Source organism: Vigna umbellata, chromosome 5, assembly GCF_029865625.1.
Source record: "Vigna umbellata cultivar VRB3 chromosome 5, Vumbellata_1.0, whole genome shotgun sequence".
NCBI classification, from domain to species: Eukaryota; Viridiplantae; Streptophyta; class Magnoliopsida; order Fabales; family Fabaceae; genus Vigna; species Vigna umbellata.
Window position 1 is genome coordinate 45,891,477 of NC_142169.1, and position 72,089 is coordinate 45,963,565.

Genomic DNA, 72,089 nt, shown 5'->3' on the forward strand with positions numbered 1-72,089 from the left:
TGAGACGATGGGCCAAACTCAATTTACAAAGGACCTGCACTAGTACAATATTTGCTTTTAAACTCGCACAATATACCTCATTTTACACCAAACCGCTGTCTATCAAAACGTAGTGGCAAAAGTGAAATTAAGGGGACCTTATAGGCCTCGGTTGCATGCATGACCGAAGTAGAACAACACTACGATCTCGGTTGCAGGAGAACCGGTGCCTAAAACCCGCCTGACAACTATTTGAAAAGGTGATACTACCTCGGTTGCACGTAGAACCGAGGCATAAAGCCTCTGCCACACCTACAACTCCCTGAACATGCACTGAACACGCTTCTATGACATCAGTCCTCTTAAACCCAGTGTCAAAAGGTACTTCGGCCTCGTTTTGACCGAGGCATATAAGCCTTCTTGGGCTTGGACCTTCAGAAACTATTCCCCAAATGCCTCTTTCAAGCTAGGAAGACCTAGCACCTCTCCCATTTTTCTCTACACTCGAATCTTGCTCCTTACGCTGCCTGCCCTGTCGCCGCCTGGAGCCACCACCACCTCGTCGTATGCGATGGCTGCGAGCGCGACTTCCACCTCGTCTGCTAGTGCATCGCCTCTGGAGTGAAGAGCGAGCGGTGGCCGTTGGCGGTGAAAAATCTCAGATTTACAGATCTGAAGGCCCAACTTCCGCCCCTAAAGACCCCTCCTTAGTCGCCAAAGTCTCCGAAGCCATAGCCTCACTCAACTCTACCCCAGAAGCCAACTCCTCGACAGAGAAACACCGTTGCTCCTTCGCGCCACGTCTTCACTGTGGCCAGTCATTGGAGTCGTCGTTGCTCACGTTGGAGGAAGTCACGCCGTGTAGGTAATCTCCCGTGTTTGTTGCTTAAGGATTCAACTCCTTTGTTGGTGATTGGAGATGAACAGAGAGGGGTGGAAGCTTAATTTCATTATCTGTTTTGGTTTGTGGTCGCCATAACCAATTTGGGGTGGTTGGGTTTTTCCTTGTAGAGAAAAATGGCTATTGGTTGTTGGCTTAACAAAAATTGATGTGTATTGAGTCACATTTGGTTGTTGGCTCCATTTGACGCAGGTGAAGAAGGAGCAGAGCACATTTCTGGATATGGCTTTTTTTATTTCTAGCGTTCTGGCATGATTTGTTAAGAGGAATTGAAGGAGAAAGTTTTCCTCTCTGGATATGGCTTTTGTGGTGGGTTTCGTAGGTTGAAGGGATGAACTTGCTTGGAGGAAAAACTGTTTCTTTTTCTTTTTGTGTTATATGATTATGTTATGTTATGAAAGGAACTGAATTTGATTCTAGCCTAGTGTGAGCTTTAAAGTTTATTATTTCTACGATATTTTCCTCTCTTTTTCTGATTGTGGGATAGAAGATTGAGTTCAGATTTCTATAGAATCGCGATTAAAAGATGATGCAATAGAGAAAATCACAATAAGCACTTCTTGCATAAAGACTGAGAAAAAAAAGAACATTTCTACTGCCTCGGTTCACCAGAACCTGAGACCAAAAGTCTGGCGAAAAAAAAGGAATACCTTCTACTACCTCGGTTTCATTTTAACCGAGGCAAAAACATACATCTTTATACCTCTGTTCAGAACCGAGACCAAAAGTGGTACGCTTTTTACCTCACATTTATATACCTCGGTTGTAGAACTGATGCGAATAAGTCAAAACACCGTTATCGTTTTTCTTTACTGCACTAGTGTGGTAACTAAATTCTCATACATCGGTTAAGAAGATGTATAATAAAACCCGAGGCAAAAGATCCCAGGTACGGACAAACAAATTTGTCAATTAAGACAATATATGCAGAAGTTGTCTTGATCTACAAACTCAAGCACAAGCAGGCTAACATGCAAATAACATTTGCTTATACCTGGTTTAAAGCCATACAGTTGGAGAAAATGATATCAATTTATGCGTTAAATAGTATTTGTTAAACTGATGGCTAAGGCCCCTGATGGATAAGGCCCTGATATTCTGCAATAACTTATTAACAAACACCTTAAGTTAAACACATTAATATTCACTTTAACTGTTTATCTTTTTTTTTCAGGAGAGAGGTTTGCACAGTTGATTGAACCAAAGTTTACTGAAGTGCTAATATATAAAAAAAGGGCACCCCCACAAATTGAAATTCACTATTTCAAACCAATAAATAATAATCGATCAAAACACAATCCCTTCAAGTCTCATTCTATACCCTTTCTCTTTTTGAACCATGCTTGTTGTCACAAACAAAAGAATCCTAAAGTGGCAAAACACATCAAATGGAGAAGACCCAAAAACCTTGAGTAGTAAAAAATTCATTACATATAATGATTGAATCCATTACTTTCCCTCAAAAGAGGCATGAGAAATAAAAAAACCCACTTTAAATCTAATTCAATTCAACAAAATTAACTTATAAAGAAATTATATTTATTTATATATTATAAATCTGTTTTATTTATAATTTAACTAATAATAAATTTTATTAAAATTAAATAAATTTTGAATAACTTTAGTATCATTTAAGAAAAAAACTTTAAATCTAATTAATATTATAAAATCAATTTATAATATAAGATTTGATTTATTTATATATTATAAATTTATCGTATTAAACATATGTAAGATTTTCAATTAAGTTTAGAAAACTTTAATTACACATAATTATCAAAATATGAATTTTTAAAAATCATAAAATTAGAAACCTATTTTAATGTAAGAAAGTAAGAACCGCGGAATCAAAATTTTATGACTAATGAAAATTTATAAATCTAAAAAATGCTATACTTTCACAAAAAGAACGGTAGGTATAGCTGCAAAATCTCTCTCACTGACTTTCGGTTGAACATGGACGGTTTGGTTGCACACATGTGAGTTCATAACCTACTCTCTTAGATTGAGTTACGTACTCACCACTTTCCATATTCCCAAAGATTCACTTATTGCCAATCTTCTAATCACTACACACCAAATTATTGAGGATTATTTCATTTTAATCGTATTAAATTCTGAACGTCTTATGAGAAACTGTATTCTCAGAAGATCCAAAACTATATTCGAATCTTTTGTATAACTTACCATGATTTTATTGATGGACCCTCAAGGAGAGAAATTGTTCTTACTTATATGATAACTTCTTAGAATCTTTTTAATAATTAATAAAGGAATAAAAAAGGAAGACAAAAGAGAGAGTATAAAACAGAAAACAAACAATTTACGTCTATCTCTCTTTTCTCATGTACTTCCCAACAGAATCACTTTTATTAACTAATTGTTATATCACTGAAAATTATGTTATTGGTATTCTTAAAGTCACCTTTAAGGTATATAATAACTTTCATATATCAATATTAATATTTATACCTATATATATAAAGGGAATTTTTCTTTTTCATATTTATTTTCCAATTTTAACTTTTGAACAAATAGTTTCTTTAAAATTAAAATAATTATTATATTAATTTCACTTTTTAAGTGGATTTTTTTAATTTAATGGTTTTTTTTATTTCCTTGTTTCTTTTAAAGTTAACTATTTTCTTAATTATAAAACTACCTACAAAATAAATAAAAATTATTTATGATAAATTTTATAAAAAATATTTTAATTGTATAATTATAATAGTAATAATAATTATTATAATAATAATAATTTTATTATTTTTATTAACATATAAAATGTAAATATTTGTTTTTATTTGTGAAACACTAATATTTTAATTTAAGTCAAATAGTCATGTTTGATACTTTAGAATATTTTACTGATATTTATTAAGTATCTAATCTATAAAATAGTATTTTTATGATGATAATAATTTATAACTATGTTGACAATTTTAATATATATTATTTTAATTTAAATACACAACATAACAATTATATATTTATCATGTTTTTAAGAATTATTATACATTTTTAAATATACATATTATTTTAATTTGAATACACAAGATAACAATTATATATTTATTATGTTTTTAAGAACTATTACACATTTTTTAATATATATATATATATATATATATATATATATATATATATATATATATATATATATATATATTATTTTCAAAATGAATATCGCGATATATCATATATGTGTCGTATTGGATATAGATATTGCATCCATGCAACATAGTTTTTCACTAGTCTTAATTTAATAAAGATTTATTTCTCTTCTCTATTTAAATAAGCATAATTGAATTTTCACAAAAATTGAACAAATAAAAAGACCTTGCCTAAAACAATTAAGAATCACATGTAGTCTCTTTTTCTTCTGTATTATGTTTTTTTCTCAATTCTTGTTTAATACGTGTGGGGAAGGTTGCACTCGGCATGAAGAAGTAGAACCAACTCTTCTTACAATTATTTAGGAAATGTTGGTGACAACGTGCCCTGCCAAACTCCACACGACACCACACCAAACATCATCCTATGTTATGTATATATGTCCCCCGGAGCTATCAAATTCTCCACACTTAGTTCATAGCCAGTTCGTTAGATTATGTTTGTCACCATGGACACCTTGTTCCTTGTGAAGGAAATTTCTGCGTCAATTTTGATTTTCTTGGTGACCCTTTTGTCCATTCGCACACTCTTCAAACGCCGTGGCCGGAAGCTGCCGCCGGGGCCAAGAGGGTGGCCTGTGGTGGGTGCACTTCCTCTTATGGGAAGCATGCCCCATGTGACATTGGCTAATATGGCAAAGAAATATGGATCGGTTATGTACCTAAAAATGGGTAGTAACAACATGGTTGTGGCTTCTACTCCTGCCGCTGCTCGTGCCTTCCTTAAAACCCTTGACCAAAACTTCTCCAATCGGCCTCCAAATGCTGGTGCAACCCACTTGGCTTATGATGCACAGGTAGGGATATGAACACCACCTGCTTCTTCAATTTTATCTATGCTTCTATTTCCTTTTCATATATTGAAAATTTAACTATGATTCGAAATCATATATATATATATATATATATATATATATATATATATATATATATATATATATATATATATATATATATATATATAAATGAAAAAGGTCAAGTAACTTATAGAAATTAAAACCGATAAACATATTATCTTAATTTGATTTAAAATAATGTTGAACTTTTTTATTGAGTTAACTTAAATTTTGTTGAATTTTCTTAATGAATTTTTTTTTCTTGATAAACCTATCACACATATTTCAAACAAGTTTATTGTGAACAAGATTTTTTAGATTAGGAAACTAGTTTCTCTTTAACTGAGAAATTAATTACAGTAAATTTGACCCATATCAATGATACAAGTCTATATAAGACAATTATTTAAAGCTTAATTATGTATTTAGAGGTAGGTTCTACTTTGTTTGTATAAAAAGAATATTTTTGTGGATTCTTCAAAACGTGGGCTTAAGTGGATATTATATATAATTAATTCCTCTATCCTCCATTTTCTTTTTAATAATGTACACACACTTGGAGTAAGTTTGTTAGTTAGTACACATAATAATGTTTTATGAATAAGAGCCTTTAATCACATGTACGATATATATTATGAAAGATTATTTAAGAGTAAATTATAAATATAATTTATGTGATTTCTTGTTCAGAATATATTTATATCTCTTGGTTTTTTTTAGTATAGTAGCAATCTCTCATATTATTACCAACGTGTGGAAGTATAATATTTTTAAAACTTAAAAAAAAAAAAAAGGTGCCGTGGTGACGATGTAATATTTTAAAAAATGAATGCTTCTTTGAAATGTTAAAAAAGTTGGGATTTGGACGTAATTTGAGAAAAGGTGAGGAGACGTTAATGGAAGGTACTCTAGTATTATATGTCAGATAAATGAAATTGTTTTAAATACAGGGTTATGAGTTCTGCTATTTGTATTTATGAAAGTACATTACATATGTCTTTTTCTTAAAAGAATCACTTTCAAATTAAAAAAAAAAAAAGGAGCTGATTGATAAGTTTGATCTAAATAAATATGCATGAACAAAACACTGTGTGAAACAGGACATGGTGTTTGCTGAATATGGATCAAGGTGGAAATTGCTGAGGAAACTAAGCAACCTGCACATGCTTGGAGGAAGGGCTCTTGATGAGTGGGGAAAGGTTCGAGAAGAAGAGATGGGGCAGATGCTGGGTAGCATGTACGAGTGTAGCAAGAGGGGTGAAGCTGTGGTGGTGCCTGAGATGCTCACTTACTCTATGGCCAACATGATAGGCCAAGTCATACTCAGTCGTCGAGTGTTCGAGACCAAGGGTTCTGACTCAAACCAGTTCAAGGACATGGTGGTCGAGCTCATGACTGTTGCAGGCTACTTCAACATTGGCGATTTTATACCCTTCTTGGCCAAATTGGACCTTCAAGGTATAGAGCGTGGGATGAAGCACTTGCACAACAAGTTTGATGTGTTGCTCACAAACATGATTCAGAACCATGTGGCTTCTAAGCATAAGAGAAAGAATAAACCCGATTTCTTGGACATGGTCATGGCTCATTATGGTGAAGACGACGCTCATGGGGACAAACTCTCATTCATCAACGTCAAAGCACTGCTACTCGTACGTATCACTCTTTATCTTAACTTTGACCATTTCTTCCCCACCCTTCAATCAAAATAATTATAAAATCTTATATTAATTCTAACTCATCTTATATGCCTTAAGTTATTCTTTTATTTAGTCCACGTCCATTTCTCAAACACATCTTTCCATGATCAAACATCAATATTCTGTTCATTGATACCTAATAATAGTATAACTCATTTTAACTTATTTTAAAAAAAAAATAACTGTCTCTGTTTATATATTATAAATTAATTTTATTTTTAATTTTTGTATAATCTTTAACATATCTCTTTTATATAGAAACACGAACATCTCACATGTGAGTATTGGGTAACAACAACTCTTACACAAGTCAATCAAGAGTAATCCAATAATAAAAATAAATTTAATAAACCTCTTTAAGATAAACTTTATTTATATATTAAAAAATACATTTAAATATAATATTATCATAAAATTAATTTGTAAAATGAGATGACTTCATTTACATAATATAAATAAAAATTAGTTATATCCTAATTCATATAAAATTTTGACACATCATTCAACTGTGTTTATAAATTAAATATTGATATAATTAAAACATAAAAATATAATCACGTGATTGAAGTACCAAAAGTAGTTTCTTTCGTCATTACCACCATGGATATGAGTTGTATATATCCACGATGTAATGTGTAATGTGTCAAGTTGAAGACCACACCTTAAGCCACTAACCATACTAAAACATGTGTTTGGGACATTCTTAGTTGTGTCTTATTCACATTTTCAATACTTAGACAAAACTTTAACAGGCGTAGCGCCTTTTGAAATATCACGTTAGTAAATGAAATTTACTTAAAGTCAGAGAAAACTTTAAGTTATATTTTTTAGTTAATAAATCATTCTAACAAAGTTCGAACAATAATAGTGAAGAGTGGATTAGGAAGAATATCTTGTAACTTAAGTTTTTAATTATTAATTTTATTCTTATTAGTTATAAGTTTCTATTAAGTTGAGGGAAATAAAGAAAAATAAATATAATATTTGGAGGTTTTTTAAAACACATCCCCCTCTATTCTGTATACATATAGTGAATTAGCCCTACCCATAATAATTAATGAGTAATTACCAAAATTTTGTCTCACTGACAGGTATAATTTGTCGGTGTGATGAATTGATGCCAAAGCTCACTTTTTTAAAGAGAGCTACAAGTACACTTTGAATTTTTTTAATAAAGAAAGTGGTTTTCCTGTTAGAATACATAAAGTACATTATTATTATTATTTCTTTTGTTTAATTAGTAATTTAATTGAGTCTTTATTTTCTTTTTAAAAAATCAATATTCCGTTTAATTCACGTTTATACTACGGAAAGATTATGTCTCAAAATTTAGGTTATTTTTTATTTTGAAATTTTTCTGATATTTTTCTTTTTTCATCTCTTACCTTCCTCCAAGTTGTTTGGGGTTTAAAATTTAACAAGTTATTGTATTTAATTTATTTGAAAATTTTCTTTGATAGGTTAGCTAACTTTACATACATATATATATATATATATATATATTAAAATAAATAAAACATATAAATATACAAATCAAATTAGTAATTAAGTTTTTTTATCAATAGTTTCAAATCGTCAATAACAGTGTATTAGAATGAAAAAGAAAAACATTACAGCTGAATCTAAATTTTAGATCGAATAATAAAGGACAACCTAAGGCCGTACGTACATGTTGTATGTGAACTGAAGTTAACCACGATCGAGTGTTATCTGTGAACTGATTCGCAAGATCAAGTTTAATTGCTCCGACACGATACAGCGCTTATCTTCATTTGGAATTGGGACCACGGAAAATGGTGTTCCAAGATCGTAGGACAATATCATTGTTTATAATAAGTAAATGTATGTACGAAGTTGGATAAGATCTTTTCATTAGATTTAATCAAATCTAATTTATTTATTTTATTTGAACTGAGATATATTAACTAAATTTTTTGTTTTGTAAAATTTTAAATTTCAATTTTCTTTGAAATCTTTAGAATACTATTTAGAGAACAAATTTTAATTAGTTTAGTATTAAAAATATACATTTTTTATCAGCAAAATAATATCATGAATCTAAAAACTGAGTAACACAAAAATAATATAATTTAAAAACATTAAATAATACTTATGCTATTATATTATTTAATAATAATATTATAAGTAATATCATTAAATAATATATATTAACGTCGTTTTGAGGAAAGATAGAGTCTTCTTTTAAAAAATATAAAATCACATTAATTTATTTTTTTAAAATAAGATTTAATTTAACAAAAAAATATAAAAACTAAAATGAATTTAAATTGAAAAATTAAATTACTAATTAAGTTTATAAACAAAATTTAAAACATTATTAAAATAATTTGGAATATTTTTATGTGAAAATATTTATTTTCCAAATTATTTATACTCTTAGAAATATTATTGCTTTGCAATCTTTGTCACAAAAATTTGAGTTTTTTCAAAAATAAAAAAGTACTTTCAAATGATCTTAGTATTTTTAACTGAGTATATTAATTTTTATTTTTTCGTATTGACTACTTAAAATCTTTTTTCTGGCCAGTAATATTAATCAATGAGAGTGTCTTTCTTATCTAATGATAAAAGTAAGATACAACATTAGTGAGCATAGATCAGCTTATATAAAAAATCTTTAATCTAAAATTTTGAAATAAAAAATTGTGTCTTCTCTTCTATTTTACTTCTCACCTTACTCTGATGTTAGTTTTAAACTGATCCCAACATCTAACACCTTTTAAAATAAGTGTAGAATCTTATACTGATGAGAAGATGAGATTAAACTTTAATTAGAGAAATTGATTATTAAGTTGAAATTGAATTAAGTGTGTTATGGTGTTGTAACTGGTATCTGATGGTCTGCACAGAACCTATTCACAGCGGGAACTGACACGTCTTCAAGCATCATAGAGTGGTCCTTAGCAGAGATGCTGAAGAACCCGAGCATCATGAAGAAGGCTCACGAGGAAATGGACAAAGTGATAGGCAGGGAGCGCCGCCTCAAAGAATCCGACATCCCAAACCTTCCCTACTTCCAAGCCATATGCAAAGAGACCTACAGAAAGCACCCTTCAACTCCTCTCAACCTCCCTCGAATCTCCAAACAACCATGCCAAGTTAACGGCTTCTACATCCCCGAGAACACTCGCTTGAGCGTCAACATCTGGGCCATTGGGAGAGACCCCCAAGTGTGGGACAAACCCCTCGAGTTTAAGCCAGAGAGGTTCTTGAGTGGCAGGAACAAAATGATCGACCCACGTGGCAATGACTTCGAGTTAATACCCTTCGGCGCCGGGCGAAGGATCTGCGCCGGCACCAGAATGGGGATTGTCTTAGTGCACTACATTTTGGGAACCTTGGTTCATTCCTTTGATTGGAAGGTGCCACGTGAAGTGGGGGAATTGAACATGGAGGAGGCCTTTGGTCTTGCCTTGCAGAAAAAGGTTCCTCTTGCTGCTTTGGTTACTCCTAGGTTGACTCCTAATGCTTACATTCCTTAGATTACCTTTCTTATAAGCTTTCTTCTCCAATGCTTCTGTGGTAGCTGATTATCTATATAGCTACTGAATAAGTGTTTGTGTTAGCACAACCAGTTGCTGTTTCTAAATATCTTCTGATTCAGGCTTATCTAATTTGTTTTCGGTTAATTATGTTTTATGTTATTCGTAGGGGACTTTAGTTAATTAATTTTATTAGTTTAATTAGATTTATTTACTCATGATATTTTAATTATTAAAATTAAGAAATGGATTGAAAATATCTTGATCTTGTTTCTTATTGCCACGCTCTTCCACCACTCCAAGATGTTCGCATGCCACTTCAGTATTGACCGCTAGTCTTAAATAACGACACACACATATTATATATATATAGTATGGTTCGGACGGCTATACAATCGCCCCATAGGATGGTAAAGGGTTGGAAAGTTAATAATCAGGTTTCCTATAAAGATTAACGTAATTGGTAATTAAAGGTATTGGACTGAGATTAGACCGTGATTAAGACTTCACTAATCTCAAGCTCATGCCAAAAACTATAAATAGGGTCAAAAATAACAGGTAAGTGTTTACATTTACTGCACATTTATTACTGTTACATTAAACTCTAGTACGGTCAGTCAACTAACTTAAGCATCGGAGAACCTTTGGCAGGTGCACCTCGGGACGATGGATCGAGGAGAAAGACAAGAAGAACAGTTACCGAACGACATCCCAGGAGAAATTATGCAGGTGTTGGTAACTCGACCTCACACACGAAACATTTTGACATCCACCGTGGGACCGGGTGACTTGATTATACCCAATGGTGATCACGAGAAACATGAGAACTTAAGACCCGATGGAGATGATCATGATGTTACAACAAAGAAGGTAGGAAATGCAGCAACGTCATGAAGCAAAGTTGGCGACAGTCCGAGCCGAGTGTTCGGCTCGGGTTGCGCAATAGAAGATTCTTGAGACGAGAGAGAATGTAGGGGAAGAGTGGGGCAAGGTTGCCCAGGAGGAAACAACGAAGAAAAACAAAATGGCAAACGAGACATGGAAGCCGACCGACACCAAGGTCAGGGAAAGTGGGACCAAAATTGTTCCAGCGAAGAGCGCCGCTATCAACAAGCAATTGGTGGTGAAGGCTGAGAGCACGTCTGGTATGCTACCATTCGTCCAAGCTATTATAGAAGTCCACATATCTGAGCAATTTGTCCCGCCCCAATTTAAGGTATACGATGGGACGACCGATATTGAGGATCATATCAAGACGTTCACCAACCGGATGGCGTTTCATACAGGTAACGACGCCAATAGAATCCTGACTGGAGAACTTTTGCAGCTGTTCTTTCTCCATTAAAATGACCCCTAATACTACTTGTACTGGACTTACCCACGCACTGTCAGAGATCGGATATATAATGCCAACTCCAAAAGCTTCAACACTTAACCTTCTTTGTGGTTGAGCAGGTCTATAGTCATCCTCCATAAATATTTTATGCATGCAATAAGTTGGGCTTATACCTTTGATATCCGAGATTGACCACCCAATAGCTCCTTTATTAGCTTTCAAAATGTCTACCAATTTTTCCTCCTCTTCAGAAGACAAAGAATTACTAATGATGACTGGTTTCTTTCCATCTTCTTCTAAGAAAACATACTTTAAATGCGATGGTAACATCTTTTCTTTAACTTCCTCCTTGGTATCAATCTTCTCAAAATTTGCCTCATCCACTAGAATTTATTTTTTTAACACCTCCAAATACGTCAAGCACTCATCAATTAATTTCTCTTCCTCTTCATTCAAATCTTCACATGCAATGAAAGTCTTCTCTCCCAACAACTTACAAGGAATATTGACTGCCCCCACACATCAACACGAGACTTTCCAATGTGCTTTGTCCTCACTCGCACACTTTCCAGGAAAACTTCCATTCTTCACTCACGTTCTGACTGTAGAATCTAGCCAGATACTCAAACCGCTCCTTATACGCCTGCACAAACATGTTCCACTGCACTAAGGTCATGAACTCTCCCTCCCTCTGCAACTTAGCACTAACCGGAAAGTATCTCTCTAGGAATCTTGCTCAGAAGTGCTCCCAACTAATGGTCTCCCTGCGAGCATCCATCTTCAACCGCATACCTCACCACCAATACTCAGCCTCCCCAGCTTGCATGTAGGTAGCAAATACCAGCTTCTGCCCCTTGGAACAATCAATCACCTCAAAAATCTTCTCACTGCTACAAATCCAATCGTCGGCCTCGTCCGGCGTAGCCTTCCCATTGAATTTTGCAGGATTATGACGCAAGTAGTCATTCATACCCACTCTAGGTACAAATACTTGGATCACTTGTTGTGCCTGTTGTGTCTGCTGCCCTTGCTACACCTGAGCAATTTGTCGAAGGGCTTGCGCAAGCTCTACAGTAGCATCAATAGGAGTAGTAGTTCCTTCCTGTCTCGCCATCTTGGATTTTAAACACAAATAAATAAGAAAACTATCATACAACCATCAGAATCATACAAAAAAGCTAGTCGAACTCACTCTCCAAAAGCCCCAAAACAATTTTTCGAAAACCATGCTCTAATACCAAATTGTAACACCCTTAACCAGATGTCACATGTGAATTAGAATAATACAATCCTTACATAGTTTACTACAAACTTGATCTTTTTGGATAAATAACATACTTTATTCCAATAGCATTGCGGAAGCAAAAATCAAAAATCATAAACGCAGTCCTTGCAAAATACAATTAAAATATAATCTTTACCGAAAACACTAAATCTGAAAAGAAAATTTAAATAACAAAATCACTAAAATTCCAGAAGAAATAATTTCCCTTCTCTCGTCACACTACTGCACTCTAACATCATCTGCAACACCATCTACTCCCGTACAAGTACGATCATTGCAGGTGAAAACCACAACCACAAACATGCAAGGGTGAGCAACAATAAAACAACACATAGAATATAATACAGTAAAACAACATTAAACACAGGCTATATGAAGTAATAGTATCCTATCCGAACACTTAAACATATCATATCAATCCATCTATAGAACAATGTCGTTCCCTCGCACTTTGTCATCCCAACCTGTTACGCAAAACCGGGCGATTCGAGTCGTCCTCCATCGCAACTTCAGACCTATCTCTCCAACATCAAAATGGGCGAGACATTCACCTCCTTACTCAAACCGAAGTGACACTCAAATTTCTGTTTCTACACGAGACTCAACATCCTTATCATAACGCAATACGAAAAGCTCACACATACCCAACAACCGTACGAGAAAAATAACAGAGTTTCATATTCTCATCATAAATCCATACACGTTCTCAATAACATGCATTAATCAACAAATCACACGGTTTATCTCACCATTCTCAAGATATTCCATAAATAGTATCAACAATATACATAAAACCATCAAAATTTGAAGTCCGAAACGTAACAAAGTTTCAAATCAACGAACAACAGAGGAAAGAAAACACAACTCTCATACTTACACTCGTGATGGCACCCAACAAAGCACCCGTTTTACCACCTGGGACATATATCAACAAAGAAATCATCTTTACACTAAAGTTCCTACATGAACTTGCCACGTACACCCAACTTTATTATACAAATATATAAATTTATACTGTATCGCTATTAACTTTCGTAACTCCCAACGTTTTATACATATATATGTATATATATTGTATTAATATTATATTACGCAACTCCCTCCTTCTTATATATATATATATATATATATATATATATATATATATATATATATATATTACTTATACCTATATTATATTAATATAATATATTAACATACTTTCATTATATATTTATACTATATTAATATAATATATATATACTCTATACCATCAATTTCTTAACACCAACACTACTAACCCACTCCTCTGCAAAGTGAATATCAACGTTACAAAACAAGCTGAAGGAGCACTCTCATCCTTTTCCCAAGTGCCGCGGAACCCACTCAAAGAAGAGTTGAATCTTTTATCCATGCAAACAAAAAACTAAAACTTCCCTGCCCGCAACTTCACTCTTTCCTCTCTCAATTAATTCTCCTACACTCATTTCATCTAAAACTCGTTCTTCTTCCCCATACACGCTGAGACCACAACATTCACATAACCACCACATACGAAAAACAAAACATACTCTCCTTCTTTTCCCACATTTTCCATTTGTTAAACCACTTCCTATCCTCCTCCTCTCTACACTCACTCCTTCATCTCTCGGCCAACCTCAGACCAACTACCACCATCTACTCTCATCTTCTTTGCTCATGCCTAGCCTCACCCATTGGCTCCACCAAACTAACACTACAATATATGTCCTATTTACACATCCTCGCCCCATTACTTCATTCCACTCAAGCATCCACTATACTCTATTTTTACCTATTCCCATTCTCGCACATCAATCCGAGACTCTCCATGCATCACACCTATTTATTTTCCTCAAATAACTTAAAACACATTTTATTCCTCACCACCCCAATCATCATTCATAACTTTCATATATCACACCTATTTTATTCTTCCCTCATACACAGACTGACCAGGAACAAAGTCCCTGTTAGACGCCCATAATCACCATTTTCCATAACTGAGAGAAAAGACACTCAAACCTACTCTTTCTAGGGTCAAACAAAATACACCAGACAAAAGGGATACCTACATTAATGTCATGCAAAGCACAATCTAGTTCTTATGTCATACGTGAACGTAATATAGTAATGGAACTCCATAAATATATACCCTTCCCCACGAAATACATCCCAACATATAGTAGATATTCGGTTTGCTCCCCTTACCTTGGATTTCCTGACGGTTCCGAATGTGAAAAACGCCGATGATCACCTTTCCTCTCACAGCTAGATGTGGTGCTTCCCTTTCCTTCTCGGTCACAACCCTTCACTCAAAAAAAAACTAGGGTTTTGTTTCTTACCCCTTTATCCTTCCCCTTCAAGCTAATTTTTATAAGCCTCCCCCAAACCTCCTAAAGCCCAGACCCAACTTCTTATTTCTTCCCGTTGAATCCGTTACAATATGAAAAAAAACCACCTCTGCCTTCAACGTGCATGCTACCTCAATTAAATAAAGGACCGCGATATTCCAACAACGCATATTTAACATTGTTTTGACAACGCCACGTGTCGTTGTTTGATTGGTTTGTTTTAAAAATAAAATTTTTTTAAAACCTACGAAACGGAAGTCTGTAACCCTTATTTTTACTGAAATTCCGAAAATAGCCCTTTCTCTGTTCCATTGGAAACGAAGGTGCGTTCTCTTGGAAGGTCGAAGGTCGAAGGTCGCGTTTCGTGGCGCTTCACTTTGTTCTGTGTGCGTGGTGTTGTCTCCGTCCAGTTTCGTTTCCTGTTATCGTGCGGAATGGCAAGTTCCGGCGACGATTGTCCGACGACGAAGGTAAGTGGTTTTCCATTCCATGTCGTAGCCTAGTTATTCGGTTTGGGCATCTCGTATCATGCTTATTTGGTTTGGGTTAAGGTTTGGGGTTCGTATCCTTGTGTTGTGGTTCTTGGGTTATTGGGTTTCGTTGTTTTGATGAATTTATTTTGGTTTATGCAGTTGAGTGTTCGTCACTCTTTTTCGACAAAGTATATATGTACTTTGAACGAACGCTTGACAGACGAGAAAGGATGCTAAACCAAGAGGAAAGAAGAAACAAAAAAGAATTCGCAGAGAAACTTTTATGCGTGCCTTAGAGGAACAAGAATTTCTAATTGAAGAACTTAAAAGGAGGGTTGCAAATTTGGAGGCACAATTGGCTGAAGAGAAGGCAAGAAGGCAAAATAAATCTGTGTATTTTAGTTGATGGAAAATGTTATTTGGAAAGTAATGATAATTGTAATCATTGTAAATAGATTAAGAAAACAAAGTTTAATGTATCCGATTTAGTGCAATGAAATAAAATTTGAGTTTTGGTTTGAATTGGTCTCATATTTTATTTATTCACTACCATTGTTATTATGAGTTGTGAGTTTGTGGATTTCAGAATGTGGTCATTTTTTTTGTCTCGTAAGTTGCAGGCTTGTTTGTAAGATGTTGGTGTTTGAGTGGTCATTTTGGATAACATGGTGACCAATGTCAAAACCAGTTAATTTGAAGGACAATTTTAGTGGTGGGAGAGGGTGGTTGGTGATGTGATGTGAGTCCAAGGAGTGTGGGGTGACCCCTGATCAGTTGGAGGAGCAAGCTCTGCAAGGGATGAGTGAGGGTGTTGAAAAAAGGGCCTGGTAATCGTTTACAGCATCCTTGTAAACGATTACCCGAGAGAAAACTGGATTTTGTACAGAAAGTCCAACACAGGTAGTCAGTCAGGTGAACAGGGGTCACCATTGGCCAAAAAGGTGAGTTTTAAGCACTTTTGCACTTTTCTTAGGTTGGTCCTAGTGTTTCAGTGGTGGGAAGTGATGTTTTGGCACCCCATGATGGAGGAAAAAAACAATGTTTATGAGATGAGCAACTTGGGTGAGATAACATGCTGTCAACTTTGACCTTTGTTGGCTATTTTACTGATAACATTTCCCACCGACCTCCAAATGATGTGATTCTTTTTTTATTAGAAACTAGACTCAAAAATCTTTCCAATGACTACTAATTTGTATTTTTTGGACATCTGAGTTGGTACAGTTTATTCTTTCAAGTTAGTGTTTCATATATTTTTGCCAACTCTGACCTTTGCTTGTTCTTTTGCTCATAACTTTCTCCACCGAACTCCAAATGAGTTGATTCTTGTTTTGTTAGAATCTATACTCAAAGACCTTTCAAATTATGCCTTAGAAATCAAGTTTACACCTTTTTTGACACTGTAATCCATTACAAGGACACTGTAAACGATTACCCGAGACAAAACTGGATTTTGTACAGAAAGTCCAACACAGGTACTCAGTCAGGTGAACTTGGGTCACCATTGGCCAAAAAGGTGAGTTTTAAGCACTTTTGCACTTTTCTTAGGCTGGTCCTGGTGTTTCAATGGTGGGAAGTGATGTTTTGGCACCCCATGATGGAGGAAAAAAACAATGTTTATGAGATGAGCAACTTGGGTGAGATAACATGCTGTCAACTTTTACCTTTGCTGGCTATTTTACTGATAACTTTTCCCACCGACCTCCAAATGATGTGATTCTTTTTTTATTAGAAACTAGACTCAAAAATCTTTCCAATGACTACTAATTTGTATTTTTTGGACATCTGAGTTGGTACAGTTTATTCTTTCAAGTTAGTGTTTCATATATTTTTGCCAATTCTGACCTTTGCTTGTTCTTTTGCTCATAACTTTCTCCACCGAACTCCAAATGAGTTGATTCTTGTTTTGTTAGAATCTATACGCAAAGACCTTTCAAATTATGCCTTAGAAATCAAGTTTACACCTTTTTTGACACTGTAATCGATTACAAGGACACTGTAAACGATTACCCGAGACAAAACTGGATTTTGTACAGAAAGTCCAACACAGGTACTCAGTCAGGTGAACTTGGGTCACCATTGGCCAAAAAGGTGAGTTTTAAGCACTTTTGCACTTTTCTTAGGCTGGTCCTGGTGTTTCAATGGTGGGAAGTGATGTTTTGGCACCCCATGATGGAGGAAAAAAACAATGTTTATGAGATGAGCAACTTGGGTGAGATAACATGCTGTCAACTTTGACCTTTGTTGGCTATTTTACTGATAACTTTTCTCACCGACTTCCAAATGATGTGATTCTTTTTTTATTAGAAACTAGACTCAAAACTCTTTCCAATGACTACTAATTTGTAATTTTTGGACATCTGAGTTGGTACAGTTTATTCTTTCAAGTTAGCGTTTCATATATTTTTGCCAACTCTAACCTTTGCTTGTTCTTTTGCTCATAACTTTCTCCACCGAACTCCAAATGAGTTGATTCTTGTTTTGTTGGAATCTATACTCAAAGACCTTTCAAATTATGCCTTAGAAATCAAGTTTACACCTTTTTTGACACTGTAATCGATTACAAGGACACTGTAAACGATTACCCGAGACAAAACTGGATTTTGTACAGAAAGTCCAACACAGGTACTCAGTCAGGTGAACTAGGGTCACCATTGGCCAAAAAGGTGAGTTTTAAGCACTTTTGCACTTTTCTTAGGCTGGTCCTGGTGTTTCAATGGTGGGAAGTGATGTTTTGGCACCCCATGATGGAGGAAAAAAACAATGTTTATGAGATGAGCAACTTGGGTGAGATAACATGCTGTCAACTTTGACCTTTGCTGGCTATTTTACTGATAACTTTTCCCACCGACTTCCTAATGATGTGATTCTTTTTTTATTAGAAACTAGACTCAAAACTCTTTCCAATGACTACTAATATGTAATTTTTGGACATCTGAGTTGGTACAGTTTATTCTTTCAAGTTAGCGTTTCATATATTTTTGCCAACTCTAACCTTTGCTTGTTCTTTTGCTCATAACTTTCTCCACCGAACTCCAAATGAGTTGATTCTTGTTTTGTTGGAATCTATACTCAAAGACCTTTCAAATTATGCCTTAGAAATCAAGTTTACACCTTTTTTGACACTGTAATCGATTACAAGGACACTGTAAACGATTACCCGAGACAAAACTGGATTTTGTACAGAAAGTCCAACACAGGTACTCAGTCAGGTGAACTGGGGTCACCATTGACCAAAAAGGTGAGTTTTAAGCACTTTTGCACTTTTCTTAGGCTGGTCCTGGTGTTTCAATGGTGGGAAGTGATGTTTTGGCACCCCATGATGGAGGAAAAAAACAATGTTTATGAGATGAGCAACTTGGGTGAGATAACATGCTGTCAACTTTGACCTTTGCTGGCTATTTTACTGATAACTTTTCCCACTGACTTCCAAATGATGTGATTCTTTTTTTATTAGAAACTAGACTCAAAACTCTTTCCAATGACTACTAATTTGTAATTTTTGGACATCTGAGTTGGTACAGTTTATTCTTTCAAGTTAGCGTTTCATATATTTTTGCCAACTCTAACCTTTGCTTGTTCTTTTGCTCATAACTTTCTCCACCGAACTCCAAATGAGTTGATTCTTGTTTTGTTGGAATCTATACTCAAAGACCTTTCAAATTATGCCTTAGAAATCATGTTTACACCTTTTTTGACACTGTAATCGATTACAAGGACACTGTAAACGATTACCATAGTGTTTTTTCTGCAGATTGGGTCTGCACTTGTCCAACTTGGTCCCTTAAGTAAGAATGGCTTCTTCCCCACTTCTTGGGGTCACCTCCCATCACCTACCACCCTCTACCACCAGTCAAACACCAACACCAAGTAAATACAAGTGGACTTGTGCTTTAAATTAACAGTTTTTGCCAATGATCACCCAGGACACTATAACTGACTACTTTAGTTCAACTTTCTGTACAAAACAGTGATTTCTCTCGTGTAATCGTTTACGAGGCAACTGTAAACGATTACGACAATGTTTTTTCTGCAGATTAGCTCTGCACTTGTCCAACTTGGTCCCCTCAGTAAGAATGACTTCTTCCCCACTTCTTGGGGTCATCAAACATAACCTCCCAACCAGTAATGACCCTTAAATTCACTTGTATGGTTTTTTGGTCAACAAATCCCTTGCAGAGCTTCCTCCTCCAACTGATGAGGGGTCACCCCACACTCCTTGGACTCACATCACATCACCAACCACCCTCTCCCACCACTGAAACACCTGGACCAGCCTCAGACAGGTGCACAACTGCCTAAAACAGGTGCACAACTGCCTAAAACTCAGCTTTTTTTCCAATGGTGACCCCTGTTCACCTGGTTGACTACCTGTGTTGGACTTTATGTACAAAATCCAATTTTCTCTCGGGTAATCGTTTACCAGGATTCTGTAAACGATTACCAGACCATTTTTTCAACACTCTGACTCATCCCTTGCACTACTTCGTCCCCCTACTCATCACGGGTCACTCCACACTTCTTGCGTTTACATCAATGACCAACACCCATCTCCCCACTCAGAATTTGATCAACTCCTTCCCATTAATTACCATTAATTTTACTGAAAATGGTCTCGTACTTTTCAAATTCTTATTATAATGCTGCGTTCATTTTTCAATCACTACTTTTGTCATTATAAGTGAGATTAACACAAAGTAAAAATGATAGAGCGAGAGAGCGAGACAACGACAGGGAAGATGGAAGCTTCGAAGACGAACGACAGAGCGAGAGAGCGAGACACAAGATGGAAGGGTTGAACGAACTTCTTTCCCACCCTAAACCGCCCAAACCCAATTCTTTAAATTTTACCTTGGAAATCCCAAAATACCCCTCGCCCCGTAACCCTTTCTCTGTTTTATTTTCAAATCATTTATCCAATGCAGAGCTGACACGTGGCGTTGTTAAATGTGTGTCAAAATTTCGTTGTCCAAATAACATTTTCCTTAAATAAAAGGAAGAATAAAACCGTTTTCTATTTTCTCTCTCTTACTTCCCGTAACATCATAACCCTCGTGGGCCCTACCCATAATCCATCAAAGAGAGTTGCTCCCTTTAGAGGTGTCATTTGAGCTCCTAGCCCATGGGTTGACCCTAACCTCTTCTAAAATCAAACCCCAATTTTCTAACCCCCTTAATAGGGGGCTTTTTAAAAGCCCCAACCCCTAAAGCCCCACATAAAGTGGGCTGGGATAGGGTTAGGATGGGGCTGGCCCCCAAACTAAATTAATTCACTTTTAATGTTTTTTTAGTTATTTCTTTTATATACTTTACAAGTTCAATAATTTTCAAAATTTACATGATATTTAATATCTTTTTAATTAAATATAAATGTATAAATATTGATTTTATTAAAACTTATTTAAAATGATTTTTTAATTATAAGTATATTTTAAATATATAATTTTATTATTTTGGAAAGTTAAAACAGAAAATTTTTATTATTATTTTTATTTAAAAGAAAATGAAAAAAATTTCAAAAAATAAATTATAAAAGTAACACAGTTGAAAATTCGATTTTTCAATAATCGAATTCTAATATCTATATAAATATTTGAAATATTAATTATGGATAGATTTTAAATTCAAATCTACTGATTGGATAAATTTTTAATATCGGTGTAAAATTTTTATTTTTTATGGTTTGTCATATAAAATTCTTTTGTTGAATGTTTTGTATAGATATATATACATTAAAAAATTAAACCACAAACTTTGTAAAGTTTAAAATTAATTTCACGTAATAAAAGAACTAACTTTTTAGTGAAAATCCTTGTTAGGCAAAATTCTTATAAATATCATATATGTTAGTATACAAGATCTAGATGTAATCCTAGTGGTTATAAAATCATATTTTTTTTCTAACCTTTTAGATTAAATTAATATTTTAAAATCATACTTATCTTTATCCAACAAAGATCGTTTTTATTGAATTATTTATCATAATTGAGCCGATTGTAATAAAAAATAATTAAATAATAGATACAATATTTTTAAATAAATATAATGTTATAATTTATAATACTAAAATTAAAATTATTATTGTATTTAATTATTAACATATAAAATAAATAAAAATTATAATAATTATAATAATAAATAAATTACATCAATGTCTCTTAATAAGAAACTAATAAAAAAGACAAATGAATATAATATAAAATATATGAAAAAGACATAAAAATATATAAATTGATGTAAATGACTAAATAATACGTTTCATAAATTTTTTTTAAAAGAATTATATAACTTTGTAAATAATAAATATTAATTTTATTAAATTTGGAAAATTAAAAAAGTTAAAAAGTTATTAAGTCAAAATTTTAACATGTTTTACACCAATTAAAAATAATGTAATTTTGATCACAAATCTTAATCGAATGATATTGATTTAAACTAGTGATAAAATAGATTACCATCTACAAATAAATTCGTTAGTCCATCAAAATTTTACATATTAAATTAAATTTTTTAACTTTTAAACCTATTTTATGTGGATATCTCTGAACCGTCAAATTTACAAACCAAAATTAAGAAACCAAAATTAAGATGAAAAAATTATCAAAACAAAATTTGGAAATTAAGGAATAATTGTATAAAAGCATTATTATTAAACTAATTAATATAGAAACAGTTATGAAGTAGAAAATTAATTTTATTGGTAAAAAATATAATTATACATGAATCAATTATGGTTATAAGTTATTACTAACAAAGATAAAATGAAAGCTGGATAAAAAATACATATGATTTGTGATTACTTGTATGATGATATTATGTTTTTAGACGTTAAATTTTGTAAAAAGGAAAGCCCATGGGCTGGCCCTGGCCTATAGGGCTTTAGGGGTTTTTAGCCCTGTGGGCTTTTTTAATAAAGAGTTTTTTTGGTCCTGTGGGCTTTTTTGGCCCCAACCCACATGGGCTAGGGCCAAATCTTATTAAAGGGGCTCATTTGACAGCTCTAGCTCCCTCCACCACTAACCGCTCCCTGCATCTCTCCATACCTTATTTGCCCTTCTATAAAGCGGATGTTAACATCCGTTTCACCTTCAACGGATGTTGATATCCGTAACATCCATTTACATATTTTATATTTTAGTTTATTATTTTTATTTTAAAAAAAAAAACCTTCAACGGATGTGGCCACATCCGTTAACGGATGTGCCACATCCGTTTAATAGATTTTTAAAAAGTTTTTTATTTATTATTTAAATAATAATATATAAATTAAAATAATAATAATTATTTTATTAAATAAAATAAAATTAATTTATAAATAATTAAATAATAATTTTTAAATAATATTTATATATTAATTTAAAATATAAAAAATTAAAAAACTAAAAACTAAAAAACAAAAAAAGGCAACGGATGTCGCCACATCCGTTACGGATGTGACACATCCGTTACGGATGTGACACATCCGTTTTAATATATTTATAACAAATTTTTTAATTATTATTTAAATAATAATACGTAAATTAAAAGTAATAATAATTATTTTATTAAATAAAATAAAATTAATTTATAAAAAATATATAAGTAATAATTTTAAAATAATTAAATTATATTTATATATTAATTTAAAACAAAAAAAATAAAAAAACTAAACTAGAAAACAAAAAAAGCAACTGATGTGGCACATCCGTTTTAATATATTTATAATAAATTTTTTAATTATTATTTAAATAATAATACATAAATTAAAATTAATAATAATTATTTTATTAAATAAAATAAAATTAATTTATAAATAATTAAGTAATAATTTTAAAATAATTAAATAATATTTATATATTAATTTAAAACAAAAAAATAAAAAAACTAAAAACTAAAAAACAAAAAAAGGCAACGGATGTCGTCATATCCGTTAACGGATGTAGCACGTCCGTGGAAGAATTTTTTCTTCAACGGATGTTGACATCCGTTGAAGAAAAGGGGTGGGGGTGTAGGATATTTTAAAATATAAAAGATAGTTTTGAAATTTTAAAAAAATGTGGTGATACAGGGAGCAAAGTGGGGTGGTGTAGGGAGTAACCCTCTCCATCAAAATAAAAAAATCTCACAAGGGTCCAGGAAAATGAACACGAGTCATGCACACACAAGCCCACTAATCTATCACCAGGCCAACTCAATTTTGTTGAGACAATAATACACGCATTAGTATATAAGGTTTCCTAAAAAAATTCTAAAATTTAATAATAAAACTGAATTTTAAATAAATTCATATTCATTCTACTATAATTTCCTCACCCAATAACACACCACAATTGATAATGTAATATTATAGATCACACAAATAAATAAAATACTAAAATCAATAAATATTTTATTTATTACAGTTTCTACATCCTCTCCAACTCCAAAAATTTTCGTCCTCGAAAATTGTGCTAGTATTTGAACAAATGTGGATATTCCTTTGTCATAGATTCCTCTAATTCCCAAGTCATTTCTTGAGTTTCCTCATTCCAAAGCACTTTCACTGTGTGGATCTCCTTTCCTCGCAACTTCTTTGTCTGAACATCCAATACTCTTAGTGGTCCCGCTTCAACAGTGAATCTTCACGAACTTGTATGTCGTCTAATTCAATTAAATGAGTTGGATTGGGAACATATTTTCTCAGTTGTGACACATGAAAGACATTATGCAGGTTAGCCAATTGAGGTGGTAGTGCTATCTCATACGCTACCGGTCCAATCCTCCTAAGAATGTCATAAGGACCGAGAAACTTAGGTGACAACTTCCTTGACTTGATAGCTCTACCCACTCCTGTCATCGGTGTAACACGTAGGAACACATGATCTCCTTCACTGAACTCTAGCGGCCTCCTTCGCTGATCGGCGTATGACTTTTGCCTACTCTGAGTTGCTCTCATCCTCTACTGGATCAGTTTCACCTTCTTTGTAGTTTGTTGCAACAACTCAGGACCCACCACTACAACTTCACCATCTTGAAACCAACACAAAGGAGTTCGACATCTCCGCCCATACAATGCTTCCAACGGCGCCATCCCAATGCTAGAATGATAACTATTGTTGTAGGTAAACTCCACTAATGGTAGGATCTCACTCCAGCTTCCAAGATGATCTAATACACAAGCCCTCAACAAGACTTCCACTGATTGAATGGTCCTTTTGGTCTGCCCATCTGTTTGAGGGTGATATGTTGAACTCATCCTTAACCTCAAACCCAACGCCTCCTGCAACTTCTGCCAGAACCTCGAGGTAAACCTTGGATCCCGATCCGAGACAATGCTATCAGGTACGCCATGCAACCTCACAATCTCCCGAATGTACAACTCTAACAACTTTTCCATCGACATCTTTTGATTAATTGCCAAAAGGTGGGCGCTCTTCGTCAATCGATCGACTATCACCCAAATAGAATCGTGGCCCTTTAAAGATCTTGGTAAATGAGTCACAAAGTCCATCGAGATGTTGTCCCACTTCCACTGAGGAATGTCCAATTGTTGTAACAATCCTCCCGGCCTATGGTGTTCCACCTTCACCTTTTGGCACACCAAACAAGAAACTACAAACTCAACCACGTCCTTCTTCATCCCATTCCACCAAAAAGATTCTTTCAAGTCTTTATACATCTTGGTCATTCCCGGATGTATACTGAGGCTACTCCTATGACCTTCCTCCAATATCAGCCTCCTCAACTCTATGTTACTCGAACACAAACTCGTCCTTGAAAACGGAGAATACCATCACTGCCCAAAACGAAGTCCTTGGCCTGCTCAGACCCCAACGTTGTAATAACACGCTGCAACTCAAGATCTACTTTCTGTTCTGCCTTCACTTGCTCTAAAAAGCACTTCCTGAAAGTGCCGCTGAGCGGCAAACTACTGCTGAGCGGTAGTGTCGCAGACTGGGCTTAGGTTGCCCCTAAGCGGGACCCGAGCCCATTAGGGTATTTTTATACCCTAAGCTGCGCCTTAGTGTCTCTTTTCAGATTTTTCTTTGCACACACACTCCTACATACTTTTTCAAAGGTTCTCTACAACTTTTCCCTCATCCCTCTTGAGAAAATCTCTCTTTCACTCATTTTATCACTAATTCCATCTAAGTTTGGGGTAGGTAGAGAGAGCATCATAGCTTGAAAGCATTCTCAGTTCATCTAGCATCTCCACCCAAGTAAGTCAATCATTTTTCATTCTAGGGTTCTTGAATTTGAATTTGATTGTTAAACCATGAATCTTTAGGGGTTTTGATTTCCATGCATGATTTGATGATTTAAGCGAAGTTTGAACCGATTAAACTGAATGATTTTGATCTGAAAAACTGAAAATTGCATGTGGGTGGAGTTAGGATAGGTTAAAACGAAATTTTTAAGAATCTGCAGATTTACCGCTGAGGGGTAAATTACCACTGAGCGGTACTCTGACAGATAACAGATTTTTGCTGAATTGTGTTCTGGATTGCTACACTGGTGGCGCTGAGGGGTGATTTTTGACCCTCAGTGGTGGTTTAGCCTCGAAATAAGGTGTTTTCTGTGTTTTTACTAATGATTAACAACATGTTTTGTGGTTTGGTATCTGTGTTTGATGTAGGAATGTCATCCTCTTCAGGCAAAAGATTTAAGACCATGGCATCCAAAAGAAAAGAAAAGGAACCAGAACAACCCCATTCTAGTAGGTTCCTATCTCGCAAACATGAGAAGCACTTCAAGGTGGTCCAAGATAGGAGGTTACTGATGGAGAGAAAGGTGGGAATGATACCTAACTTTGCTCCTCAATTTGGAGAGCAATTGTTAGGGAATGATTGGGGAAAGCTAGCCACATACCCTTCACCTGCCAATATAGCTGTGGTAAAAGAATTCTACACTAATGCAAGAAAGATTGGTGATTATCCAGCTGAGAATTACTTGGGCTATGTCAGAGGCCATGCTATCAGGTATGATCCTGATTCCATCAACAACTTCTTGGATACTGTGTGGGCTGGTGAGCAGTGCCAGTTTGCTCTTTGTATGGAAGAAGGAGCTGATTTTGAGGATGTAGAGAGAGTTTTATGTGTTCCTGGAGGACAATTTCAAAGGAATAGAACTGGCGTTGTGGTAAACATTAGGAGAACTGACTTGACTTCTCTTACAAAGTATTGGATGACATTTTCTCATGCCAACATTCAGCCATGTTCTCATGTGTCAGACATTACTCTTAGCAGGGCACTCCTCCTTTATTGTGCAATCAGGAACTTGAATGTCAATATTGGACAGGTAATAGCTGATGAGATAAGGGTGTGTGCTAACACAACAAACAACAAAGCACCCTTAGGACATCCGTCCTTAATCACACACCTCTGCAAGAGAGCTGGGGTGGATACTTCATCTCCACCCTTTGAAAGGCCAAGGAAAGCAATTGATGAGGCTTATTATAGACAATATTGTGGAGGCGATGAAGCAGTTCAACCAGTTCCACCACGCCGTACTCGTAGAGAAAGAGGGCAAGCACAGAGTAGGGCATCTGCTGAGACACATGAAGCAGAACCATTCCAAATGAGGGACATGTACATGTCTCTTATAGGTGCACAGTTACAGTCTATCCACAGAGGGCAGGTGGCTACTGCAGAGATGATTGTTGGAATGTATGATACACCTCCAGCACACAGGTGGACTATGGAGGAATTTCATAATGTAGTAGCTTGGCCAGAAGAGCAGGTACAAGGAGGCAGAGCTGAAGCAGCTGAAGCTTCAGCTATGGAGATGGAGGAAGAAGATGATGAAGCGGATGATGAGGACGCATTTGAGGATGCTGCAGATGAAGAAGAAGAAGAGGATACAGATGACAACTCATATTGATGGGGAGCTAAGATAGCATTTACTGATGAATGCTATCATGACTAGAGCAGGACTTATGCTTTTATTTGGTTTTGTGTTCTGAACTTATTTACTTTTGTTTTAGAATAGGGTTTGATGTACTCAATTGGAAACTTTGTCTGGTGTGATGGTTTGCTTATAATTGTGATTGTTTGATATGTGATGCTTGATGATACTTTGATATGGATTGATGTTGAGCTGTGCACATTACATGCTTGTACAGGTGATTCACAAGCTTTGTGAACAAATGCATGATGTTGTGATTGTGATTGTGATATTAAGCAGGATGTTTATGTCAAATGTGAATGAGCTTATATGTGAGGTTTTGAGCTTCAGAGTTTTTGTGATTGAATGCTATTCCTTTGGAAACATGAATGACTTTGCCCAGGTTTTCTATGATTGAATTACTTGCTTGTTTGCATCATATGATCAAGGCCATTTGTTGGTAACCCTTATATTAGCCAATTTCATGATTAGCCACTAAAAGAGAACACTATGTGTTCTATCCTTTGAACCTTTAGCCTTGAACATGATTTGGAAACCCTTGTTGAAAAGCTTTACCTTGAGTTAAGTAGAAAATATTTTGTGGTATTGATAAATGTTCAAGTTTGGGGTTGTTGGAAAATAGAAAGGGAAATTGAAAGCATTGAGCTAAGAGCTAAGAATAAGAATGTGAAAGAGAAAGAAAAGAAGAGAAAAGAAAAAGCAAAGCTCAATGTAAAGGAAAGTTGGGAATAAATAAGAATGATTGTGTTGATATGATTCTCTTAACTCAAGGGTTTTGTGATCCAGAAAAACCAATTTTCTTGTTAGCCCAGCCGCATTATAAGCCATTGAAAAAGTCCTTGTGATGATGCATGCTTGTGAATTTATTTGATTGTGGTTAAATGAAAGGCAAAGACGATTCATGTGACATTGTGATAGTAGAGTGAATGAGTGATTACCTCTTATACACTTGTGTTTGAGTGAAACACTTTACCTAGTGAGGAAATATTCATTGAGCACATGAACATCCATGTTTAGTTGAATGATCATTCATGAAAAATAGCATTTGTTGGATATTAAGTGACTTTGTGAACACCAAAGCATGTGTACATCTTGATTGAAATCTTTGTCATGAGTTTGATTGAAGTTTACTTATCTTGAAAAGAGGATTTTTGAATGAGTGAACCATTATAAGGATTGGTAGAAGATTGAGTTACATCTTGTTTGCTTGAGGACAAGCAAAGTTCTAAGTTTGGGGTTGTGATAACAGTTGAAAAACTGTTATTTTCATGCTTAAAATTGATACTAAAAGCAACCTTTAACACTTAGAAACTAGCTTGAAATCATGCTTTTGGTTATATTTTTAGAAATAAGAGAGCTGGACAGGTTTATGCTTGATTTCAGTGTTTTTGTGCAGGTTTTAAGGTGAATTTGGTGAAAGAAGTGAAGAAGGACAGAGATGGAATCAGAAAAGACATCAAAAAGTGCAAAAGGAGAAGCCGCAACTGCCGCTCAGCGGCAGTTTACCGCTGAGCGGCACTCAGGCAGTCACGTTGGATCTGCTGAGGGGTGATTTGGCCGCTAAGGGGAAGAAAACAACTCACGCACTTACCGTTGACCGGTAGTTTACCGCTGAGCGGCACTATTTTTGGCTTGGGCCTAATTTTCTGTAATTTTAGAATAGTATATAAGCTTTAGGACGTCCTAGGGTTTGTATCTTTGGCAGAGTCGAAGCAAACAATCTCTTTTCCACCCCTTGAAGGAAGATCTTGGATGCTCAGGCTACCTCCTCCTCTTTCTAGGGTTTTATCTTTCATTCTTTCATTATTGTTCATCTGGTTTCACCATGAATATGGTGAACTAAACTTTGTATTGTTGTTGGGGAATCAATGTAGTCTTGTGAAACTCTCATATATGAAATTTGTTTTAACATCTTATATTAAGATACATGCTTTCTTTCATCTTTAGTTAGGGATTTTCCTCTTTGCTTATTGCTTGCTTTGTTTAACTCATTCATTGCCATGATTATTGATTTTGTCGATACGGGAACGTACGGGGAAGTGTAGATCCGGGGAATTTCTCCCAATAGCATATTGGTTGCCTTTAAGCTCCTACACTTTAAGAACTAATTACTCGGAATGCTAGGAATTGTATGAACCCGTAATTAGGGATAGGCCTTCTTGCAAGGTGATTTAGAGAGTGGCATTAGCATTGATGATAAGAATGATGAATTCCTAAAAGTATATGAGACTGGATAAGATGAAATTGATAACCCCAACAACATACTTATCCATATAATTCATTGAAGTGTTTGTTTTGTTCTTTTCCATTGATCAACATTCATGCATACATGTTTAATTATTGTCTTTTGCATTTAGAAACTTACAATTAAATTGTTCTTAAGTCTTAAATAATCAACAAATCACATAGCTAAACTAGGCTGTGAGTCCTTTGGGAAAACGATACTTGGTCTTACCTTGTTTATTACTTGATACGATTCGGTCACACTTGCCGATTGTTAAACAAGTTTATGGCGCCATTTTTCAGTGTTCATAAATTTGTCATCACCTGGCTGGTTGCAAGTGTAGCATGTTCTCCACTCCTTCTGGACATTAGAAAACCTTGGACAATTCCTTCTGAGATGGTATCCTCCGCATGCAAAACATTTTAGCATTCCCGATTTATCCCTCAATGGCCTGTTATATGGCTTATTCTGATTCCTACCTCCAGAGAAACTACTCTTCTGTGGTCTTACCACGCGATGTTGGCTCTCCTCCATTCGCTCTGCTACCAGGGCCTCCTCCACCAGTGCTGGAAACTCTTTCATCTTTAAATGAATGAGCGCCTTCAATATGTTATGACGCAAGCCTCTCTCCACTAGTGCAGTTCAGGGAAACGACAACGATTATTTTTGCCCATAGACAGCGGTTCTGGAGCCGAGGCATATACAAGCGAGACAAAAATTCTATCCCTTTTTACCTCGGTTGTGAACCGAGACAAAAAGGATAGGATTTTGCTTCGGTTCAAAAGTAACTGAGGCAAAAGAGGTACGATTTTGCCTCAGTTCAAAAGTAACCGAGGCAGTAGGATTTTACCCCCGTTTTTTTAAGTACTTTTCGCCTCGGTTCTCTTTTGAATCGAGTCAGTATCTTGAAAATTTCAATAAAAAAAAGACTAACCAATAAAATAAATTTAATACTCAAATAGCAAATCAAACTATTTATTAAGCATTGAGCATATGCTAAATAAAATAAAAAATCACATGCTAGTACTTGTACATATACTGCCACCAGCTAAATTATCAGAGAAATAATATACAAAATAAATAAAGATAACAAACAATTATTATATAGAATACTTCTACTTTCTACATCCTCTGCCACTTGTCCACCTCTAACACACGTCCTCTTCCAAACAATTCTCTCACACATGTGGCATGTCAAACGGTGTTGAAATAGAAATTCTTCCTACTTGATTTGTTGTCTCTGAAACCTTCACATAATATCATTTTTATAATTAGAATAAATTGTTCACAAGACAACATTGTAAAAACCTTTTATAATTGTCATTTACGATAAATTTATTAGTTTTTATAATAATACCTTAAATGTTACGCCAATACTAATTCTAGTTAGTTGCATTATAAGAAACTTTTATACTATTTTGCTTGAACTTTTATGATAAAATTCATTACTTCAATTTTTAATAATTAAAATTTAAATATAAAAACAGAAATTACCATTTACATTAGAATGAGCAGAGGAAAGTAAAGAAAGTGATTTTTTCCTTATAAGTGTGTATATGTTAATGACAAGAACTTACCGAGCCCAATATGTCATCAACACTCAACAGGCTTAGATTTTGTGAGGATTGCTCCTGTGGATCAGTATTAGCATGGCTCTTGAAACCACTATGTTAAATGTCATCGTCAATAGTAAATAATGAAATGTCGACCTGCATTATTTCATGAGAGTAAGCAACGAAGGTTTAAATAAAATGAAAATACTTAAAAAAAGAGAACAAAGCAAGTTACCATATCAGGAAGTTTATCATCCTTTAGTCCACCAGTGAAAACCCAATTCTTGTAAACAACTGAACTCATCTTCATAGAATACTATAAGACAACAATATAACAGTAATAAAATTTGGGAAGGAGAATGAAATGACGTTATAATGGTTTTCGTAATCCTTTGTAAAAAAAACGTCCTCCAAATATTCTGAGTATAAAAGTTCATATAACAGAAAAGGAAATGGCAGCAGTGAAGAAATGCACAGGACAAAAAGAAGAAGTTAGAGAATACGTAAATGACAGCACACCCTCCCTCCTCTAACAAACTTCTATTTAATGAATCCCCATCCAATCATAATCATTGAGTCTAATATTCTTTTTCCTCACGCGCCTGCTTCCATGTGTTTCTTCCACCCTCATGTTTTCATGGTCTTCCCTCGTTACAATCACAACCAAAAAAACAATTATTATCGACGGCCAAAATCCTTCGGAAACGGCCAAAAGCCTTCGGTAATGCGATTTTTCCGACGGACAAATGACCGTCGGTAATATCGTTGTCGGTAACAGTTACCGACGGCTTTTGGTCGTCGGTAATTACCGAAGGCTTTACCGACGGCCAAAATCCTTCGGTAATTACCGAAGGCCAAAAGCCTTCGGTAAGTCCGTCGGTAAATACGTCGATCTGGTTCATCTTCTTCCTCTTTTCCATTCTCCTGTATCCTTCGTTTTTCAGTTTTTTTTACCCAAATTTCTTCATTCCTAAACCAAAACAACAATTTTATTCATTCCAAAACCAAAATCAGAGGCTACACTTTGGTTCTTTAATTGTTTTAGAAACCCTAAAATTGAAAAAATTCCTAATGTCAGTGAAGCTTGCACGGTGGTGTTCTTCCATGGCAACGGTGGTCCTCTCCAGCGACGGCAGCGGCGCTTCACCCACGGCAGCGGCGCTTCTCCCATGGCAGCAGCGGCGTCCTCCCACGGCAGCGGCGCTTCTCCCACGGCAGCGGCGCTTCTCCCACGGCAGCGGCACTTCTCCCACAGCAGCGGCGGCGTCCTCCCACAGCAGCGGCGGCGTCCTCCCACAGCAGCGACGACGTCCTCCCATGGCAGCGGTCGCGTCCTCCCAAAGGCTGCGGTGGCGTTCTCCCAGCGGCACCGGTGACAGTGTGGGAAGATGGTTGCACAGTAGAGAAAAATGGTGGCAGAAGGTGAGAAAAGGTGAGAAATATAGCAGAGAAAGCGATTTGTGAGTGATAAAAATGTATAAACTTTGCATAGAGAGAGTGAAAAAATGGGCGGGAATTTTGCCGCTCTTTTCACCGAAGGCTTTACCGAAGGCTTTTGGCCGTCGGTAATTACCGAAGGCTTTACCGAAGGCTTTTGGCCGTCGGTAATTACCGAAGGCCCATATCCGTCGGTAAAATACATTTTTTTGCATCCGTCGGTAAAAGCCGTCGGTAATGCATAATTTACCGACGGAACTAAGTCCGTCGATAAAAAGCCGTCGGTAATTCCATGTTTTATTGTAGTGAATTCCTCCTCCTTTAAAATTAACCTTGTCCTAAAGGTTGAATGTTGGATAGGCTTTACGTAAGGCACTTTCATCTTCCCATGTAGGAGCTGATTCTTCTAACCCTTCCCATTGGATCAATAAATGTTTTACTATCTTATTCCCTTGCATAATTTGACGATCTTGAAGCACAGCAGCAGGTTGAATAACAGGGGAGTCTCAGAATCAATAGTGAGTGCTGGAACATATTGCTGAGTATGATCTCCCCTGCAAGGTTTTAATTGAGAACAGTGGAAGACAAGGTGAATTTTTGCTATTGGGGGCAACAGCAGCTTATAAGCAACAAAGCCAATTCGTTCAATGATAGGAAATGGGCCAAAGTATTTCATGCTTAATTTCTGATTCTTTCTCAGGGCCACTGAATTTTGTCTGTACGGTTGTAACTTTACCAGCATCATATCACCAATTTGAAAGTCCATATGATCGTAATAAATTTTGTTTCAGTTTGCTGATCATTTCCTGTCGCATCGTAAGGTCATCTTGAACTGTTGGAGGATTAGAAGCATGAGGAGTGTATTTAGTCAATTGTGGAGGATCTCTCCCATAAACTACCTTAAATGGAGTCATACCACTGCTGTGATGATAAGCAGTGTTGTACCAGAACTCAGCCCAAGGTAAAAATTTGACCCATTCTTTAGGAGACTCATACGTATAGCACCTTAAATACATCTCCAAGCATTTATTAAGAGCTTCTGACTGTCCATCGGACTGAGGATGGTAAGTTGTGCTCATGTGCAAGGTAGTTCAACTTAATTTGAATAAGTGTTGCCAGAATTGACTTACAAACACCTTATCTCGATCTGAAACAATGGTCTTTGGAAACCCATGTAATTTGATGACAATTTTGACAAATGCTTCAGCTACCTGTTTACTATTGTAATCCGCTTTCAAAGGGCAGAAGTGAGCATATTTGGAGAGTCGGTCCATCACTACCATTATCACAGTATAGCCTTGAGAATTTGGAAGGCTGGTGATAAAGTCCATTGCCACATCCTCCCAGATCTGAGTTGGCACCGGTAAAGGTTGTAGTAACCCCAAGGGAAGAGAATTAACTGATTTTGCCTGCTGACAGATCAGGCAATTCTGAACAAAATGTTTCACATCCTGTTGCATTCCAGGCCAATAGAATTGTTGAGCAAGTCTGCTAAATGTTCTCGTGATTCCTGCATGCCCACCGATAGGAGAATTATGAAATTCTTTAAGCAACTTGTGAACTAATTCAGGAGATGCAGGTATGACTATCCTGTCCTTCCAGTAAAGTAAGCCATCATGGACTGCATAATGTGGAACAACCTGCTTGTTGGCTACACAATCCGTAATGATTTTTTTTGCTTCTTCATCTGTATTTAGAGCCTTTCGTAATTCTGGTAGGAAATCTAGTTGGGGTTGTGATAACGGTTGAAAAACCGTTATTTTTATACTTAAAATTGATACTAAAAGCAACCTTTAACACTTAGAAACTAGCTTGAAATCATGCTTTTTGTCATATTTTTAGAAATAAGAGAGCTGGACAGGTTTATGCTTGATTTCAGTGTTTTTGTGCAGGTTTTAAGGTGAATTTGGTGAAAGAAGTGAAAAAGGATAGAGATGGAATCAGAAAAGACATCAAAAAGTGCAAAAGGAGAAGCCGCAACTGCCGCTTAGCGGCAGTTTACCGCTGAGCGGCACTCAAGCAGTCACGTTGGATCCGTTGAGGGGTGATTTGGCCGTTGAGGGGAAGAAAACAACTCATGCACTTACCGCTGAGCGGTAGTTTACCGCTGAGCGGTAGTTTACCGCTGAGCGGCACTATTTTTGGGCTTGGGCCTAATTTTCTGTAATTTTAGAATAGTATATAAGCTTTAGGACGTCCTAGGGTTTGTATCTTTGGCAGAGACGAAGCAAACACTCTCTTTTCCACCCCTTGAAGGAAGATTTTGGATGCTCAGGCTACCTCTTCACCTTTCTAGGGTTTTATCTTTCATTCTTTCATTATTGTTCATCTAGTTTCACCATGAATATGGTGAACTAAACCTTGTATTGTTGTTGGGGAATCAATGTAGTCTTGTGAAACTCTCATATATGGAATTTGATTTAATGTCTTATATTAAGATATATGCTTTCTTTCATCTTTAGCTAGGGTTTTTCCTCTTTGCTTATTGCTTGCTTTGTTTAACTCATTCGTTGCCATGATTATTGATTTTGTTGATACGGGAACGTACGGGGAAGTCTAGATCCGGGGAATTTCTCCCAATAGCATATTGGTTGCCTTTAAGCTCCTGCACTTTAAGAACTAATTACTAGGAATGCTAGGAATTGTATGAACTCGTAATTAGGGATAGGCCTTCTTGCAAGGTAATTTAGAGAGTGGCATTAGCATTGATGATAAGAATGATGAATTCCTGAAAATATATGAGAGTGGATAAGATGAAATTGATAACCCCAACAACATACTCATCCATATAATTCATTGAAGTGTTTGTTTTGTGCTTTTCCATTGATCAACTTCATGCGTACATGTTTAGTTATTGTCTTTTGCATTAAAACCTATAATCAATTTGTTCTTAAGTCTTAAATAATCAACAAATCACATAGCCAAACTAGGCCGTGAGTCCTTTGGGAGAACGATACTTGGTCTTACCGAGTTTTATTACTTGATACGATTCGATCACACTTGCCGATTGTTAAACAAGTTTGTGGCGCCGTTTTTCGGTGTTCATAAATTTGTCATCAGGTTGTCACCATGCCATAAGAAATGATCTAGATAAAGAATCAACAACCACATTGTCCTTGCCCGATTTATATTCTATCGTAAAATCGTACCCTAGCAATTTATGTAACCATTTCTGCTGTTCCGGTGTTTGAATGGCCTGTTTAGTGAGACTTCTTAAACTTCTTTGGTTTGTTCGAATCATAAATTTATGCCCTAAAAGGTAATGTCGAAACTTGGCTACAGCTTCAGTAATGGCAAAAAACTCCCTTACGTAAGAAGATTGGCGTTGGAGTCGGGGGTTCAATTTCTTGGAAAAATATACTATGGGATGTTTGTTTTGAATCAACACTACTCCAATAGCTGACCCTGAAGCATCAGTTTCCAACATAAAAGGAATGGATAAATCTAGAAGAATTAGCACAGGGGCTTGAGTAACAGCAGCTTTTAAAGCATCAAAAGCTTGAGTGGCTTCGTCAGTCCATATAAAACAGTCCTTCTTTAGAAGATTAGTTAGAGGTTCAGCAATAGAGGCATATTGCCTAATAAATCTTCTATAACAACCTGTGAGTCCCAAAAACCCTCTTAGTTGCTTGAGATTGGTGGGAACTGGCCATTGCATCACAGCTTCAATTTTGTCCTTGTTCATGGTCACACCTTTTCCAGATACTGTATGACCCAGATAATCAACTTCTTTTAGGCCAAAAGCACACTTTGATAATTTTCCATATAATTGATGATGCTGTAAAATCTGTAGCACTGTCTCAAGATGTTGGAGGTGCTATTCCCAAGTGGGGCTGTATACTAATATATCATCAAAGAAGACTAAGACAAATTTTCTTAGAATACCTTGAAAAATGTCATTCATGAGGGCTTGAAAGGTGGCAGGGGCATTGGTTAAACCAAATGGCATGACCAACCATTCATAATGCCCTTGATGATTTCTAAAAGTTGTTTTGTGCCTATCCTCCTCTTTAATCAATATTTGATGGTACCCAGACCTTAAATCTAGTTTAGAGAAAAATTGTGCCCCATACAACTCATCAAGTAATTCATCCACAGTGGTAATAGGGAAACTATCTTTAACTGTTATAGCATTCAAAGCTCTATAATCTGTGCAAAATCTCCAAGTATCATCCTTTTTCCTAACCAATATGATTGGTGACGAAAACGGACTAGTGGATGGAATAATAATTCCTTCCTGCAGCATCTCTGAAATCATTTTCTCAATTTGCAACTTTTGAATGTGAGGGTATCTGTATGGACGTACCTTCATAGGTTTAGCACCTTCAACTAAGGGAATAAAATGATTTTGTTGCCTATCAGGGGGTAGTCCTGTTGGAAGGTCAAAAACTGTTTTGTATTGATGGAGCAACAATACAATTTCTGGCTCCATATTCTTTGGAAGATCCAGCCATTGATCTTGTATGGTGGGAGAGGTTTGAACCTACAAGGAGAATAACTCAGCAATTCCTTTGGTATGGCACATTCTCTTGAAGTGGTTGAATTGAGCTGGCTATGGCAGGGATGAATGATCTCCATGTAGAGTCACAAATTTATTCCCAACATAAAATTTGATAGATAAGCTGCTATAATCAGAGACATGAGGTCCTAAAGTTGCCAACTAAGCAGTTCCTAACACCAAATCAGCTCCTGAAATGGGAAGTAAGTATACTGGCAATTGCAGCAAGTGACCTTGAATCTTAACTTGTAAGTCCTTGATGAATCTTTCAGCTACCAAGGCATTATCGTTGCCCACTAACACTTGAAAATTGGGAATAGGCTCGACTGGAAGTTTCAAACAGTGAGCAATTCTGGGTTGCAGGAAATTATTTGAGCTTCCACTATCTAATAAAACCTGGACCATCATGCCATTGATAGACCCTTTAAATTTCATCGTGCCAAGTCCTGAAGACCCTTTTAATGTATTGTATGAAAGGTGTTGTTCCACGATTGATGGAGGTTCACCCTCCACAATGTCCTCCGGAGGGTCATGTTGGACATCAATAGGAACCTCTTCATCCACTTGTAAAACAAAATACTGCTTATTGGGACACCTATGATTCATGGTGAATTTCTCATCACATGTAAAACAGAGGCCCTTCTCCCTGCGTAATTGCATTTCTGCAGCAGTAAGTTTTTTTATGAAATTGGGTTTGGGGTGGGAACTGGATGTAGATGACTGCGGTAAGGATAATAAGGGAGGTAAGGGGGTTGATCGTATGGATTGTGAGGTTGTGGGGATGGTGTTTGTGGCTTGTGTTTTGGGATAATAGGAAGTGTTTGGTAACCTGGTTATGGGAATGTACTTCTCCTCATATAATTTGGCTAAGGACACACAACGCAGCAGAGAAGTGGGGTTTTGGGCAATAACATCACGTTTGAGATCTGGTTTTAAGCCTCCTACAAAGCAATCTAGGAGAGCCTCCGTCGTGATGCCTTGGACACGGTTGGCCAGAGATGTAGATTGCGTATAATAGTCATGAACAGATGATGTTTGGGTGAGTTAAAACAAGGTGGCCCTGGGACATTCATATGGTGAAGGACCAAATTCAGTTTCCAAAGCATGAGTAAAAGCAACCTAAGTTGGAAAGGCATTGGCACGATTTTGCATCTGAAACCAAGGGATTACCTCTTTCTCCAAATGAATGGAAGTTATGATCAGACGTTGATCATCGGTTGTGCGGTAGTAATTGAAAAACTGTTCTGCTTTGAAGATCCATTGAAGAACGTTAGTACCGTCAAAGCGAGGAAAATCAATTTTAACATTACGCATTTGGAACGGTGGTGGCTCAGTGGAGGGTGGTGGTTTCGGTTGAAGCAAGGATCCCAACGTAGATTCAAGTGTTTGGAATCTGTTTTCTGCATCTTGTTCCCGTAATGTCAAATGTTCCATCCACTTTTGTAACTCTCGCTCACGTCTTTCTATGGCCTCCGCGATGCGACAAACTTCCGCCGAAAGGTCCTTGAGACGAGCTATTTCAGTAGCTAGTTCTTTCAGTCTTGTGTTTTCGGCCATAGTTCAGAGAATGAAAGCACCAATGTAAGACAACAATATAACAGTAATAAAATTTGGGAAGGAGAATGAAATGACGTTATAATGGTTTTCGTAATCCTCTGTAAAAAAAACGTCCTCCAAATATTCTGAGTATAAAAGTTCATATAACAGAAAATGAAATGGCAGCAATGAAGAAATGCACAGGACAAAAAGAAGTCAGAGAATACGTAAATGACAGCACACCCTCCCTCCTCTAACAAACTTCTATTTAATGAATCCCCGTCCAATCATAATCATTGAGTCTAATATTCTTTTTCCTCACGTGCCTGCTTCCACGTGTTTCTTCCACCCTCATGTTTTCATGGTCTTCCCTCGTTACAAATACTTTCCAGGCAAAAATGATTGTTCTATAATGCCATTTGCATTAATCAGGTTTTGCCTAGCAAGTGCATTGATATTAATGGTATCATGATAGTGAGGATAAAGAAGCTTACAAATGGGGTGAATCACACTGAGATTCTTGTTTGTTGCTATTGCAAATGGCTCCATCACTACAGGAGTATTTAACCTACAACACCAAAAAAGAAAAAACTGTCAATAATAAACCCATATCCGCATATACTATATATGTGCTAAATATTATGAACAATCTCTTAGCAGCGCAAGTGCTTGTGTTTCACAGAATTTAATTTCAATGATCACCGTAATCACAAGGAATAGTTGTTTAATAATTCCAAATTAAACTAAGTAAGGAATATAAAACATTAGTTGTTTTATATTTCTAAAACATTAAATAAATTCAAATTGTTGTGTCAGCTGATGTACCCTATCAGTTTCCACTTGACCAATATTATATGTCCTTGAAAAGTAGGCAGTTGTTGGAAATAATGCAGTGGTCATTATTATATGGCTATAGGTATAAATATTATCATATGGAGCTATGACACATGTATGTTTATATATATATATATATATATATATATATATATATATATATATATATATATATATATATATATTATATATATATATACTTCTTCCACTGTGACCCCATCCATGTTAATCTCCAACTTTTCTTTTGTTACAGTACTAGTTTGATCACCAGAGAGTGGGATCTAGCTTGCTCTTTGGAGGGAACTCCTGCAATTATTAAAATGAAGAAATTATCCATTAAGAAGATAATGGAGCAATAAGCACCTAACATTCACTGATTAACCTTGGAAAAATCTACACTTACTTGAAGACAACAAATGACATTTGGGATTACACCAGCAATCATTTCCGTTGCAAATTCCTCGTCAGTCATCCATGCAGATTCATGGCTGAAAGTGACTTCAAAGCAGCCTCATCATTAGAGCTATCAAAGCAACCTCATGCAGAGAAACATATAGCAATTGAAGGCTTATGTTTATGATTATATGCTAAAACAAAGAACATCATATCTGTAGAATAAAAAGCATATCCAATTTTTTTTTCTCACTTACCCGTGTCACTCTTCTCGTTTATTATTGATCATAATTTTTTACCAGACCCTCCAGCGAATTGGCAAATATATAATATAATATATATATTATATTAATATAGCATAAATATATAATGAAAGTATGTTAATATATTATATTAATATAATATAGGTATACGTAATATATATATATATATATATATATATATATATATATATATATATATATATATATATATATATATATATATATATATATATATATATATATATATATATATATATATATATATATATATATATATATATATATATATATAGAAGGAGGGAGTTGCGTAATATAATATTAATACAATATATATACATATATATATAAACGTTGGGAGTTACGAAAGTTAATAGCGATTCAGTATAAATTTATATATTTGTATAATAAAGTTGGGTGTACGTTGCAAGTTCATGTAGGAACTTTAGTGTAAAGATGATTTCTTTGTTGATATATGTCCCAGGTGGTAAAACGGGTGCTTTGTTGGGTGCCATCACGAGTGTAAGTATGAGAGTTGTGTTTTCTTTCCTCTGTTGTTCGTTGATTTGAAACTTTGTTACGTTTCGGACTTCAAATTTTGATGGTTTTATGTATATTGTTGATACTATTTATGGAATATCTTGAGAATGGTGAGATAAACCGTGTGATTTGTTGATTAATTCATGTTATTGAGAACGTGTATGGATTTATGATGAGAATATGAAACTCTGTTATTTTTCTCGTACGGTTGTCGGGTATGTGTGAGCTTTTCGTATTGCGTTACGATAAGGATGTTGAGTCTCGTGCAGAGACAAAAATTTGAGTGTCACTTCCTTTTGCGTAAGGAGGTGAATGTCTCGCCCATTTTGATGTTGGAGAGATAGGTCTGAAGTTGCGATGGAGGACGACTCGAATCGCCCTGTTTTGCGTAACAGGTTGGGATGACAAAGTGCGAGGGAACGACATTGTTCTATAGATGGATTGATATGATATGTTTAAGTGTTCGGATAGGATACTATTACTTCATATAGCCTGTGTTTAATGTTGTTTTACTGTATTATATTCTATGATGTTGTTTTTTTGTTGCTCACCCTTCCATGTTTGTGGTTGTGGTTTCCACCTGCAATGATCGTACTTGTACGGGAGTAGATGGTGTTGTAGATGATGCTGGAGTGCAGTAGTGTGACGAGAAAAGGGAAATTAATTCTTCTGGGATTTTAGTGATTTTGTTATTTAAATTTTCTTTTCAGATTTAGTGTTTTCGGCAAAGATTATATTTTATTTGTATTTTGCAAGGACTGCGTTTATGATTTTTGATTTTTGCTTCCGCAATGCTATTGGAATAAAGTATGTTATTTATCCAAAAAGATCGAGTTTGTAGTAAACTATGGTCTCCCCAAAATGATTAGCACATCTCCATTCGCTAGTGCAAAAATGGCTTTAGACGTCTGTTATTTTGGCTTTTTGACGTCCCACCTGAAATCGACGTCTTTGTGGGTAACGTTAGTCAGACGTCTATTGTGTCAGGCCGGACGTCTATATAGACGTCTGTTGTGTCAGGCCCGACGTCTATATAGATGTCCGTTGTGGCAGACCCGACGTCTATATAGACGTCCGGCGAAGGCACCCCGGACGTCTATATGGCTGAACGGGTTGTTTAGGGGTTTGGACGTCGGTTTGTGCACTGCCAGATGTCTATAGACGTCCATTTGTGCACTAATCGACGTCTACTGGGCGTTTTTTTTTTAAATCAATTTATTTTTGCATTAAAACCACACCTGAAAAACAGAAAATCGTCCCAGAACAATATATAGATAGTATATTTGCGTTTCATATAAAGAAAGTTCTACTTAATGTACAAAATAATCCAATACCAAAACTATCAATATATAAACTTATAAAACTAAAATTAATCAATGTTCAACAACAAATAAAACTGTTCCTAACTCCATCTTTGTAGAAGATAAGTTGTCCACTCCTGCCTTATTTGCCTAATCGTTTCCTCTGGTATAGGAGATGCACTCTTGAAGCGCTGCAAAATTGAAGAAAGATTCATTATGGTTTCATATATGTTTAAAGATGAATTTGATTTGTAATGTCTTCAAGGTATGCATCATTACCTCATTTCGTATACTATAGAAGAATTGGAAGTGGGAAAAGCATTGATTGATTTGGGAGCTAGCATTTACCTAATGTCGCTTTCTATGTTCAAGAAGATTGAAGGCTTGGAACTCAGGCCTACTAGAATGGCGCTCCAATTAGTGGACCGGTCTCTTAAATACCCTTATGGGGTGGTTGAAGATGTGCTTGTGAAAGTAGACAAATTTTTATTTTCGGTGGATTTTGTCATAATGGAGATGGAGGAGAAAATCACTAGTGCAGAATTGGCCTTTAACGTCACCCAATAGACGTCCGTCCACAAAAACCCCAACGTAAATAATTGATCGGTGGCATATCCGTAAATAAGTGGGATTTTATACGTCCGTCCTGGAGGGGGCCGGACGTCTATAATATTATAGACGTCGGGGCCCCTCTAACAGACGTTTAAAAGGCTGAAGCAATGAACTCTTCAACTACCCCGTCAGCCTCTTAGACGTCCGTCCTGGAGGGGGCCGGACGTCTATAATATTATAGACATCTGGCCCCCTCTAGAATGGACGTCTAAGAGGCTGACAAGGTAGTTGAAGAGTTAATGCGTTCAGCCTCTTAAACGTCTGTTATAGGGGCCCCGACGTCTATAATATTATAGACGTTCGGCCCCCTCCATGACGGACGTCTAAAAGGCTGACAGGGTAGTTGAAGAGTTCATTGCTTCAGCCTTTTAAACATCCGTTAGAGGGGCCCCGACGTCTATAATATTATAGACGTCCGACCCTTCTAGGACGAACGTCTAAAAGGCTAACGGGGTAGTTGAAGAGTTCATTGCTTCATCCTTTTAAACGTCCGTTAGAGGGGCCCCAACGTCTATAATATTATAGACGTCCGGCCCCCTCCAAAACGGACGTCTAAAATGCTGAACGCAATTAACTCTTCAACTACCCTGTCAGCCTCTTAGACGTCCGTTCTGGAGGGGCGTCGGGGCCCCTCTAAGGGACGTTTAAAACCCCCCGCGAATATCAATATTCAAAACTAGAAGATGTTATATTAGTTACTGCCCCAACGTCTATAATATTATAGACGTCGGGGCCTTCCAGTAACGTACGTCTACTGGCATTTATACCAAAACACGAACCCACGAGGAGTTACGCTCACTGTTCATCGTCTTCCCCGCGTTTTCACTTGCGCCTTGAATTTCCAGGTTGGTTTTTCTCTGTTTTGGACCATTTAATCTTACTTTTAATCCGATTAAATTGTTCAGTGATGAAATATCTTTCATTTGGACCGATTAAAAATCGTTTTCGGTGCGTTTTGGTGCAGTTTGTTGCGTGTTCTTGGGCGGCGTTTTTTGGCCTACATTTTAGGTCGTGCACTCGTCCATTTCCCTCCATTTTCATTTCGAATCTGCGCTTCAGGTTATCTTTTTCGTTAATAATTTTTTTATAGGGTTTTGTGTATGCATGTTTTTGACTTTAAGGTCTGCATGTGTTATTGGCTTTTGAATATGCATGTATTAGTTGTGTTATTATAATTTTCATCTTAGATTATAAGTATCAAATCATTGAGTGACCCTTAGTTCCCGTTTGAAATTTAACACAAACGATTAATCTTTTAATCATTTGTGTTAAATTTTGAATTGTCCGATTGGACAGTTTGAGAAAATTAATTTTCATAATTTGCAATAACATGTAAGTTGGAGTCTATGGATAAGATTGATAAACTTTTGGTTTAGTATTTGTGCTGTTCTCCGGATGCATATTTGATTGTGGTCATCGTTGACTACTCTCATTTCGTGTATTTCGGAGACCAATGTGAAATGCTACCGAAATTTTATCAAATTTATGATGTAGACTTCTATGCACGTGTCTTAGCAAATTATGAAAAATAAATTTTTTGAATGGGTATGGCCTAACCTTGTGAGAGTTAAAAACTTAAACTGATGATTTAACGAACATAGACAGGATGTTGAATATTTCCATCATTCAACTGTGGTGCATGTAAGATAGTTAATTTTGTCTTCCATATGTCTTTTTGTTTGATTCCTATAGTTTCTAACAACTTAACTTTGATCATTTAGGTACATGGACACAATCGTTGTAGACCAAGGTCGGTCTTCCATGTACGGAATTGTTGAACCTCAGACCATTCAACCTTCTGGTAACACACTTCAAAACAGACAACATTATTTGCAAACATGGATGGATGAGTAAAAAAGAGACGTATACCTTGTGCCATACATTGATAGGTAGGTATTGTTATATGTAAAAGTTCATTATTATAGTTTCCTTAATTACTTAGTTAAATAACTATTTGTCCTTCGTGATAGGTCGCACTGGCAGCTGATGGTCATCATTCCCAAACAATGTAAAATTATATGGTTTTGTTCGTTGCATAGGAAGATGAAAATTGACTTGAGAACCAAAACATCATTAGATTGTAACAATAGGACTCTCTTCTGTTGAGATGAAGCTCCTCTTTCATTATGCATCTTATTATCATTAGTAGCCATGTTGTCAATCAATTCATAGACTTCCTCTAGAGTCTTGCACTTGATATTACCTCCAGCTGAGGCATCTAACATCAATTTGGTTTGTGAACCAAGACCTCCAAGGAAAAGAATGACTACTGTGGCTTCATCAAATCCATGTGTGGGCGTCTTTCTCAACAAGCTTTTATATCTATCCCACGCTTGACCTAACGTCTCCTCCATGCCCTGCCTGAAAGAAGAAAATTCTTGTTTACCTTTGTTGATTTTAGATTGTGGGAAGTATTTGTTCAAGAACTTTGCAACCACATCTTCCCATTCGGTAAAACTATCTTTTGAGAAAGAATTCAACCATAACTTAGCATTGTCTCCTAATGAGAAAGAAAACAAACTAAGCTTTATAGCATCATCCGACACTCCATTGATCTTTACAGTGTTGCAAATCTCATTGAAAGTTGTCAGATGCTCATATGGATTTTCATGAGACAATCCATTAAATTGGTTGCTCTTCACCAATTTTATCAACATAGGCTTTACTTCCATGTTTGTAGCATTGACCCTCGGCCTTGTAATGCTATTAAAATGATGAGGGCCAACTACTGTTGTGTAATATGCCAGAGTGCGTTTGCCATTATTTTCACCAGCCATCTCTTCAGTTCTTTGGTCAGATATTTGCGGTGAAGGTTGTAAAAGTGTCTCTGGAGAAGGGAATAATTCTCTAGATGTTCGAATTCTCCTCCTCCTTCTATTCTTGTCCAATCCTTCAAGAAGAGGTTCCGAGGTTTTCTTGCTTCTAGTTCTAATTGTATCCTGCATACACAAGAAAACAAAACCCTAAAAAGCACTTTTAAAACAAAACAAAACAAAATAAAAAAAAATCAAATCAAAGCTAATCTATAACCACACAAATAGAATAGTTGACATCTTGAAAAGAAAATTGGTGTCGGCTCTAGTGATTGGAGCTCCAGATTGGAATCAGAATTTTGAACTAATGTGTGATGCTAGTGATTATGCAATAGGAGCCGTGCTTGGTCAGAGAAAAGACAAGGTGTTTTACACAATCTATTATGCCAACAAAGTTTTGAATGATGCTCAGTTGAATTATGCTACTACTGAAAAGGAGTTTCTGGCTATAGTGTATGCGTTGGAGAAATTTAGACCTTATCTCATTGGGTCTAAGGTGATTATCTACACAGATCATGCAGCTATAAAGTACTTGTTGACAAAGCCAGATTCTAAGCCGCGTTTGATCAGATGGGTGCTTCTATTACAAGAATTTGATGTGGAAATCCGTGACAAGAAGAGGAGTGAGAATTTGATTGCTGATCATTTATCATGGTTGGTTAACAGTGAGGTTACAAGCTAGAAAGCAAAAATTTGGGAGTCTTTTCAGATGAAACACTCATGTATATTCAACAAAGGTCGTGGTTTGCTGATATGACATATTTTAAAGCTGCAGGAGTAATTTCAAACGATCTTAATTGGCAACAAAGAAAGAAAATTGTGCATGATTCCAAGCAATTTATCTGGGATGATCCTTATTTGTTCAAAATTGGAGCAGATAATCTTCTGAGGCGGTGTGTGACTGTTAAACCCTCGACAAGTGTAACCGAATCGTATCAAGTAATAAACTTGGTAAGACCAAGTATCGTTCTCCCAAAGGACTCATGGCCTAGACAGTTGTGTGGTTTATTGATTAGCTAAGACTTGTAAAACCGATTGATTAAGATTTAAATGCAAATACTCAAAAGTAAATATGTATGCATGGATTGATCAATGGTAAGAAGAAACAAAACACGTGAATTGAAATATATGGATGAATATGTTGTTGGGGTTTATCAATTTCATCCTATCCACTCTCATGTATTAAGGAATTCATCTTTCTTTTCATTAATGTTAATGCCACTCCCTAAATTACCTTAAACCCGATGTCTCGGCGAAGAAAGCCTAATCATAATCACTAGTTTATAATGTCTTGTCTCCCTGGCAATTAATCATGCATTATAGTGAGCAGAAGCTTAAAGGTAACCAACCATCATACTCCTATGTCTAGGTTTATAGTACTGTTGGGAGAGATTCCCCAGATCTAGATTTTCCCGTATGTGTCCATATCGACAAAACCAATGATCATGACATTGAATGAGTTAAACAATGCATGCTTTGAGCAAAGAGGAAAAACCCTAACTATTAATGAAAGAAAGCATGTATCTTATTAAAGATCTTGAAGAACAAATTCCATTACATGAGAGTTTCAAAGGATTTACATTGATTCCCCAACAACAAAATAAGTTTAGTTCACCATATTCATGGTGAACCTAGATGAAATACAATGAAAAAGTGAAGGATAGAACCCTAGAAAGGTGAGAAGGGAGCCTTAGCATCCAAAATCCTCTTCCAAGGGGTGAAATAGTGTGTTTCTACTTCGTCCCTCCTAAAGATGACTGACCTAGGTTAACTAAAACCTTATATAATATTCTAAAAATTACAGAAAAGTAGGCCTAAGCCCAGAAAAGTGGCGCTCAGCGGTAAATACCGCTCAGCGGAAAGTGCGTGACTTCAATGTTGCCCCTCAGTGGCAAGTTTGCCCCTCAGCGGTGCCATCGGGTCCTTGGAAGTGCCGCTCAGTAGTAATCGACGCTGAGCGGTACTTGCGGCTTCTCTTCTTTTGCACTTTTTGTGTCCTTTTTTGATTCCATCTCTGTCCCACTTCACTTCTTTCATCAAATTCATCTTAAAACCTGCAAAAACAAGGAAATCAAGCATAAAACCTGTCCAACTCTCTTATTTCCAAAAACATAAGCAAAAGCATGATTCCAAGCTAGTTTCTAAATCTTAAAGGTTGCTTTTGATATCAATTTTAAGCATAAAAATAATAGTTTTTCAACTGTTATTAGTGAGAAATGAAGAAGCAGAAGGAATTCTCTGGCACTGTCATGACTCACCTTATGATAGCTGAAGGCTTGAGCTGCATTGGGAGACGACGTGAAATTTGGAGTTGATCGAGCTGAAGAACCGGGAAGCAGCGGAAGAAACAGATTTCCTCAAGAACACTAGGTTTTGGAGTCGAAGAGGAACAATGATGAACAATCCATAGATTCGAGGATTGTTCGGTTGAAAACATAAGGTTTGATGCGGAAGTGGATTTGAACGGTGGAAAAGTGATTTTAATCGGCGAGAAAGGTGAGGTTCTACGGTGACAATGTGGCTTGTGGTGTAAGAGCTCTCTCTCGAGAGTGAAGTAGATGAAGACTTCGTGAAATGAAGATGTAGTGTTGTGCTGAAGGAAACTCGCGAGGAATAAGCTTGTGTGGCAGCGATGGCGTAAGCAATCCACACAGTTGAGGCAGAGTGGAGAAACAAATGGTTACGTGGAGGTAAGAGAGTTCTGAAGTGTAAATGGAAAATGAAAGATGAAGCGTGAATGGAAGGTGGCTAGAGGAGATCTTTTGGGATTCTCTAGCTTGACTTTCAAGGGAATTAAATTCTGGAGTTCTCTCTACAGAAAGTTTAATTCATTATTCTCAAAAGTGTCTTACAAAAGGTGGTGACATATCTATATATAGGACTAAAAGTCCCTCCTATATAGCACATGCCTAACACCTTTTACTCATGCTTTAATAAAAGTAAAAGAAATACTACACTAAACTAATTGGGCTTGGGCCCCGTCTATCATCCCCTCCCCCTTGGAAAGGATTTGTCCTCAAATCTGATGGTGCTTCTGAAGACTTATTTTTGTTGGCTTCACAAGGGTTCCTCTTGGGTCAAATATCCATCTACAATAAGCATCAAACATATCTCTAATTAGTTTTCTTTGACCCAATAAGATATATAAAAGAATATGTGTAGAAGAAGGTTTCCTAATTTTGAAATTTTTAATTTTAATATAAGAAAGAAACCTTTCTTCATTTGAAATTTTATTTGTATCTTGAGTTATTGGTAACCATAAAGGTAACCATAACCCGAGTTGTGACTTTGCATGTGTTGTAAGTGATAACATTTTTAAAGATTGAGTGGCTAATTCTTTGAAAGAAAAGTGAAATTTGGAAAATTCAAATATAAATGGAGAAAAGTGAGAGGATAGAAAACCTCCCCTTAAGAATCTAGCTTCTAGGGTAGGAGGAGATGTTCCCCTTAGTTGCCAGAAATTGTGATAAATGTCAGAGAATTGAGACTATTTCAAGAAGTCATGACATGCCATTACAGGGCATTCTAGAGGTTGAAGTCTTTGATTGCTGGGGTATTGATTTTGTAGGACCCTTTCCACCATCTTTCAATAATGAATATATATTGGTGGCTGTGGACTATGTGAGTAAATGGGTGGAAGCATTGGCGTGTCCCAAGAATGATGCCAACACTGTGATTAAATTTCTAAAGAGGCAGATCTTCTCACGTTTTAGAACTCTAAGAGTACTTATTAGTGATGGAGGATCTCATTTCTGTAATTATCAACTGGCAAAAGTACTCAAACATTATGGTGTGAGACATAAGGTAGCTGCACCTTATCACCCACATACCAATGGGAAGGCTGAGGTGTCTAACAAAGAGATCAAGAGGATTTTGGAGAAAACAGTTGCTGCATCAAGAAAGGACTGGTCATAGAAACTGGATAATGCTCTCTAGGCATATAGGACTGTAATGAAGACATCAATGGGTTTATCACCTTATCAGCTAGTCTATGGGAAAGTATGGCATTTGCCAATGGAGATGAAGCATAAAGCTTTGTGGGCTCTTAAATATTTGAATTTTGATCCTTCTGAAACTCAGCTCAAGCGCAGAAGGCAGATGCTGGAGCTTGAAGAGATGCGGTTGCATGCATATGATTCATCTAGGAATTACAAAGAAAAGGTAAACTTCTATCATGATAGGAAGTTGATTAAAAAAGTCTTTAATCTAGGGCAGTAAATACTATTGTTCAATTCACGATTGAAGCTTTTTCCTGGAAAGTTGAATTCAAAACGATCAGGACCATTCATAGTGAAAAGTGTGTGTCCGCATGGAGCAATTGAATTGGTTGATCCAGCTGCTAGTGATCCATAAAGAAGCTGGGTAGTGAATGGTCAACGTCTCAAGCATTATCTGGGAGGAGAAGTGGAGTGTTTGTCCACAGTGATGAAGTTGGTTGATCCTTGAGCTTATTGGGTCAGGCTTGTGACGTTAAAAAAGCGCTTACTGGGAGACATCCCAATGTTCTAAACTCTTTTACTTATTTGCTTCTATTATTAGAATAGGGTGTGATGTACTCAGTTTGAAACTTTATTTGCTATGATGGTTTGCTTGTGATTTATGCATGATGAGTATTGCTTGATGATGCTTGGATATTGATTGATGTTGAGATTGTGCATTATATGCTGATATACAGGTGGTTGTTCACTAGCTATGTGAACAAACGCATGATGTTGTGATTGTGATTATGATGTTAAGTAGGATGTGTATGTGGAATGTTGAATGAGCCTATATGTGAGGTTTTGAACTCCAGAGTTTTAGTGAATGAGTGTTATTACTTTGAAAGCATGAATGACTTTGCCCAGGTTCCTATGGTTGAATCACTTGCTTGTATGTATCATATGATCAAGGCCATTTGTTGGTAACCCTTTATTAGCCAAATGCATGATTTTAACCCAATAAAATAGAGCACAATGTGTTCTATCCTTTGAACCCTTAGCTTTGAACATGTTAGAAAACCCTTTTTGAAAAGCTTTACCTTGAGTTGAGTTGAAAATATTTTGTGGTATTGATAAATGTTCAAGTTTGGGGTTATTGGGAGGTTTAAAAAGGGAATATGAAAAGCATTGAGCTAAGCATGTGAAAAGAAAAATACAAAGGAAAAGAAAGAAAAAGAGAAAGGCTCAATGCCAAAGAAAGTTGGGAAGAAGGAAGAATGGTTGTGTTTAGATGATTCACTTAACTCAAGGATTTTGTGATCCAGAAAACCAATTTTCTTGTTAGCCCAGCCACATTATAAGCCATAGAAAAGTCCTTATGATGATACTTTCTTGTAAATGTATTTGATTGTGGTTAAATGAAAGGTAAAGTTAATTCATGTGACATTGTGATAGTAGAGTGAAGGAATGACCTCTTATACACTTGTGTGTTTGAGTGAAACACTTTATCTGGTGAGGAAAGAGTCCATGAGCACATGTTTGAGTGAATACCTCCTATACACTTGTGTGTTTGAGTGAAACACTTTATCTAGTGAGGATATATTCCATGAACACATAAGAACATCTTTGCTTAGTAGATTGATCATTCATGAGAATAACATTTGTTGGATACTATGTGATTATGTGAACACTAAAGCATGTGTGCATCTTGACTGAATTCTTTGTGTTGAGCTGATTTAAGTAATTACTTATCTTGAAAGAAGTTTTGAATGTGGTGAACCATTGTATGGATTGGTGGAAGATTGAGTTACATCTTGTTTGCTTGAGGACAAACAAAGTTCTAAGTTTGGGGCTGTGATAACAGTTGAAAAACTGTTATTTTTATACTTAATTTTGACCTTAAAGACAACCTTTATGACTTAGAAATTAGCTTGGAATCATGTTTTTGATTAAGTTTTGGAACTATGAGAGTTGGATAGGTTTATGCTTGATTTTCCTTGTTTTTGCAGGTTTTAAGATGAATTGAATGAAAGAAGTGAAGTAGCCAGAAGTTGGACTCAGAAAAGGAAGAAAAAGTGCACAAAAGAAGAGCCGCAAGTACTGCTCAGCGCCACTTTTACCGCTGAGCGGCACTCTGAAGTCCCGTAGTCAACACCAAGGGGCAAAACTACAGCTGAGCGTCAAAATAGAAGAATCGCACTTACCGATGAGCGCCATTTTATTGGGCCTTGGACCAATTTCCTGTAATTTTTAGGAAGTTATATAAGGTTTTAGCCGAATTAGGGTTAGTATCTTTGGACAGAAAGAGGTGAAATCACACTTTCTTCACCCCTTGGAGGAGGATTTTGGATGCTCAAGCTCTATTCTTCAACTTCTAGGGTTCTATCTTTCATTCTTTCATTGTTTTTCATCTAGTTTCATCATGATTATGGCGACTTAAACCTTGATTGTTGTTGGGGAACCGATGTAAATCTTTGAAACTCTCATGTATTGAATTGGTTCTTTAATCTATATGCTTTCTTTCATTAATTGTTAGGGTGTTTCTTCTATACTCTATGCATGCTTTGTTTAACTCATTCAATTGCACGATCATTGATGTTATTTGTATGGACACATATAAGTAAATCTAGAACTGAAGAAATTCTCCCAAGAGCAATATTGCCTAGACATAGGGATAGGACGATTGGTAGCCTTTAAGCTTCTGTGTGAATGTAATGCATGAATAATTGGTAGGGAGACAAGACATTGTAAACTAGTGATTAGGAATAGGATTTCTTCACCGAGACATCAAGTTTAAGGTAAATTAGAAAGTGGCATTAACATTAATGAAGAAAGATGAATTCTTGAATACATGAGAGTGGATAGGATGAATCGGAAACCCCAACAACATAATCATTCATATTACAAATCAATCGTTTTTGCATCTTTCAAGTCCATTGATCAAAACTTTGCATTCGTGTTTATTTTTCATAGTTCAACAACAATATTTTTCGTTACAAGTATAAGATAATAAACAAATCACATAACTGGTTAGGTCGTGAGTCCTTTGGGAAACGATACTTGGCCTTACCATTTTATTATTACTTGATACGATTCGGTACACTTGCCGAGGACAATATCCTCATTACAACATGTATTTGCATGGTAAAACCCCAATTATCATAACTTTGTTCTCCCTTAGCGTTATATCGTGTTCTGGAATAACCCAACAAAATCATACATAATTCATAAGGAAAAACCCATCACAAATATTACATAAACCCTATCACATGCATACACAAACCCTAACCCAACAATAATCACATATAATCATAACCATAATCATGTACACATGCATAACACAAGGATTATCAATGAAGATAATCAATAACATATAACATACCACAATCAAGCAAATGTTTCCCCATACTTTGGCCAAGACTAGGGCTTAATGATAAGGAACAACATGCTTAGATAGAACTAGCCTAATGACAATTAAGAAAAGGAAATTGAAAAGATTTAAAATTGAAGAGACAAGGATGAGATAACTTATGAACTTGAGGAAACGCTACTTCAAATGATCTAAGATGAGTGCCAAGGTTGGATCGCCACTTGCTTCTCATAAGATAAGATCCAAAATATGACTATGAGACAGATTTCTATCTCAAAGAAGATAAGCAGTAATGCAAATCACTCTTAAAATTCATTCAATTCAAAGGTGTCTACAAAAGGAGACCATTAGGTTGCTTATATAGCCTTAAGGATGAAGTAAGTGAAGAGAATTAAAGGATGTAGGACATAGAAAGCTTCCAAGTCTGGACAACAACAGCTAAGAGTGTGCTTAGTCCCACATCTCTCAATTCTTCCATTTCTTAAATGTTTATAAGCTTCCTAACTAGTCTAGAAATCAAAACTACAACTAAACAGGAGCTCACTTGCAGTACAAGCGATTAAATGAAGAAGAAACTTATTTATTCTTTTTTCTTTTAAGTCCCAGCTATGTGAAGTCCCACATTGATTGCACCTTAAAGAAAATAAGAATATATAAGCTTCTTTACAACCAAACAAAGAGAAAGAAACTAGAAACTAGAATAGGCAAAATACATGCCTAAGAAACCTATGCTATTTCTTTTTTAAGCTTGTTGTCACTCTGATGAGAGGCTCGCACCTCACACAAAAATTGATTGCAAAATTAATGCAGTATAGTACTAGGAAGTGACTCCTAGGTCGTCTCTCAAGGACCAAATTGCGGTTCAGTCTCAGATCGAACACGTAGGGGGGGTTGAAAATGTTTTTACAAGGAAAATTAAATTAAATTAAAATTGGAGGAAGTTAAAGACAACTACAAAATAAAAAGCTGAAAGCAGAAAACCGAACGGTTCTAACCATAAGTGTTAAAACCGAGCGGTGATATAAAAGACCGAACGGTCTAATTAAGCATTGACCGAACGGTGAACTATAATTGCACAAAAGTAAAAACCAAACGGTAATAACATTGAGACCGAACGGTCTCCAAAAAAAGAAACGAGCGAACGGTCGCTAAAGACCGAGCGTCCTGACAGGGAACAAGACAAGCAGAACGTCACAGAGCAACGATAATAAAAAGCAGATCAAAGAAATGGACGAACGATCTCTAACAGTGAAGTTGGAGACCGAACGGTTGTGCAACTAGGTCGAACGTCCTGACAAGAAACGAACGGTCGTTTACAACAACAAACAGACTGAACCGTCATACATAGAAGTGCCCGTGAAGGGAATGGAAGAGGGATAGGTCAGTCAACCAATGGAGAAGGTGCGGCAGCGGTGGTGGTGGAAGAGGGAGAAGATCCACCTGAAGAAGAACCACTGGCTGGAGAAGAAGATCCATGATGAGTCAATATTTTCTCAATTTCACTTAGCTTATTTCACCGAATTTAATCAGGGAATTGTGCTTAAATGTCCAGTATTTTCCCATTTTCCTTAATTGTGCTTAATTTGATCGGAAATTCAAATTTTAATTAATTTGAATTATTTGAGCTAATTATTTGCATTATTAATTGTAGGGAAATTTTTGGAAATATAATTTTGGAACATTTGGAGGGTTGTCACATAATTCAAGCTCTCCACAAAAGAAGTGTGGAGAAGAAAAATGAGAGTGACATCAAGAAAAGCATTTGGCATTCAAAAAGGAGCTTCAAAAAAGCAATATGTTACGGCCCCCATGGACAATTTATTTCGGCAATATACATGGGAATAAAAGTGGGAGCCGCACCACACTTACTCTTGCTTGCTGGAACGTAATATTTTAATGAACAGAGAAAGAAGCCATTAAATTGAGAGCTGCACACGGTCCAGAAAAAATAGAGGGGTGCGTGGAGAGAATGGAGGGTGCACATGGAGATGGGCCGAAATTAAGAGCACATGCTGGAATCAATTTTGGAGCTGCATGGAGTGAGTTTCCAGAGTGGTGTGTGCATAGAGAGAAAAGGCTCAACTGCAGCCACGGAAGGGTGCTACGTCCAGAAGGCAACACAGCCCAGCAGCTTGGCAGAAGAAAGTTCACGGTCCAGCTGCCACTTCAAGCTTCCAGCACACTTGGACACCATTCCAGCGGAGCATGAAAGAGGGGTGACATCCAGAAGCGGTCCAGTGTTGAATGGAGAGGTGCACACGGGAATCCAATTCACGCGGACAGCAGCAGGCTTGGAAGCTCTCGGTTTTTCCAGCTTGAGCAAGGAACTTCACGTGGCATCCAGCACGGGCTACGAACGTGGGGGGTGCATCCAGTGAATCCAGCAAGCAACTGCACACGGTCCAGAGGAGGCAGCAGGTTGAAGCATTTAGAGGAGAGAGCTCCAGCAGTGTGTGTGTCTGGGCTTAGGGCTGGATAGTCCAGGAGCGTCAGCCGCCACCCTTTTCTTTTCTGCATTTTCACCTTTGAACATTGGGGGGGGGGGGACATACTTTTAGCTATGGAGGGCTACGGCTAGAGGGAGAGTGAGAGAAAGAGCTCCAGCCACACTTGCTTAGTTCCGTTTTTGGTGATTGAAAGCGTGGACAGTGATTTCATTTGGTGCAGCGGTGCAGCTTTATGGGGGTTTTGTTTCTTTTAAAGGAATGAATGGGGTGCACGGTGATTTGATTTGGTGGAGGAAATGGTGAAGGAGCTGGAATGCAGGGGAGGCGTGATGGCTGTTATGTCCAGCGAGAGAAAGCTTCAAAGTTTGGTTTACTGTTCACGTGTTGCTTTTAGTGCTATTTCGATGTGCATTTCATTGTTTCACTTTTTAGATTAATCAGTGCATTTAAATATTAGATGTGCTGTGAAGCTTACTACTTCATTTTATTTTTATTATTCACGCGCTTTTAAATTTATTATTTCAGTGAAGAAATGGAGTTGTGCACGGTGCCTTTCATTAATTAGATTAAGATTGCATATTTTCTTTAATTCCAAGTTGCATTCGGCATTCGATGTTTTAGTTAAAGTATTGCATTTGAATAGCCATTACGTGCTCATTATTTGCTGCATTTTAGTCAGTTCACTGTTTCCATTTACTTTAAATGCCTTCAATTATGTTCGATTGCGTTTTGTTTTCAATTTAATTTAAGTTCACGTGCTTTCACAAAACTTTCACAAAACCCCCCAGTACGTGTTTGATCTGAGACTGAACCAAAATTGGTCCTTGAGAGACGACCTAGGAGTCACTTCCTAGTCTATACTGCATTCTTTTATGCACAACTTTTGTTGGGAGGTGCGACCCTTTCATCAAAATGGCGCCGCTGCCGGGGACCAACGGTTCAGTCTTAGGTCTTTTTGTTGTGTTTGTGTGTGTTGTGTTTTGTCTTGTGTTGTAATGTGATGTGATGTGATGTGATGTGATGTGATGTTCTGTTTTGTGTGTGCGTGTTGCATGTATAAATGTGTTGTGTTTTATTTGTTTCGTGATTTTTAGTATTCTTCTTTCACCATGTCTACCTATTTTGATTATGTGAATACTGCTTATTCTGCCGATGCCTCTAGCTATGACTCTTATTCTGCATATTACTCTGATTGTAATTCTGCTGACTTTTATGCTGAGAATAATATGACCCATCCTCCAACTTCTGAGAGCTCTCTTTGGGAGCCGGTTCCACCTAATGAGGATGGTGATCATTTAGTTCTCACCACTGGACTAATGAATTTGTTGCCCAAGTTTTATGGTCTTGCAGATGAATGCCCACATGAACATTTGGATAGGCTTTATCGAATTTGCTCTTTAATGAAACTTCCAAATGTCCCGGACGATCTAGTTTTCTTAAGGGCATTCCCGCACTCATTAGAAAGAGCAGCAAAAGATTGGAAAGACTCTCTTCCTCCAGGATCCATTACCAGATGGGAAGATCTTGAGCATAAATTTCTGAGCAAATTCTCCCATGTGCAAGATGGATACGGTCTTGGATGGAATGACCCTACCTTGGGATGGTACAATGCTCCACAACATCAATATCAAGAACCACCATTCCAGAGTACTTTCATGCCTCCACTAGTCCAGCAATATCAGAGTCAACAATATGATGCTTCTGCCGAAATAGCTCCTCAGCCTTCTATTTCTGAGCCTACATTGCAAGAGTTGTTGGAGCAGTTGACCATGCAGAACCTGCAGTTTCAGCAAGAGACCAGAGCGTCCATTCAGAGCTTGAATGACCAGATAGGGCAGATGGCTACTCAACTCAATCAGGAACAGTCTCAAGATTTAGAGGAATCACCATTTCAGACTGTTCTGATTCCTGATGATGCTAGTGTCATTCACATAGAAGATGGGGAGCAGAGTTATGAGCTTACTACTGCGCCACATACTTTCCCACCTTCAGATGTCTCTACTCTTGCACATGCGGAGACTTATGAAGATTTTGAGGACCAGGCAGGTATAAGCAGCAATTTTGAGCCAGGTAGACCATTCTCATCCTCCACCACTATTCCAATCTTTAGGGAAGTGGAGGTAAACATACCTCAAATTGATTATTCTGTTGATGATTGTGCTATGCATGATTATGATGTTGATAGGTGTGTTGATGATTATATTGTTGATGAGTCTGTTCTTAATTGTCCTTCTCTGCATGATGAGAACCACTTTTTGCTATCACATCCGAATGTTTATTCTCCATGCATTGAACATGAATCTGAGTCTGCAGTTGATATTGCTTGTGATTTTGAAATTGATTCATGTTCTGAGGATGTATCTGAGGTTCAGTCTGATAAATTGGGATTGGGTGTTATACCTCTGCATGCCATTTCTTTGGAGCCACATTGCACTAACCATGTTGCAGGAGGTACACAGGAATTTGACCAACATGCACCCACAGTGGAAAATAAAGGTGCTAACACTGACAAAAGCTTCAAGATCAATAGGCACCAGCTGAACCTGCTCATCGACAATCTTTGCTTCTTAGATCCAGCTGTGGATGATATCTCCCTGCTAGATCAAATCTGGAGGATGAAGCAATTCTTCCTCAAAACTTCCTGGCTGGATCCAATGGCGGAAGACATCCCCCTGCAAGTCCAAAATTGGCAACTGCCACCATGATCAGGGGAGTTTTCTTTCTCTCTTCTCCCCTTTTCCTCACTTTTATTGCACTTTGTCGATATCTGATGACTGTTCTGATTGTTTGATCTGCTGATTGTGACACATTGAGGACACTGTGTAGTTTAAGTGTGGTCTATTGGGGGAGATTCTGATTTTTCTTTGTTAGTTTTTGTTTTCCTGGTTAAATTTTTTCTTTTCTAGGTTATTTTTGTCGTGTCTTGTGTACAGTTTTGCATGTTTCTCTTGATTTCTGGACTTTGTTTAGGTTGTAGATGTGTCTTTCACTTCATTGATACTCTGATTTGTTTAAAATCCTTGCTTTTCTCTGCTTTGGAAGATGATTATGATGTTTGAGAGGTTGAATTGATTGTGACAATTGCCCTGTGTGAGATTTGAGCCACTTTATGTTCTTTCTTGTGTGTGATACGTCTCTTGATTGCTTGCGCATATGCCTTGGCTTGACTCTTGTTGATAATTCTTGATTGATATGCATGTTTGGAAGTGATAAAGGCAGTTTTGTTCTTGAGCCTCTCTAGCCAAATAAGCTTACCTTGTTTTGATCCTTTGATAACCCCTTTTGAGCCTATACTTTCCCCCATTTCTTTGTTTTGAAGCTCATACACTAGCCCTAAGTGAAAAACCATGATTATCTTAACCTTAGGGAATTTTGGAGCTTTGGAAGTGTTTTGGGAACAAGTGTGGTCTTCTTGGGGATTCTGATGAATTGGCTAGTTGGTTCCTCTTCTTGTTTTGTTTTGGTAAATATGTGGTGTATCTTGTCTCTTGAAATTGTGTGCTGAATAGAGTAAAAATAAAAAAAAAAATAAAAAAAAAAGAGACAGGATGAAAAAAAAAAAAAAAAAAAGAAGCAGAAAAATAGTAAAAAAAAATGTGAATAATTGTGAATAATGGAGTCAAGAAGAGGATGGAATTAGAGGTTGTGGGTGTGTTTGAATGTGTTTACACTTGTTCCCCATTGCTCCTCTGTTCCTTATGGTTTGTACCTTCTTATCCAGATATATCCTCCTTTGTCCTTGGCCCATTACAACCATGAAAGACCTTTTGATTTGAACATGCGTATGTGCTTGAGTGTTGATATTAGAGGCTTGCCAAGTCTGTTTGTGATTGCTTTTTTGAGTGCATTGAGTGACATTGATTTACCTTAAACACTTGAGAGAAACACTGATAGTGCATCTGTGAGGTTCTGTTGCTTTTAATTCACCTCTTGAGCTGATTAATCATTTTGCCATGTCTTGAATTGCTTGGATGATTTCATGAGTATCTGCTTTCTCTGATTCATTCTGTGTTGGAATTGTCTACTTCTTTTCTCTGTCCAGATTTCTTGAGGACTGTGTAAATTCTGTTTGTTTCCTTGCGAGTCTTTGTTTTCTGTGTGCTAAGTTTGTGTCATACCCTGGATGTCCTTTGAACTGTTCCCTGATCTGCGTCTTGATTTTGCCCAGGAGTGCAAAAGACTAAGTGTGGTCTATTTTGATGAGTCAATATTTTCTCAATTTCACTTAGCTTATTTCACCGAATTTAATCAGGGAATTGTGCTTAAATGTCCAGTATTTTCCCATTTTCCTTAATTGTGCTTAATTTGATCGGAAATTCAAATTTTAATTAATTTGAATTATTTGAGCTAATTATTTGCATTATTAATTGTAGGGAAATTTTTGGAAATATAATTTTGGAACATTTGGAGGGTTGTCACATAATTCAAGCTCTCCACAAAAGAAGTGTGGAGAAGAAAAATGAGAGTGACATCAAGAAAAGCATTTGGCATTCAAAAAGGAGCTTCAAAAAAGCAATATGTTACGGCCCCCATGGACAATTTATTTCGGCAATATACATGGGAATAAAAGTGGGAGCCGCACCACACTTACTCTTGCTTGCTGGAACGTAATATTTTAATGAACAGAGAAAGAAGCCATTAAATTGAGAGCTGCACACGGTCCAGAAAAAAATAGAGGGGTGCGTGGAGAGAATGGAGGGTGCACATGGAGATGGGCCGAAATTAAGAGCACATGCTGGAATCAATTTTGGAGCTGCATGGAGTGAGTTTCCAGAGTGGTGTGTGCATAGAGAGAAAAGGCTCAACTGCAGCCACGGAAGGGTGCTACGTCCAGAAGGCAACACAGCCCAGCAGCTTGGCAGAAGAAAGTTCACGGTCCAGCTGCCACTTCAAGCTTCCAGCACACTTGGACACCATTCCAGCGGAGCATGAAAGAGGGGTGACATCCAGAAGCGGTCCAGTGTTGAATGGAGAGGTGCACACGGGAATCCAATTCACGCGGACAGCAGCAGGCTTGGAAGCTCTCGGTTTTTCCAGCTTGAGCAAGGAACTTCACGTGGCATCCAGCACGGGCTACGAACGTGGGGGGTGCATCCAGTGAATCCAGCAAGCAACTGCACACGGTCCAGAGGAGGCAGCAGGTTGAAGCATTTAGAGGAGAGAGCTCCAGCAGTGTGTGTGTCTGGGCTTAGGGCTGGATAGTCCAGGAGCGTCAGCCGCCACCCTTTTCTTTTCTGCATTTTCACCTTTGAACATTGGGGGGGGGGGACATACTTTTAGCTATGGAGGGCTACGGCTAGAGGGAGAGTGAGAGAAAGAGCTCCAGCCACACTTGCTTAGTTCCGTTTTTGGTGATTGAAAGCGTGGACAGTGATTTCATTTGGTGCAGCGGTGCAGCTTTATGGGGGTTTTGTTTCTTTTAAAGGAATGAATGGGGTGCACGGTGATTTGATTTGGTGGAGGAAATGGTGAAGGAGCTGGAATGCAGGGGAGGCGTGATGGCTGTTATGTCCAGCGAGAGAAAGCTTCAAAGTTTGGTTTACTGTTCACGTGTTGCTTTTAGTGCTATTTCGATGTGCATTTCATTGTTTCACTTTTTAGATTAATCAGTGCATTTAAATATTAGATGTGCTGTGAAGCTTACTACTTCATTTTATTTTTATTATTCACGCGCTTTTAAATTTATTATTTCAGTGAAGAAATGGAGTTGTGCACGATGCCTTTCATTAATTAGATTAAGATTGCATATTTTCTTTAATTCCAAGTTGCATTCGGCATTCGATGTTTTAGTTAAAGTATTGCATTTGAATAGCCCATTACGTGCTCATTATTTGCTGCATTTTAGTCAGTTCACTGTTTCCATTTACTTTAAATGCCTTCAATTATGTTCGATTGCGTTTTGTTTTCAATTTAATTTAAGTTCACGTGCTTTCACAAAACTTTCACAAAACCCCCCAGTACGTGTTTGATCTGAGACTGAACCAAAATTGGTCCTTGAGAGACGACCTAGGAGTCACTTCCTAGTCTATACTGCATTCTTTTATGCACAACTTTTGTTGGGAGGTGCGACCCTTTCATCAATCCACCCACCTCAAATGCCCTGCGTGGACCGTCATGGTCGTCCTCTCTAGGACTAGTGGCAGGCACGGGTGTAGGTGTTGAAGTGGGCTTTGAAGGCACAACAATCTGCTTCCCTGATCTGAGGGTTATGACACTCACATTCCTTAGATTCTGCACAGTCTGGGATGGTAACTTATTAGAATTCTAAGACTGAGCCTGGTTTATCTGAGTAGCCATCTGACCCATCTGGTTAGTGAGACTCTGTATGGAAGCTCTAGTCTCCTGCTGAAATTGCATGTTATCTTTTTGAAACTGCAGGTTTTGCATAGTCATCTGTCTCACTAACTCTTCTAATGAAGGTTCAGACGAAGTGGAAGGGTGGGTAGCTGGTTGGGCAGGTGCCTCTTGCTGCTGCTGTTGTTGTTGCCTCTGGTGTTGTTGCATAGGTGGAGGCACATATCTGTTAGGTGCTCCAGCATTCTAGAAAGGTGACGCCTGCTGCTGATGCTGTGGCGCATTGTTCCATCTAAGATTGGGGTGATTCCTCCACCCTGGGTTGTACTTGTTGCTGGACAAGTCATGATTTTGCTGTTGTGGCTGCCTGCTGTTGTAGATGTTCGTAGCATAAGACTGAGGCGCATCAGAGGTAGTAGGGTGCTGCAAAGAAGGACAGGCATCTGTATAGTGGTCACTAGAAGGACAAATAGCACATAGTCGTGCAACAGATGCAGATGGAGCTGCAGATCTCTGGTTGGTAGTCAACTGTGTCACCAACTTCGCAAGAGAGTCAATCTTGCCTTCCAACTTGCTTTCAACAGCTGATAAAGACTGGGCAACCACATCATGTACGCCCCCCACCACAATGGCATCATTCCTGGTGCTAAACTGCTGGGAGTTGGAGGCCATCTTCTCAATCATACCCCGATCCATGTTGTTCAAACCCTCATAGAAGTACTGGATAAGGAGTTGTTCAGGTATTTGATGGTGGGGACAACTAGCACAAAGTGTCTTGAATCTCTCCCAATACTCATACAGGTTCTCTCCACCAAGCTGCCTAATCCCAGTTATGTCTTTTCTGATAGCAGTGGTCCGGGATGCTGGGAAAAATTTATCCAAGAACAACCTCTTCAGATCATCCCAGCTAGTGACGGATCTAGGCGCCAAACCATACAACCAGTCCTTAGCAACATTTTCCAATGAATGAGGGAATGCTTTCAAGAAGATGTGCTCTTCAGGAACATCATGTGGTTTCATACTGGAACAGACGATGTGGAATTCCTTCAAATGCTTATGTGGACTCTCACCTGCAAGACCATGAAACTTGGGCAACAAATGGATCAGTCCAGTCTTGAGAACAAATGGAACTTCCTCATCAGGATATTGGATGCACAAGCTTTCAATATCGAAATCAGGTGCAGCCATCTCCCTAAAAGTCCTCTCATGAGGTGGAGGTTGTGCCATATTGTTCTCAGTGTGAAAAACAACAGAATCAGAATCAGAATCAAGTGCAGATGCAACAGATGCAGTAGATGCAGTATGCACAAAGTACTCAGCAGTGGGATGCACAGTATCTAATGGAACAGACTCTAAAGATAAATTTCTAGAATGCCTAGCTAACCTATGAAAAGTTCTATCAATCTCAGGATCAAAGGGTGGTATAGGCCCAGGATTTCCCCTAGTCATGCACTAAGTCACAACACCCTAAAATCATGAAACAATAGCACAAAAATTTCGAACACACAAAACAACCTAAGCAAACAAATCACACATACTCAAACATACAAGACAAAACACAACACACACTAACACAACAAAAGACCTAAGACCGAACCGTTGGTCCCCGGCAACGGCGCCATTTTGATGAGAGGGTCGCACCTCACACAAAAATTGATTGCAAAATTAATGCAGTATAGTACTAGTAAGTGACTCCTAGGTCGTCTCTCAAGGACCAAATTGCGGTTCAGTCTCAGATCGAACACGTAGGGGAGGGTTGAAAATGTTTTTACAAGGAAAATTAAATTAAATTAAAATTGGAGGAAGTTAAAGAGAACTACAAAATAAAAAGCTGAAAGCAAAAAACCGAACGGTTCTAACTATAAGTGTTAAAACCGAGCGGTGATATAAAAGACCGAATGGTATAATTAAGCATTGACCGAACGGTGCACTATAATTGCACAGAAGTAAAAACCGAACGGTAATAACATTGAGACCGAACGATCTCCAAAAAAAGAAACGAGCGAACGGTCGCTAAAGACCGAGCGTCCTGACAGGGAACAAGACAAGCCGAACGTCACAGAGCAACGATAATAAAAAGCAGATCAAAGAAATGGACGAACGATCTCTAACAGTGAAGTTGGAGACCGAACGGTTGTGCAACTAGGTAGAACATCCTGACAAGAAACGAACGATCGTTTACAACAACAAACAGACCGAACGGTCATACACAGAAGTGTGTCCGAACGGTAAAAGCAACTTAACAGCTAAGGAAAAGGACGAACGGTATTAGGTGACCGAACAGTATGAAGACAACAGGCAATGGAAAATGATATTGAAAACTAAACCAAAACCAAAAAAAAAAACCGAACAGTCTCTAATAATGAAGCATGTTAGAGACCGGACAGTGTAAAGGTAAAACCGAGCGGCATGCAGTAATTTAAGCTGAACAGTGCAACAGCGGAAAAGCATAGGAAAATTGTAAACCGAATGGTATTATTAACAAAAGAGGTGTGAGCACCGAATGGTTCAAAGCAAACTAATAAGAATAAATTCTGAGCACCGAATGGTTCAAAGCAAACTAATAAAATGAGGTGGGAAAATCAACACGCATAAGCCGAACGGTATTATTAACAAAAGAAACAAACGCATACAGAAAATAGCTAAACGGTAATTAAGCAGTAAAATGGAAACAAGTTAAAACTTCAAGAATAACCGAACGGGCATAAGCAACTAATTGAAACTAAGCAACAAAGAAGGCAGCCGAACGCATGCATCAACAATGGCCAGAACAAACCGAATGGTCTACAGTAAGAACTTCTACCGAACGGTAGTAAATGGACAAACACTTACATAACCGAATGGTCTAAAGAGGTAACCGATCGGTATGAAATGCAGCAAAATTCATCAAACTTTGAACGCAGTGCGACAGAAACTAAACTTTAACTTCGAAATGCACAGATAAGCCGAAAACTATTCTAAACGCTAATGAAAATACACCGAATGGGATTAAACTGATTCGCAACAGTAAGGGCACCATCCAATGCAAACTGAGAATCAAACAGCATTGGAAATGCAACGTGAACAGTAGAATCGCAAACCAGAAATGCAGGAAGGTGACGATGAACATTGAACAAGATGAACGAACGATGAACGGTGAAAATAAATTAATGAGTAACTATGTGTATCCCAATATGAAGAAAATATAAACGTTTAATCTGTTCAAGTAAGAAAACAATGAAAAGGAACCTCTTGGAGCTCTCTTCCAGCAGAACGTGTCTTCCTCTCATTCATCCCATATCTCGAAATGTTCAAAGTAAAAACAAGCAAATGGACTTAATCAGCTCCAGCAGAACTGTGTGTCACTCCATATCCCAATGCTCCAGATGATGTTTCCACAACTTCCCTGCAACCAGAAATGCACTTAATCAGCTCAGAAAACCCAAATTAGCACAATTACAAATTTTCGACCAAATTAAGCAGAATTCGGAAAACAGGGAAATAACAGACAATTAAACACAATTCCCTGGTTTATTTAAGTGCAATAAACTAAATATAGTTCAAGAAATAACGACTCATCACACTCTTAAGACTCTTCATTGTTGTCCCATCTATGATGATATCATCCCCCCAGGTGGGAGAGGATTCGACCTCGAATGTTGAAAAAACTACAAAAAAGAGAGATTAGTGACTTATTTCCGTCATAATCCAAAGAACTCCTCCTGGATCAAATGTTAACCTATAAAATGCATCAAACATTTTGTGAATGAAAACTAGAAATCCTATTTTAGAAAAACTTTTATTTTTGTCTTGAGTTAAGTGTAAAAAAAGAAAACGTTAACTCAAGATGTGGTCTGGAAATGGTTTGTTACAAAGTGGAAATAAGGGATGGAAAAGGTGGGATATTTTCACAAAAGATTTTTGGAAAGGAAGAAAGCTTAATAATTGGAGAAAAGTGGAAGGATTGAAAAACTCCCCTAAAATTTCTTGAATCCTTTAGAATGATGGGAGGGGAAGGTGCCTTCAGTAGCGCTTTCTTGGTAACTAGGACTTTTGCCTTCTCCTTTTCTCTCATAAGTTCTTGTATTTCTTTCTTTGCTCTTTCCTCTTTTTCTTTCCTCTCATTTTCTTCTTTTGCTATCTCCTCTCTTTCTTTCCTCTCTTCTTTTACTCTATCCTCTTTTATATCTTGAAGGACCTCATTTAAAAAACTAAGGATGACCTTCTCTTTTTCTTCACTTGATAAAGAAGAATATTATAAATTTGTGAAGGTGAGGAAGAGGTAGATTCGTTAGTGAAAATTTCTTCTTCCCTAATGCACATTGCGCTTTTGTTAAGACAAGAAGATGTTATATGACCATGCCCTAGACATTTAAAACACTTAATATGGCTAGGTCTAGAAGGACATGTGGAATTAGAATATGAAGTATGTGGAGAAGAAAGGTGATGAGATTTATTAGAAGGCTTCCTAGAAACATCTTTGTCTTGCTCCTTTAATCATGACGAGTTATAGAATGTACCTCTTGAGGAGTTTGAAAATTTGGTGTAAGAAACCTCTTTTCTCAAAAGTTGTTTTTCAAATTTGATAGCTTTATGAATCACAACATCCCAGTTCTCATCATCATAGGGTGTAACTAAATCTCGAATGTTTCTATAAAGTCCACTAATAATACTTGTTATTTTTTATAGTTCATTTTCAATGATGTTAGTACGGTGTGTGAGCACTTCGAGTTTGTGTGCATATTCCTCCACACTTCGTCTACTTTGCTTAAGTCGTTCGAGGTTAACCAAGAGTTCCCTTAAGTAGTGAGGAGGTACAAAGCGCTGGATTATAATGTCCTTAAAATGTTCCCATGTACTCGCGGGTGAGGCCATGGTTAAGTATCTCCTATCTAGCCATTGTTTGGCGTCTCTCTCTAAAGCTAATGTAGCTAATTTAACACGCCAAAATTATCTACACTATACAAATGCAAAATATTATCTACATTAGCTATCCAATCTTAACAAATGTGAGGGTCTTCTTCTCCATTAAAGGAAGGCGATTTGACTCTTGGTATTGAAAGGCATTGGCAAAAAGCTTTATCATCTTGATGCTTCTTGGAAGGGATATGACCATGAGTAGAATGCTTGTAATCTTGATGGCCATATTCTTTCTTTCCTTTCATCTTAAACTCCTTCTCCATTATATGGTTGAGAAGATCAATTTGTTTTTGGATTTTCTTGAAGGCCTTCTTCATGACCAATGTGCTAGATGTGCTTCCATGAGTGTTATCTCCCTTGGAGGAAGAATTGCTTGAACCTATAGACATGTTTCTAACACAAAAAACATTAGCAAAAACTCATATTTTTTTTTGGTTAGAACAACAGTAAAAGATCACACAAACAACAACACACTCCTTGGAAAATTGCTCACAATTTTGGCTAAAAATGAAGGAAGAATCACTCCAACTCACATGTAATCTTTACTCAAGATAGCAAGGTGTCTCAAGGTCAAACTTTAGAGCACTTAAACAGTGGATAAAACAAGTGAAAGGATGTACAATCCACCTCAAGAAATACAAGGAATCAAACCAAGAAACATACACTTCAAGAGGCCAAAAATTCAAAAGTACAAGACAAGTGATGTAAAAGGAACCTAAGAAAGCAATAAAATTGGCATAAAAGATGGCAGCACACTAGATGACTAATAAGAGACAAAACAACAAGGAAAGGAAGGAGGCAAAACAAAGGCACATGTGAAAAATACTTGTTAAATAAGATGTGCTTCGTTTGTCACACCAAGGGGGGGGGGGTTGAATTGGTGATGAATAAAAAGGATTGCTTTTAAAATCTTTTTAGCAAAACTGAAAGTCTTGAAACTTTTCTTGAATCGCAAGTTAAAATGTGTGCAATGAAACAATATGCGTATTCGAATACAAAAAATATGCAATCAATTAAATGCAGACGGATAGGGAGAAGAAGATTCAAACTCTGAGTTTTTATATTGGTTCGGCCAAGCCTACATCCAGTGTTCTCTCGATCAACCTTAGACCGAAAGCCAATTGCACTATAAGATCTGAGTTTTTACAACAAGGTTTTTACAGCGACCTCACTTTTCAAAATGTAAACAACCTCTCTAACTCACTAATCTAAAATAGACAATATACAACAAACTAGTAGCAAGAACAATCCTCTCCTGCAGTCAACCCTTTGAGATCCCCCTCAAAGTCAAGAACCACATTCTACTTCCTGTATACACCACAGGGAAACAACAACACTAAGTGTTTGCAAGAGCTCCTGATCCAGCGTTATTGTTGATGGATTGACAAGTGTACCAAATCGCACAAGTAATATAAAATGGTAAGACCAAGTATCGTATCTGATGACAAATTTATGAACACCGAAAAACGGCGCCACAAACTTGTTTAACAATCGGCAAGTGTGACTGAATCGTATCAAGTAATAAAACTAGGTAAGACCAAGTATCGTTTTCCCAAAGGACTCACGGCCTAGTTAGCTATATGATTTGTTGATTATTTAAGACTTGTGAACAAATTCTTCAGGTTTCAAATGCAAAAGACAATAAGTAAGCATGTATGCATGAGTTTTGATCAATGGAAAATAGGAATACAAACACTTTAATGAATTAGATGGATGAGTATGTTGTTGGGGTTATCAATTTCATCTTATCCACTCTCATATACTTTTAGGAATTCATCATTCTTTTCATCAATTGCTAATGTCACTCATTAAATCACCTTGCAAGAAGGCCTATCCTTAATTACGAGTTCATACAATTCCTAGCATCCCTAATAATTAATTCTGAAGTGCAGAAGCTTAACGGCAACCAACCCTCATATTCCTATGTCTAGGCAATATGCTATTAGGAGAAATTCCCCGAATCTAGATTTCCCCGTACGTTCCCATATCGACAAAATCAATAATCATGGCAATGAATGAGTTAAACAAAGAAAGCTTTAAGCAAAGAGGAAAAACCCTAACTAATGATGAAAGAAAGCATAAGTCTTAAAATAAGATGTTAAAACAAATTCCATATATGAGAGTTTCACAAGACTACATTGATTCCCCAACAACAATACAAGGTTTAGTTCACCATATTCATGGTGAAACTAGATGAACAATAATGAAAGAATGAAAGAGATAGAAAAACCCTAGAAAGAGAAGAGGAGAGTTGTCACCATCTCCCAATCTACCCCGAAGGGGTGAAAAGTGTGTTCTGCTTCCTCCCAGCCAAAGATACAAACCCTAGGAACACCTAAAGCTTATATATTATTCGTAATATTACAGAAAATTAGGCCCAAGCCCAAAATAGTGCCGCTCAGCGGTAGACTACCGCTCAGCGGTAAGTGCGTGAAGTTGATTCTTCCACTCAGCGGAGCCAACATGGGTTTCTGAGTGCCGCTGAGCGGTAATTGCGACTTCTCCTTTTGCATTTTTTTATGTCTTTTCTGATTCCATATCTATCCTTCTTCACTGCTTTCACCAAATTCACCTTAAAACCTGCATAAAACACTGAAATCAAGCATAAACCTGTCCAACTCTCTTATTTCCAAAAATATGAACAAAAACATGATTCCAAGCTAGTTTCTAAGTGTTAAAGGTTGCTTTTAGTATTAATTTTAAGCATGAAAATAACAGTTTTTCAACTGTTATCACAACCTCAAACTTAGATGTAACTCAATCTTCTACCAATCAATACAATGGTTTACTCCATTCAAAAATCTTCCTTTCAAGATAAGTAAAAACTTCAATTTAAGCTCATGACAAAGACTTCAATCAAAACATACACATGCTTTAGTGTTCACAAAGGCACTTAATATCCAACAAATGCTATTTTTCATGAATGATCAATCAACTAAGCATGGATGTTCATGTGCTCATGAAATATTTTCTCACTAAGTAAAGTGTTTCACTCACACACAAGTGTATAAGAGGTAATCACTCATTCACTCTACCATCACAATGTCACATGAATTGACTTTGCCTTTCATTTAACCACAATCAAATAACACTTACAAGCAAACATCATCACAAGGACTTTTCTATGGCTTATAATGTGGCTGGGCTAACAAGAAAATTGGTTTTTCTAGATCACAAAATCCTTGAGTTAAGAGAATCATATAAACACAACCATTCTTACTTATTCCCAACTTTCCTTTGCATTGAGCTTTTGTTTTTTCTTTTCTTTTCTTTCTTTTTCTTTCTCTTTTCACATACTTAATTCTTAGCTCTTAGCTCAATGCTTTCAATTTCCCTTTCTATTTTCCAACAACCCCAAACTTGAACATTTGTCAATACCACAAAATGTTTTCTACTTAACTCAAGGTAAATCTTTTCAACAAGTGTTTTCAAATCATGTTCAAGGCTAAGGGTTCAAAGGATAAAACATAGAGTGTTCTCTTTTAGTAGCTAATTTCATGAATTTGGCTAACAAAAGGGTTACCAACAAATGGCCTTGATCATATGATGCAAACAAGCAATTGATTCAATCATAGAAAACCTGGGCAAAATCATTCATGCTTTCAAAGTAATAGCATTCAATCACAAAAACTCTGGAGCTCAAAACCTCACATATAAGCTCATTCACATTCCACATACACATCCTTCTTAGTATCATAATCACAATTACAACATCATGCATTTGTTCACAAAGCTTGTGAATCACCTGTATAAGCATATAATGTGCATATCTCAACATCAATCAATATCAAAGCATCATCAGGCATCACTTATCAAACAACAATTATAAGTAAACCATCATAACAGAAAAAATTTCCAATTGAGTACATCAAACCCTATTCTAAAAACAAAAGTGAATGATAAAACAAATCCTGCTCTAGTGCTTTGAAAAACTCAACCCCAACAATGATGCTCTCTCCCAACCCCAAACTTAGATGGAAAACTAGTGAGAAAGTGAGTGGAAGGGAGATTTTCTAAAGAGGAATGAAGGGAAAAAAATGTAGAGAACCTTTGGAAAAGTGTTTAGGAGTGTGTGTGTAGAGAAGAATCTGAAAATAGAGGACAAAGCGTGACTTAGGGTATAAAAACACCCTAATGGGCTCGGGTTCGGCTAAGGGGCAACCTAAGCCCATTCTGCGACACTACCACTCAGCGGCAGTTTGTCGCTCAACGACACTTTCGTGTTGTGCTTTTCTTCTTCCTAGCTTACCCTAGGTGCCTTTTACTCATGCCCCTCAGTTGCTCTTGCAATTAAGTTCTCAGATCACTCAAACATTGAATCCCTATCATGCAACTAAAGCAGAATCAAAACAAACAATACAGATAAAATCAATCAACTGGGTTGCCTCCCAGGTAGCGCTTGTTTAACGTCACGAGCCTGACCCAAAATCCTCCGGCACCCTTCAGTAGATGCAAGTCTTTCTTACCAACACCCATTAGTAGGTGTATACAAACATAGTATCCTTCAGTAAATACTCTTCCGCCTAACATCCATCAGTAGATGTAAACCCTGTAACAAACTTACAAGACAAACAAAAATACCCAAAAGTTCAAAATTACATCACCAAACCAAAAATTAAAAGTTCTTAAATCACTGGGTTGCCTCCCAGCAAGCGCTCTTTTAACGTCACTAGCTTGACCCAATAAAGCTCATGTTCCATCTTCTTTTTCTTCTTTCTACTGAACTTCTTCAAAAATTTGATCAAACCAGGAACCTGTTGCAGTGTCTCAATCATAGAAACTTTAATCTCCAATTTCTTGAAGATTTCCATGAAGCACTTAAATTTCTTTTCCTTCCTATGATACTTCTTTGGATGAGGAAGAGGTTTTTCATATGATTCTTTCTTTTTTTCTCTCGTCCTCTTTTTCTTTTCTCTCACTTTCTTTTTTCTTTTCTTTTTTTACTCACATTCTCAATCTTCACACATATTTTTTCTTCTTCTTTCTCTTCTCTCTCTTTTCTCTCTTCTTTTTCCAACTCAACTTTTTCAATATTTACATTCACTAGCACTTTACACTCTTTCCCGGGGTTAACCTTAGTATTAGCCCCACAATTCTTGTCAGGCCTTTCTTCCAACTGCTTAGTAATCTGACCCATTTGAATCTCGAAGTTCTTAATAGCAGCTTCAGTGCTCTTTTGAGAAGATTCAGTTTTCTGTATGAATTGCTGAAGAGTTTCTTCCATCCTTATTGATCTTTCATTAAGTATAGAAATTTGTTGCCATAAGGTTGGTTGTTGTTGTTGCTTGTTAAATTGCCCTTCTTGTCCAGCTTGCCCACTTTGTCTGTGACCAATGCTTGGGTGTGCTTTCCACCCTTGATTGAAATTCCCCTAACGGTATGAAAATTGATTGGCCATGAAGTTAACATCCTCTAAAGCATCTGCTGGAAAAGCGCATTGACCATTGATATGGTCACCCCCACATAATTCACACAACTGTGGTTGAACCTGTGCAACAGTCTTTAACTCTTTTGGCAATTGTGCAAGCGTTTTTGTGAGAGTCTCCAATTGTTGAGTTAGTATCTTGTTCTGTGCTAACAAGGCATCATTGGTTTGTAACTGTAGAACTCCTTTTTGTTGAATAGGAGCTCCTCTTTCACTGTTTAGTTCATTATCACTTGTAGCCATATTTTCAATGATTTCTGTAGCTTCCTCTAGAGTTTTCCATTTGATATTTCCTCCTGCTGAGGCGTCAAGCATCATCTTGGTTTGTGAACCAAGA

The 72,089-nt window shown here is 36.8% G+C and overlaps 2 protein-coding genes and 2 pseudogenes across 2 annotated transcripts; 2 read left to right on the plus strand and 2 right to left on the minus strand.

Annotated features, from left to right (window-relative positions):
- The first annotated feature begins 4,451 nt into the window (after positions 1 to 4,451).
- On the plus strand, positions 4,452 to 10,239 carry LOC124819993 (flavonoid 3',5'-hydroxylase 1-like). Its single transcript, XM_088091762.1, has 3 exons — positions 4,452 to 4,850; positions 5,990 to 6,541; positions 9,460 to 10,239. Exons 1-3 carry the CDS (start codon positions 4,491 to 4,493, stop codon positions 10,090 to 10,092), a joined length of 1,545 nt encoding a protein of 514 aa, XP_087947888.1. The 5' UTR covers positions 4,452 to 4,490; the 3' UTR covers positions 10,093 to 10,239.
- A 13,727-nt stretch (positions 10,240 to 23,966) lies between these two features.
- On the minus strand, positions 23,967 to 24,451 carry LOC148198477 (uncharacterized; annotated as a pseudogene).
- A 21,256-nt stretch (positions 24,452 to 45,707) lies between these two features.
- On the plus strand, positions 45,708 to 49,753 carry LOC148198478 (uncharacterized). The gene is made up of 5 exons (XM_088115818.1): positions 45,708 to 45,853; positions 45,971 to 46,070; positions 48,878 to 49,174; positions 49,337 to 49,561; positions 49,646 to 49,753. The coding sequence occupies exons 1-5, from the start codon at positions 45,708 to 45,710 to the stop codon at positions 49,751 to 49,753; spliced, it is 876 nt and encodes a 291-aa protein (XP_087971944.1).
- An 11,645-nt stretch (positions 49,754 to 61,398) lies between these two features.
- On the minus strand, positions 61,399 to 62,877 carry LOC148198479 (uncharacterized; annotated as a pseudogene).
- Between the last annotated feature and the right edge of the window lie 9,212 nt (positions 62,878 to 72,089).

Bases quoted from the DNA above. Each gene is read 5' to 3' on its own strand.
- LOC148198478 (XM_088115818.1), top strand. From the start codon at position 45,708: ATGTGTGATGCTAGTGATTATGCAATAGGAGCCGTGCTTGGTCAGAGA. The intron at 45,854-45,970 runs GTATGCGTTGGA...GCGTTTGATCAG, and splicing joins AAGGAGTTTCTGGCTATAGT to ATGGGTGCTTCTATTACAAG. The intron at 49,175-49,336 runs GTACTCAAACAT...AATGCTCTCTAG, and splicing joins GTAATTATCAACTGGCAAAA to GCATATAGGACTGTAATGAA.
- LOC124819993 (XM_088091762.1), top strand. From the start codon at position 4,491: ATGTTTGTCACCATGGACACCTTGTTCCTTGTGAAGGAAATTTCTGCG. The intron at 4,851-5,989 runs GTAGGGATATGA...TGTGTGAAACAG, and splicing joins ACTTGGCTTATGATGCACAG to GACATGGTGTTTGCTGAATA. The intron at 6,542-9,459 runs GTACGTATCACT...TGGTCTGCACAG, and splicing joins ACGTCAAAGCACTGCTACTC to AACCTATTCACAGCGGGAAC.